Source organism: Lepidochelys olivacea (assembly GCF_965140295.1).
Source record: "Lepidochelys olivacea isolate rLepOli2 genome assembly, chromosome: 13".
Lineage (NCBI taxonomy): Eukaryota > Metazoa > Chordata > Testudines > Cheloniidae > Lepidochelys > Lepidochelys olivacea.
The window spans coordinates 33868128-33929075 of record NC_140423.1 but is presented as its reverse complement, the minus strand read 5'-3'; the positions used below and the strand labels follow the sequence as shown (position 1 = coordinate 33929075).

Here is a 60948-nt window from a genome sequence, read left to right as displayed (position 1 = left end):
AACCCAGAGGCAGATGGCAAGTTGCCAGCAGGGACGGACGGCGGGCGGGCCGTGATGGTTGTAGTAGTTTTGGGGGAGGGGGCACCGATGGATCGGGGGGCAGCTCCGTGCCACACCCCCTGTGCCCCTACGAACACAGTTAAGACACAGTCAAACTCCCCCCACACGAGAGTACAGTTCAAAACTTCTCAGTCTTACGGTCCCCTCCACGATGATTTGTAGCTTCCCTGGGTGGTTTTTTCTGTCGGCTGTCTTCTCTTCCGGGTTTTGTAGCTTTGAACAGTGGGGCTTTCAGCAGGCCCGGAATGTGGCAGAGATAAGAAAATTCTTCATGTGTTGGTTATTTGTCAGTAACTTGACATTCATTGCTTGTTCTAATTTCCCATTGTGTGTCTGTGTGTGTATTTGTTATTTGCCTGGAATAACTCCATTTAAATCAGTAGGGTTCAGTGTTATGGCTAAGAGTTATGGTTAGGGGACATAGGGGGCAAAATCCCACTTTCATTTACACTTGGGTAGACTTGGAGTTGTGACTGCAATGGGGTCAGGGCTGAAGTCTGATTTCCCTTCCCACCCCCCACAGGGTAAAAGTTTCCACTGGGGTGGAGGGTAGAGGTGGAACAGCTGTCTGCTGATTTTGAGTAGCCACAAGCCAGGGCTATAAGAAGAGCTCAGCGGGGAGCTATACAGCTCAGGGAGGCTTTAAAAAACATTTTAATAGTGAGCCACAGTAATGTGTATGTTATACTGTGCTGTGCCTGGCATTGTTTTTATGCACCCTGGTATGCACCTTGTGATAAGAGCTGTGTGTGTAGTAATATAACATTGCAAATACACCTATTACTATGTCAATCCCAGCCAGCATATGTTGTGAATTAACAAAAATGAATTAAGATTCCATAACCAGATTTTTATTCCAAACCCAGGCAAACAGACATATTTATTACTGAATGAAACATTATAAATACAGGGGAAAGTATCTTTGAAGGGGAAAGAACAGTTATTTCCATTTATTTGGTTATAACTAACTTTATCAGAAGATTAGGCTTGGGAACTTGAGCCATCATCACTTTCTTTTGTAGCAGGAGAGAAATGTTACTACTAGGGGGTTGTTTTAAATCTGAACCTGATACAACACCAACCACTTTTGTCTCTTCTTATTTATGTTTGGAAAGTGGAACCTCTAAATTAACCAAGCTCGATGTTAGCTTATTTTCTTTTACATTTCCAGATTGAGATTCAGTAGGATTTGGGCTCCTAACTCCCTTATGCTCCTTTGCAATTGTTCCTTTTCTCTGAAACAGCCATAGAAAGAAGAAAACGGCTGTCAGAGGTTGACTTGGTCCTCCCATCTAGGCACTCCCCAAAGAGTCAATTTGTCACTGAAGGAAGCATTCCACATCACCAAGAGCTCTCCAGGAAAATCTGGAAGAAGCTATGGAGAGGTCTCAGCTGAGAAAGGTAAATTATTTCTGTCATAAATATAAAGGGAAGGGTAAACCCCTTTAAAATCCCTCCTGGCCAGAGGAAAAATCCTCTCACCTGTAAAGGGTTAAGAACCTAAAGGTAACCTCGCTGGCACCTGACCAAAATGACCAATGAGGAAACAAGATACTTTCAAAAGCTGGGAGGAGGGAGAAAAACAAAGGGTCTGTGTCTGTCGGTATACTGCTTTTGCTGGGGATTGAAAAGGAATGGAGTCTTAGAACTTTTAGTAAGTAATCTAGCTAGGTGTGTGTTAGATTATGATTTCTTTAAATGGCTGAGAAAGGAACTGTGCTGAATAGAATGACTATTTCTGTCTGTGTGTCTTTTTTGTAACTTAAGGTTTTGCCTAGAGGGATTCTCTATGTTTTGAATCTAATTACCCTGTAAGGTATCTACCATCCTGATTTTACAGAGGTGATTCCTTTACTTCTATTTACTTCTATTTCTATTAAAAGTCTTCTTGTAAGAAAACTGAATGCTTTTTCATTGTTCTCAGATCCAAGGGTTTGGGTCTGTGGTCACCTATGCAAATTGGTGAGGACTTTTACCAAACCTTTCCCAGGAAGTGGGGTGCAAGGGTTGGGAGGATTTTGGGGGGAAAGACGTGTCCAAACTACGTTTCCTAGTAAACCCAGTTAGAGTTTGGTGGTGGCAGTGGATATTCCAAGGACAAAGGATAAAATTAATTTGAACCTTGGGGAAGTTTTAACCTAAGCTGGTAAAAGTAAGCTTAGGAGGTTTTCATGCAGGTCCCCACATCTGTACCCTAGAGTTCAGAGTGGGGGAGGAACCTTGACAATTTCTCATGCAGAAACTTGTCTTGTTTGACCCAGAGTAGATTTCTTTCAATTTGACAAAGCTTTTTTGCAATTTTTGGATTCAATCCAAACTGATTCTCCCCCCACCCAATTTCTCATAACTTCCAGTGAACTGAAATATCAGTCATTCGCCCAGCTGCCTCCCCAAACTTGGCTGAGGTTTCTAGGTACAGCCATGATACAAATATAAAGAGTGAATCTCTGAGGTACTTGTGGTAGCTGCACCCATACCCCACATCTACTCCCTCACAGCCTTTAAAGAGATGAGATATTTTATTGGCCTTTTATTTTTGGCAGGGTGATGGACAGGAGCTCTCGGATGGTGAGAAAGAAGCTACTAGTAACAGAAAGGCAAAAGTCCTGAAGTGCCTTGAGAGTCTCTGCATTGCCTGTGATGAGGTGTGTGTCTGGGGGTGGCAATCATGCCCCAGAGCGCTAAGGAGAACAATCTAGCATGTTAGCCATGTGGATGGTGACTGAGATGCCTCATACAGTGGGAGGAAATACCTCCAAAATCCAGCTCCATGGAGATGTTCCCCTTGCAACGCAACATTCCCAAAGCACCAGGGGGCAACCCATGGACACAGACATACAGACCTTATGTCCTTTGGCAGGGCTCAAATTTGGGGGCCTTCAATGCTAAAAGCAGAAGCTCCTACCCCTTCAGCGAAAGGAGTAATGCAGTAACGGGCTTAGAATTCAGTAACGGGCTTTCTGGGGCTAACCTCTAGATGGCTCCATGCTCATGTGAATTCAATCAGTGCTTACTAAAGACCCTTTGCAGTGTGTGTGTATACAACACTGTGGTTTTGAAGCCAGACTGAGCCTGAAGCAGAGAACAGATGGGAAGGGGACATTAGAGCTGTCACTGTAGAGCATGGATAGCCTTAGAGGGACAGAGATTTGGGTGAGCTATTGATAACTTGTCTGACTTATTACTAATGGCAATAATGAATAGTGACTATATAACATACTTCTACATGTATCACAGCCCCCTCTGATGATTGAACCACACAGAGGGTAAAAGCCAACCACTGCTTCCCACCCCCTGTGGTTACTCTGTTAAATGCCATGGTGGAGAAACGTGAGGAACATCCCAGGATCGTTACTCATCATTGAAAAGTGATGGTCCTTGGAGGGATTCAAGCTCCTGTGGACCTGACATATTTGAGCACATCTCCCCTCTGAGGGCTTTGCAAATGTCAGCCTAAGAGTCCTCCACTGCTTCCTCCTCACAATATTCTTCCTTCAGCACTAGGGAGAGTGACCTGGGTTTTTTGGTGCTCAAGGTTCAGTCTCCATTGGTGACTCACTTGTCACTAATCTTGTTATTGCATTAGTACTACACTGGGCTGTCTTTTTACATTCAACGCATTTTGAATGAAAAATTGCTATTTTGTGAAAACAGAAATGTCCATTTTTGACAAAAAAAATTCAAATGTTTTTGAAATAAAGAGAACCTAAAAATGTATTGGGGAGGAGACAGGTGATGGGGGGGATCATTTTGCGGGTTTTCATGTTTTGGACAGACTCCACCCCTTAAATTTTTGATGAACAATTTGGTCCCTCAAAAAAAGAAAGCAAATTTGTCTAGGAATAAAAATAATTTCTTAAGCAGCTGTATTTCATACGTTATTTTTTGGACACAAAGACTAGTCCTTCTACATTACACACATTTGTTCAAACAAACTCACTCCCGTGAATCATGAAGAGTAAGGGGCATGAAAATGGAACACAGTAAAGAGCACTAGTAAGTTTGAGCCATATTTCAAGTCCAATGGAAATCAAAGGGAGTTAGGCACCTAAATTGCTTAGGAGCTTTTGGAATGCCCTCTAGGCCCTTAACTGCATCCCTTTGAAAATTCTGGTCCTCGTCTGTATGTTGGTACATAGGATTTTAAGCACAAAGGCCCAGAGGTTCAAAGAGCCCTAAGGGATACTGGACTACCCCTGTGTGATTATGGCTGAAAATGCAGGATAAGATGCATTTGCTCTTGACTCAGGATGGGACACAGGTCATTGGGCACCTGATAAGGAATGCTTCCTAACATCAGGCAAACAAGTCTTGGAACTTGAGGCTTTCTCTGTGAATTTCTTGAATGGACCAGTACCAAGAGCTGCATAGCAGAGACCACTGAGCAGTCCTAGTTCATTTGTCATTCCCTCTCTTCCCTCCTCCAGGATAACATGCCCAATATCGCTGTCCTAGGATCGGGCGGAGGTCTGCGGGCCATGATAGCCCTTGAGGGAACCTTGGTGGAGCTGAAGAAGCAGGGCCTGTTGGATGCTGTCATGTACCTGTGTGGGGTATCGGGTTCCACTTGGTAGGTGCATGTCAGAAGTGAGAATGTACCAGTTTTCCTGCACAAAACTGGTCACTGGGCATTTTTATTATTAATTAGCTCTGTACATTTTCAAGGCATTATGAGTGAGATTTTCAGAAGCACCTAGGCGTATGCCTAAACTGCAATCAGGGGGCATGATGTAACAGGCATAGACATACCTGAGCTAGCTTTAATCTTGCTAGCTTGGGAACCAATAGCCGTGAAGATCTGGTGCTACAACATGGGCTGTACCAGCCTGTTTTCGACCCTGAGTTCATTCTCATGCAGCTCACCCGCAGTTGACATCCATGCTGCTGCATCTTCCCTGCAATTGACACTCGAGCTAGCTTGATCAAAGCTAGCGCAGGTCTGTCTACACATGCTGCTGTCACACCTCTGAGTGCAGTGCAGAGACACCCTAAATGACTCACCCCTTGACTTGCAATGAGATTTGTGCTCCTAAGTCACTTTTGGAAATCCCACCTTTCAGTAGACATGACAGAAAATGGGTGCAAAATGAAACAGAGGTGAAGTGACACATGCAAGGTCACCCAGCAGGTCAGTGGTAGAACTGGGGCTAGAATATAGGTGTCTTGAGCCTTAACCCAGTGCCTGCTCACTGGACATCTGCCTCCTGGCCAGGCATGGAGATCTGATGCTGGGGACCCAAGGTACTGGATGATATGGTTAGAAGGGACATTCTGGGCAGACTCAAGAGCTAGAGAAGTGAGGCTCAGTGGAGACAAGAGAAGTGATGTTTACAGCAACCAAGGTGACAGAGGACAGGCTTCCAGCAGTGGGAACAGTGAGAAAAGGGCAATCTGTGGGGGTTGTTAAGTGTTTGCGGTTCATTGGGGTTTACCAAGAGGTGGTGAATACACAGAGGGAAGAGTCAAACGGGTCTCCAGTATTGGGGCTTGGGAAGAAGGAAGAAGAGTGAAGTTGTCCATGGAGAAAGAGATGGGAAAGGAAAATCTTTGGACGCTTCTAGCTGATCACCCAGGCCCAGAATCAGTCTCTGTGCCTGTGCATAGCACCTCATTCTGAGAGTCACCCCATCGGGGTGAGTGAGGGGGGCAGAAAATGAGATGGGTGAGCGTGGGTGGCCTAGGGAAATTGGCAGTGTATGTGTGTGCTACCATTTCCCTCTACTGGGTGAAATCTTAATTGCTTCTCCCCATGTCATACACCCTGTATTGACAATGTAGTTTCCCCATTGGCTCAAGAAGGGCCCTGGGGGCTGGTCATACTTATAATAGCCGGATTAGTGTGCTCACCACTCCCCTCTGTTGGGAAGAGTCAGAATTGTTAGCATGCATCATAGGTCCTAGAGAAGCAACTAATGGAGTTTCTCCATAGCTCAGAGCAGCAGGGGCCTTGGCTTTTTGCAGGAGATCTTAGTTCTATCCCTGTTATTGCCATAAATTTCCCAGTGGCCATGGTGACAGACAGTCATGGATGAAGTCCTTGTTAAGTCACAGATTTGTTACAATGTCAGGATGATTAGAATCCCCTGCATGAAAAATAAAAGGTATGAAGATTAAAAGGGGGAGGGGGAATTTCCCATCCTATTCCCTCAGTCTCAGCCATATCTTTTCTGGTTCATGAAAAGGTGCATGTCTTTCCTCTACCAAGAGAAGGACTGGACAGAGAAAGTGCAGGACTTGGAAAAATGCCTGTGTGATATACTTTCCAAACCTTCAGTTGGTATTCAAGAGGAGTTTACTATTGCAACACATGCAGCTGAAGATGAACTCTTCTCTCTGACTGATGTCTGGGCCTCTTTCTTTGTCTGTGAAACATTGAAGCAGGTGGGTTGCTGTGTAAATCCAGAGTGGTTCCACTGAAAAATCACTGGATTTACTTAATATATTCCCCTCTCTCTCTCTCTCTCTCTCTCTGTCTCCGCAGTACTTGGGATTCAGGAGCAAAAGAGTGGAAGGATATTGACTCCTGCTAATATTTTAAAGCTATCTAAACCCTTTGGCAACTTTATAAAACTCAGCCTCTTACCATGAGCTCTCAAAGATCACTGTGGTATCTGAACATTTCTAAAGTGAGGCCTTCAAAGCTGTTTAAGGGATTTTGATACCCCTTTTCCATTAAAACTAGTGGGAATGTGGCCTCCAAATCCCTTAGGTTGTTTTGAAAATCTCAACCGAGCATCTGATCCCAAAATTGAAGGCATCAAAGCCTCATCACAGTCTTTAATTTTTAATAATGGGTTCTTCAATCTATTAGAGAAAAGGTCTAACCCGATCCAATGGCTGGAAGTTGAAGTTAGAGACATTCAGACTGGAAAGAAGGTGTACATTTTTGACAGTGAGAGTAATTAACTATTGGAACAACTTACCAAGGGTTGCAGTAGATTCTTCATTGCTGACCATCTTAAAATAATTATTAGATGTTTTTCTAAAAGATTATTCAATCCAAAACTATTTTTGGTAGGTTTCAGGTCATTTTTGAAGTTCTTGGGTTTGCTTTTTAACTTTTTTTTTAATTTAGCTAAATTTTCAGAGGAAATACCATTTCAAAACAAAAAAGTTGAAATGTTTCACTTCAATGTAGCTGAAATAAATAATTTAAACTTTTTCACAATTTATTCTCAGATGAAAGAATTCACTACATTTGACGTGAATTCACAAATAATTTCAATGCTCTGAAAATGAATTTTTTTCATAAATTTTTTTTTGCCAGGCTTTACTCCTCCCTAATTGCTATTCATTTTGATGGATCTCAGGCTCTGTCTCCACTGGAGCTGGAAGTGTAATTCCCAGCTGGAGGAGACACACCCACATAAATTCTGATGGAGACCCTAGGTACGAACCCAGTGGGGTTAGCCCCTCCCTCTGTTTCTGCTGCTGCAGCTACACCGATATTCTTACCGTCTCCTTGAGCTGGTAATCTGACCTTTCTTCTCCAGGATAGCTATATCCTAAGGCTCTTACCTTGCTTAGGTGCTTTTGAAAAGTCCTTTATGTGCCAATCTGCATCTTTAAGTGCCTAAATATTTTTGAAAATCTGGGCCTAATTCCCTTAGTCCCATTTGAAAGTCTCCACCATGGACAGTAAATACTTTGTTTGTCCATACAGTGCACACTAGAATGAGGGAACAATGACAAAGATGATGATAGTCTCAACAAAAAGGGTCTTTGTAATTCCTAGCCTGAACTAATTAGTCAGGGACGAATTGCTGGGAACATGACCAAACTTGTGTCTTTCTGCACTAATCAATTCTTACCTTTCCAGTATGATAAAACCAAGTTATTTGAACATGACGATGCCTCCAGAAATGGGAAAAATCCTTACCCCATCTATGCAGCAATAGAAGCAAACCAATTTCATAAAGCACGTGAAAACAGTCCAGGTAAAAGAAAAAAAATTGTTTTACATAAACCTGTCAAATCTCTCTCTTTCTCTCTCATTTTCAATCAATTTTTTTATCAATGACTTTACCAAAATAGTTATTGATGTTCTTCATTTTTCAAAAAAACCCAGGTTTGTCAATAAATGAAAAAATCCCATAATTGTTTCAGTAGTGACTTTGAAAACGTTTTCAATACAAATGTCTATCATATAAGTTTGTGATAGATTTCTCAATGAATTGTAAAAAGGATCAGTTTTGAAAATGAAAATAACTTGGAAAACGTCAGAAAATGTTGTGAAATGGTTTTCCTTTTTAATTAGCTCTACAGTTAAATGTATCACTTTTAAATTTGACTCATTTTTTCTTTATACCTTTGGGTTTGAGTTAGGGATGCATGGGTGGAGGGTGGGTGGATAGGGGTTGTGATCACCACAAGAGGAATTCTGGGGTATCCAAGGACAGCAGATGCTGGCTTAGGAGGGAAACACCAGATGAAGGAGGTCACCATAGAAAATGGCATGAAAATGACCATGGGGGAAGGAACAGACTGAAAAATTAGGTGGGATTCACTGGTGGAGCAAACAAATTGAGAGGATGGGAACTGAGAAATTATTGCCATCAGCCAAGAAAGGGATAACAAGAAACTATCTATATTTCACAGGGACCTGGTTCGAATTCACCCCCCATGAAGCTGGCTTTCCTGGTCTGGAGGCATTTGTGGACACAAAATACTTGGGAAGCAAATTCGAAGGTGGAAAGCTGACAGAAAAGAGGGAAGAGAAAAATATCTGCTACCTGCAAGGTAAGCATTGAAGCCCCTTATTCTTAGCTGATCAATAGATATGTAACCCTTCTGCCAGGTGGAGTCAGCAGCAGCAAGGGCTGGCTTCAATATCCAGGGGTCCCTCTTAACAATATAACACAGAAACCAGCCCCACCCAGCAATCTGGGCAAATTACACACCACTGCTGGGTGCTTCTAAGAGGCAAAACTTTCCCTCCCGCCGGCACTGAGCCTGTGTCTAGCAGAGAAAACTTTTAGTAAAAGGGGCAAGGAGCCCAGCATTAATTTGGGAAAACACCACCACTGTGATTCGAACACATCCGACCACGAGCAAAACTCCCGCTCCAGAGTATGTTGGGCAGTGTCCTGGGCCTCCGTTTCTCACCTTGCCATGTGAAAGTCCATCAAACAGATGTCCCTTTAACACACCACTGCCCTCTCCTTCCACTGCACGCCACTCACAGCTGCTGTCCTTGGTCAATGGAGACCCAGAGTTCAGAGGTCTGTTCAGGTGAACTCACATCCCAGCCGGGGAGGGTCCGGGGTGGGGAATGTGGAGCAATGACTCACCTGCTGCTATCACTGCAACTGGCTCACAGTTGCTGCGGTTCACTCTGTGTCGCTGCTGTCATTCGTCATGCCACAGTTCATTGCACCGCGCTGTTGTCTGCTCTGTCACCAATGGCCCTGTGTCCTCGCCTCCTGCTGTCCCCTGCCTCCCCACTGTGGCCTCTGCGAGTCAGTCTCTTGGGGTTCCACCCAGCTCTCAGTGACTTCAGCCGCTAGTGGGGGAAGCCCCCTGCTAGTGCAGACTGGGCCATCTCTTCCCCCGAACACTGTCCCGCATCAACTGTAAGGCTGAGCACTTAGGCCTGATTATCCGTGATTTAGCTCTAGTGGTCACTTGCCAAAACAATAAGCTCTCAACTGAGCCTAATTAGTTCTACATTTAAACAGGGGATAGGAGCAGGTCAAATGGTGCTTATGACTCTTAGACAGAGCCCATCCTCTCGGCAGAACCACTTGTTCCCCTCCCCCACTCTCTCCCCACTGGGATCTGGCATCAGAACCCCCTGCTTAGCAAGTACAGTTCAGTTCATTTGGGCTTGACCCCCCACCCCAATAAGGGCAGGGTAAGCACAGTTCTGCTGCCCTTTACTCATATAATAAGGATAACAACATTTCATGATCCCTGCATTCAATACTGAAGTGATTTGTAACCCAATGCCAGACAAAACTGGTCACTTGGGCAGGATGCCTCTGCAGATTAGGTGTGTTCATGCAAATACAGTCTGGTCCTGGAGCCTTTTCCCCCCATCTTATCACTAGCTGCCAGGGGAGAGCCCATTTATTCCTTGCTGATAGATAGATAGAGGGGGTGTATGGAGATAGATAGATAGATAGATAGATAGATATTGCAGGTCCACCATGTTGTTCTAATGCATCATATTATAGACCAGCTTGGAATGTTTCCAGTCACTCAACCCTGTAGGTCTCATCCCAATCTCAGAGCTCTCTTCCCAGCTGCTTGTATCTACCCAGCTTTTCTTCCCTCCCACAACTCAATCTTCCTTCTGTACCCTCACCCCGATTTCCACCTCACTCATGACATTCACTCACATGTAACCCCCTTTGCTCACCCTTAGCCTCCATCTCGTCCTTTCTTCAACCCAATTGCCTCCTCCTGAAACATGGTTAGCTTTTGTATAGATAGCGATCCTATCCACCGATCTAAACACGGTTTTCAAAAGTTTGGTGAGCATCAACATACCCATTTTACAAAGAAGGAGACTGAGTCATTGGAAAATGGCTTCTCTAAGTTCATAAAGGTTGGGAATGGGAGGTAAAGGAACAGAAGTCAGGTTTCCTATGTCTATGCTACTGCTCTGTCACTAGTGCTGTGATTTTCTGAGGCGCCTAGGGAAGTTAGGAAGTCCATTTTTGCATTGAATTCCAGTAGGGTTTGGGCACCTAACTCCTACAGTGTCCTTTGAAAATCCTAGAGAGGAACTTTCACCTTCCTATTAGTTAATATCCGGTATTTGCATGTCTTGGCCTTTTATATTTTATATTTATTTATTTGGATTGGCAATTTCCAAAGGGTCTAAAAGGGTTAGGTAAGCATATGTGTGTGTGTGGCGGGGGGCGGAGGGGGGGAGATATTTACAAAGGGTAATTATGTACCCAATTCCCAGGAGAATTCCATGGGTTTTGGAGCTGTGATTTGCTGAAAGGGTGTAAGTGCTTTAGGATCATAAGGATTATTTGAAGTCAATGGGTGATTTGTGCTCCTAAATCAGTTAGGTACTTTTGAAAATCCCATCCTGGGGGTCTAACTCCCTTATTCCCTTCGAAAATTGCAGCTTCATTAATTAATTAATTCAAATTTGTACTATACCAATCAAACACAGCCCATCCTAGGCTCTGGGTAGCTTTGACATTACTTCAATATGCATCTCCTAATGTAAGACAAATCCAGTGATTAATTATCCTTAGAAAACAAACAAACAAACAAACATTGTAACTCTAAGGGTAGTTAAGCTCTGGAACAGGCTTCCAAGGGAGTTTGTGGAGCCCTCAGCACTGAAGGTTTTAAAGAAGTTGGACAAACATCTGTCAGGGATGGTCTAGCTTTACTTGGTCATGCCTTAGTGAGGGAGGATGGACTAGATGACAGCTCAAGGTTCCTTCCAGCCCTACAGTTCTATGATCCTGGAATAACAGTAAACCCAGCAGGATTGCAAACATAACAAATAAATTTAACACACCCACTGAGAAGACAACCACTGCCTCCTGAGGCTGCCCTGCCCTCACCTAGCTCTCAACTCACTACTGGGCAGGAATGTTCCAAAAGTTATCAAATGCTCTGGGCAGGGACTGTCTTTCTGTCTCGTGTCTGTCCAGCACTTAGCACAATGGGGTCCTTCTTCATGGCTAGGTCACCTAGGCATTATGATATTACAAATACCAATACTCATTATTAGGATTGATTGAAATTTGGTATTGCCATTCCGCAGGAAATTTGGACATTAGTTTGTATCCCAAATCAAAAATAAAACACATAATTTAAACCTTTCCCACAAAATGATTTCCATTTTGATAAAATCGAAATGTTGCCTTCCTATTTCTACTCTTCAAATGTTGTCTGTTATAGTTTCATTTACACTGTATTATACAGTCCAATCAATTTGGAAATGAAAGGTCATTTCAAAATGAAAAATTGAAACGTTCTGCTCCTATAAGGTCAACCTGATTCATTTCACATTTATTTTTAAAATGAAATGTTGTCAAAAATCAACAAATTTCCATGGAAAGTTCAAATTTTGACAAAAGAGGTATATGCTGATGCAAAGAATATTACATTGGAATATTTTTTGACCACCTCTACTTACAATAAACTTTTCAGTTATGAATCAATGTGTGAACCAAGTTGCAAAAGCACATAACCCATGAGAGATTGGCCTGCCAGTGCCCCCTTGACTTTTCTGCTAATGGGGCTCCTGCCCAGGCAACTCCTTACGTCATATTAAAGGGAAAGTCCTTGATGCTGCCTTAGCTCCACTGTGGTAAATAAGGTCTTTTCCTTCTTGTTTTCAGGTTTATGGGGAAGTGCCCTTGGAAGCATGGATGCAAACAAGGAATATTTAATAGGTACTGACATTTCTGTGTGTTGAAGGTAGGGTCGAGTCGTCAGTGGAATCGGAACAGATCCCCAATGGAGGAGTTACGGCACCATTCTGTAGCAATGATTCCAATGCCCTACTGTTTATCACAGTGACACTGTCATGTGTCAAACAGTCACTGTTTTAACAGTATCCTAAAGTAGCCCGAGGGTGTCTGCCATTTGTGGATGGGTTGGATTTTCAAGGATGAGGGAGACCAAGCACCAAACTCTCATTTTGTGCCTTTCATAATCTCCAGCATTCCAGATAATTTCCAGATTATTATATCTAGGGCTGAGATTTTCTTAACTGATGAGGGGATTTGGATGCTAATTTCCATTAATGTTAATAAGAGTTGGGCATAATCTAATCTCATGCTTCAGAGCTTCAGCCAGTCACTGGCAGCAATCAGGAAGGAATTTCTTCCCTGATGTACAATTGTAATCTGTTTTTATTTATTTTATTTTATTTTACTTTATTTTATTTTCCCACCGCTAGAGATGGGATACAGCTGGGGTAGGCCAGTGTTCTGATGTGGTACTGAGAATCCTCTTTCCAGATGACTGGTTGGTGAGTCATGTTCAGGGTTCAACTGATCACCAGATTTGGGGTCAGGAAAGAATTTTCCCCCAGCTTACATTGGCAGGAACCATGGGGTTTTCTTAACATTTCTCAGCAACATGGGGTGCAGGTCTCTTGCTGAGATTATATGGGCATGTCTCACCTAGTCATTCCCTGCCATTGCCAGGACCTCTGCCTCAGGTGCCCTTCAATCTTTCCTGTTCTCTACCTGTGACACACCAACAGTTCAGTCTCCTGAACAGTGCCTTAGTTTAACTGAGGTCACTGGGCTCAGCCAGTGACATCTATGTGAAATTTAGTGGCCTCTTGGTCTCAAACTCTACAAATCCATGAGATTATGAAATTCAACTCCTTTAGGCATTTTTGAAACTCTCAGTTTAGATTAAATCCTGATTTCAAACTTCAATCTCATTTTGCAAAGATTTAGCCTTTGGGGCAAATTCTGGCCTCACTTACACCTGCATAAATCAGGAGCAAATGATTAGTCAGTGGTGGAATTACCTCCACTTCATACCAGTGTAAGTGACATCCGACTCATTGTATGGAGGTGTCGAGGAAATCCAAAACTAGATGATTGGTTACTGATGATTTTAAAGGGAAGCAAACACTCAAAGACTGGCCTCAAGATTTGTGGTGGTGATTTGAAAACAATAGTTATCAGACAATGTCTAGATTATAAAACCTAGATAATGATAAATTCTAAGCCTTGATTGTAGTTTCAGGTTTGTTTTACACTGGTTTAACCCCACAGTGAGAAATTGTCTTCATTTACACTACCATAAATCAGGAATAATGCCAGTGAAGTCAGTGGAGTTACTTCTGAGTAGAGCCACATCAAACATTTTGTCTAAACAGTTTTCCGCCAATCAAAAAAAATGTGGGAATGTGTCAATTCTGATATAATATTTGATGGAAAATTTTCAAAATGCTACAAAAACCAAAATGGAGTATTTTGTTTTGACTTTATCGTTTTATTCAACTTTATCTTTTCATTTGGTTTCAACTTTTATTTATTTTTTAGCTAAGTAGCTAAAAATATCACATATTTTATATTATATATTTATACCATTTTCTTTTCCCATATAATGATTCACTGTTGAAAGAAAACATTTTAGTAAGGTCATTTTGGCAATTCTAAATTGAAATATTTTACAATTTCATTTCTCCAAGATATTTTGATGTTTTGACTTTTTTGAACCAATTTGAGATGAAAACAAATTCCACAGGTTAGAAATTCAGTTTTCTTACCCACTCTCCTTCTGAGTTACACCAGTGCAAATCATATCAAAATCAGGTCCCTGATGCCTAGATCGAAGAGCACCTAAACCTTAAAGAAAACAATGACTAATTTTTAAATTTCGTGACCCAAATGTGATTTCCTAGATTATATGGTTAGTGTCCTTAGCTGTGAGATCTCACTCATAATGCTTGTGTTGTTTTCCATTGCTGAGACTTTCTTAAGGAAATATTCCGAAAACTAAGAGAACATTGCTGTGCAGTAGGTGAAGCAGGTGGGTTATTAAATTCCTTGGAACCATGGGCCGTGTTTTTTTGTTTTTTTTTAAACTCGCCCTGGGTTTATCTTGACATGACTCCATTGACATGAAGAGAGCTATTTCTGATCTGTACCACTGGGAGAGGCTATGACTGCACTGACAGAAGGAGTTTTTCTGGTGGTATATAACCACTAGTTCCCCTAACAACATTAGCTATATTGACAGAAGCACTCTTCCATCTTCATAGCTATACTGAGTTTTTGGGGGGCGGAGTGGAGTTGGCATAGCCACGTGTGTGTGTTTTTTCACTCCCGAGAAGAACACAGGCATGCCCTATAAGCATAGATTGAGCCAGAGGGGAATCAGGCCATTTCCATTAATGACATATGTGATTTTCATGGGTCTCAATGAATGTTAACACTGATAGTCTCTGTTTGACAAACGCTTGCTCAGAACAAAATCACCCTGAAAGCTCATATGTGACCTTCGCTACATGGGGAATTTTACCAGTTATCCAGGTATAGGTATACCAGAATAACCCTCATGTGGACACTCTTGTTCAGGTGTAAGCATGGCTTTCTCACATTAGCTTAAACCACTCACAGTGAGATATATGCTAAACCAAAAAGGGCAGAAATAACTATCCACAAGAGAGTAATAGATTACAAGGCAAGAAAGGGACCATTGAGACCATGTAGTACGACCTCATAGAATATCAGGGTTAGAAGGGACTTCAGGAGGTTATCTAGTCCAACCCTCAAAGCAGGACCAATCCCCAACTAAATCAAACCTCCAGTAAAACAAACACCAAAGACCTTCCCCCAAATAATTACTAGACCCGTTCTTTTTAGAAAAAAAACATCCACTCTTGATTTAAAAATTGCCAGAGATGTAAAATCCACCATGACCCTTTCTAAGTTTTTCCAGTGGTTAATTACTCTCACTGTTAAAAAAAAATGTTTTCCTTATTTCCAATGTGAATTTGTCTAGCTTCTCTGTCCAGCCATTGAATCTTGTCAACTGGGAGCTACATGGGGAGCAAATCCCAGATGTGTCCAGAAGTTCTTTTATGGCCTATGTTATACGGGAGGTCAGAATAGACTATCACAATGACACTTCTGGCCTGAGAAGTTATGAATTGTAATGAAAGAGACCTACTCTCCTTCAGATACTACCTCACCCACCTTGTCTCTCTCATATCCTGGATATAACAATACTGCCAACAAGAATGAATTTTAATGCAAGTTAAAAAACATTTTAAATCACACTAGGCACCTATTTTCAAATTTAGGCAAATCAATACCTTAAAAATCCTGGCCAAGTGTCCAATTCCCATTGGTGCCTTTGAAAGTCTTCATCTTAAGTCATTTGGCTGAGATTTTCAAAGAAGATCAAGAGAGTTAGGTGCCCAAATGCTACTGACTTCTATGGGTACCTAACTCCCTTAGTATTTGTAGTAAATCTCAGCCTAGAGTCCAGTTTTTTAAAGATATTTAGGCACCAAATGAGATTTTCTAAAGCATCTAGGTGATTATCTACCTTTGAAATCAATGATTTTGAGGCAGTTAGGTACTTCTGAAAATATCATTAGGTGCCTAGATACTTCTAAAAATCTGGCCCTAAATGACTACCCCAAGGCCAGACAGGGAATCAGAGGGGAGCCAGGAAAAGAGCCCAAGTGTTTTTCTGATCTCCCCACAGTGGGAAGTTTGCAAGCAGAAAGCATTTAAAAGGTGTCCCTGTGAAGTCCAGCTGGTTGAATCTTCTGCAGAAAGAAAATTCTGACTTTTCAAATTCTAATCAGAATGAAACCAAACAATTTCAAAATGTTTGGAAAAGAATCTTTACAGGTCAATCAAAGCTCTCCCTTTTGATAAAGTGGGTATGGTTTGTTGTGATTTAGACTTTTTAAAAATGTGACTTTATATTTTGTATAAAATAAATATTGGGGGCTAAATCAAAACATTTTGTTTCAATTCTCTTTTCACCAAAAAGAAATGTCATCAAAAGCAATATGTTCCAAAATGGATATGTTCCAGTTTGTGAAAATCAATGTTTCCATGGAAAGTTTAAATTTTGACTATATGGCCATTTCTGATGAATAATGTGCTGTTAGGAAATTTGAAACCAGGTCTACTGTGAAGTCATGACATACAGGTTTCCTTCCCAGCCCTCATAACCAGCCCCCCTAATCCCAAAGTTCAATTTATTAACTTCTACCCTGCAAACCGTTTGCTGTATCCAATGGAAGACATTTCCTTAGATGCACCAAGTGTCCAGAAGAGGTGTCCATTGATCCATAGGGGGCTTTGGGTGTCTCCTTAGCATGCACCAGCCCCAAGCAGCTATACCCTAAAGCAGAGAGCACTGGAACATGAATGGGGAATAACCGTTCACTAGTGAGATCCAGCAACTGCACGATTGGCAGCGTAGTCTGAGTTGTGACTTCTTATGCGCTCCATCCACTATTGCAACCCAACTCCACATGGGGTTTCTGAAACTGGGATCCTGAAACTCTTCTAGGAGTTGGCCAGAGTGGCGTTATGGGCGAGGAAGAGAAATTTAAAGTTAGAATCATAGAATAACAGAGTTGGAAGAGACCTCTGGAGGCCATCTAGTCCAACCCCCTGCCCAGAGCAGGACCAATCCCAACTAAATCATCCCAGCCAAGGCTTTGTCAAGCCTGACCTTAAAACTTGATGCAAGGGAGAGCTAAGAGGAGGGGCCAAACAGGGTGCTTAACTAATCAGGTGGACAGGTGAGGATGCCTGAATTTTTGATGGGCTGGAGGGTGTGTGAGGTGGTAGTCAGGGAGATGGGAATTTCTACAGTACTAATGGGCTGTTTGTTTGCTTCTTATAGGAGGTCTACAAGGACTGCCAGTTTCTATGCCTGTCATTGGTAGGTGGACTTATCCCAGTCGGCACAAATTGCCTCCTCAGAGCTTAGTCAGCATGAAACCCCAAACCAGCTAACACTTGACCATGGGGGGAATTTCCCCCTACACTTCTGTTTGAACCTCTGGAGAGTCCAGTGACTGCAGGTTTGGCAGCGTGGCTGTAGTTACTTCTCCACCTCCACTGCCTGACAGATGGGGGTGAACTTTTCTTTAGAGCTGTAGGTCCAGGACCAGACAGGATGATGCTTGGTAGTGGTGGGTGCATTTGTCCCAGAAGGCCCAAATGACCTCCTCAGACCTTAGTGAGCACTAAGCAGCTCAAACCACAAACCAGTTGCCAATTTGGTTGAACATCCATTTTTCATTAAATAAATAAATAAATAAATAAAATTGTGAGAAACCCTCATCAGCCCCAGGTAGCTCACACCGTAAGCCAGGTGCCACTGGGAGGTAAGTTCTAACCATTGCACTCCTCCTTCTACTGACATGGGGCCTGACATTCTAGGACACCAGGTAGAGACAGATTCAGCAGCCAGGTATCTGACCCTACACTTGCTGTTGCATCCCTGCTCTCAGGAGATTTTGGGCACTGGGAACATGAGTCTTTTGTCTCTTCACCCCCAGGGCCTCACAGGATAGACAGCTGCCTTCTGGGCACATTATGTTCTCTTTCCTCCCCAGGTACTGATTACACTAGTGAACACTGTCAGGGTGTCCCCCTCCTCCTCCAGGAGCTTCATGTTTATGCCTCAGCTGGGGAAGACTGCGAGGGAATCTTCAGGCATCTGAAGGAATTCCTGAAAGGCAAGTGGACCAGCAGGACTAAATTTACTGCCTCTCCCTGTGTCTAATCATTTAGAGTTGGATTTTCAAATGGGGTCCAAAGTCTACGTCCTTTGGTGCCTTCGGTAATGCCAGCTCTCATGAATTGCTGTGAATGAACTGTGGCATGCTCATTTCCATGACAACATCCATGTATTTCCCAATATTTTCACAAATCCCCAGGGCTGTTCCAATACACACAGGCTGAAGTTTTCAAAAGGGCCTGAGGGAATTAGGACCCCAAATACTATTGCTTTTCAATGGACCTGGGCACCAAAACTGCCTTAGCCCCCATTGAACGTCCCTGAAACCCTAAACATATCTAATGAGCCTTCCATTGTTGTCCCAAATCTAACCTCATTTTGTCCATTATTTATGCAGAGGAGAACTGCAACAATTCCTACCTGAAGTGCTGTGAAGTGAGTGAGACCAGGGATTTGAAGAGCTGCGAAGAAAGAATGGTGGTGTTCGCTGAACTCATCTGGATTTTTGAAAAGGAACTTGGAGGCAAATTTTATAGAAACTTTTCTCAGTTAGACAGGATTTTTCAAAGCCATCGCGCCCATTGACTTTCCAAATTATTGCCCCAGATGTGGGAGCAAAGAACCAGATGTGCCCTAAAAGGAAGAAAATTTGTCATTTAACTATTTCCCTCCATAATTCATCATTTCAAGTGTGTCATCTCTTTCTTCTATTTCCCCCCTCACATTAAGAGGGAAAAACAAAAAGTTATGATAACCAGTATCTGGTTAAAGGTTAGGAATCAAAGACTAGGAATAAATGGTCACTTTTCACAATGGAGAGAGGTAAATAGTGCGGTGCCCCAGGGATCTGTGCTGGGACCAGGGCTGTTCAACATATTCATAAAAGATCTGGAGAAAGGAAAACTTGCAGATGATACAAAACTACTCAAGATAGTTAAGTCCAAGTCAGACTGGGAAGAGTTACAAAGGGACCTTATAAAACCGAGTGACAGGGCAAGAAAATTACAGATGAAATTCAATGTTGATAAATGCAAAGTAATGCACATTGGAAAACATTATCCCAACTCTATATGATCTGGTCTAAATTAGCTGTTACCACTCCAGAAACAGATCTTGGAGTCATTATGGATAGTTGACAGAAAACATCCACTCAATGTGCAGCTGCAGTCAAAAAAGCTAACAGAATGTTGGGAATCATTAGGAAAGGGATAGATAATAAGACAGAAAATATCATATTGCCTCTATATAAATCCATGGTACGCCCACATCTTCAATACTGCGTGCAGCTCTGGTTTCCCCATCTCAGAAAAGGTATATTAGAATTGGAAAAGGGTCAGAAAAGGGCAACAGATATAATTAGGGGGATGGAACAGCTTCTGTATGAAGAAAGATTAAAAAGAAAGGGACTGTTTCTCTTGAAAAAGAGACGACTGAGGGGAGATATGACAGAGATTTATTAAAATCATAAATTGTGTGGGAGAATATGAATAAGGAAGTGTTATTTACCATTTCACATAGCACATGAACCAATGAAATTAATTGGCAATAAGTTTAAAACCAACACAAGGAAATATTTCTTCAGACAATGCACAGTCAATCTGTGGAACTCATTGCCAGGGTTGTAAAGGCCAAAAGTGTAATCGGGTTAAAAAAAGAATTAGAACAATTCATGGAGGCTAGGTCCATCAATGGCTATTAGCCAAGATGGTCAGGAATACAGTCCAATGATCTGGGTGTCCCTAAAGCTCTGACTAATAGAAGCTGGGACTGGACGACAGGGGATAGATCAGTCAATAAATTGACCTGTTCTGTTCATTCCCCCTGGCCATTCATATGTTCTTATGTAAGGCCCTAGGGTCCTTTTGCCACCAAAATCCTATTGAAAGTCTATGGGAATGTGTCTCCTAACACTGACATTCAAAAAGTTCAAGCTTTATAACCATTAAAATACAAATTGTCAACATCACATGTCAAAATATATAAAGTAAATATAGTTAAATCAAACTCAGATGAGTTCTCAAGCAGCATTTTTCATGCTTTGCCTCTCGATAAATTTCTGTTATCATAGATCATATAGACGGGAATTATTTTTCCCATGTGAGTGTCCTATGAAATTGACATTTACTGATCAAAATCTAATCCTTCCAAGACTAATAATAGTTAAGAAATAAGGAATCCCACAAAAGATACAGAGATGCTGAATAAGAGTGCTTGTAAGTTTCAGGCCATATGGTTAAAAGATTTAAACCTGGAATGGGATTTTTGAAAGCATCTAGGCACCTAACCTCCACTGATTTCAAAATCCCACTAGGTGCTTAAATATTTTTTTAAATCTGGCCCTGAGGGACTTTGCTGTAATTTAAGAGAACACAAGGCCATTTAGAACTTATCCTGAAGTAATACCATATTGAAGGTGTGTGGCAGTTAAGTATCTAGCAGCCTTAGATGTCGTTGAGTAAACAAAGGCTAAACTTACCTTTGGAGAAAGTAAATTTAGTTACTAATTTTTTATTAACGAGCAACAGGATTGTTGACAGTACAATTTATTTATTTATTTATTTATTTTACAAGCATAGTAAGAAGCACAATGTCTGGTGTTCTAGGTCTGGTAAAACCAAAGTAAAAGTTATTTCTAAAAGAGAATATTTTCCATCAGTTAATCCATTTTGTTCTTGATTTAGAACAAACCCCAACATTTCAAATTTCTCTGTATAAAGACCCTGGAGTTGTGGGTTCCCCCTGATCTCATGCAGTCTTCTGGCCTGCCCTTTCACTCCTGACCCACCACTCTCTCCTCAAACCCCATCCCCATTCCAAGTCCTGTCACACCAAAACTGGTCCTCAGTTATGCCTGTGAAAATGCAAAGAAACATCCATTGTCAGAGGGGGCTGCACAAGTAGGAGTCCCTGCATCCAGCCAGCACAGTGTCTGTCAGTCAGTATGGGAGCTAGACAATCAGACAGGCTGAGTCCAGTAGCCCCGAAGCAGAATAACCTCTGTGTTTATTGCAATTGCTCTGCAAGGGGCACTATGCTACCTGAGTGCCTGTGGATCAACAAATACCTGTCTCTGCCCCTACTCACACCTACTAGCAACCGAGAAGAAAAAAGGAATTCAGTCTATAGACTTCTAGCTATTTCTTTGTACTTATTTTCAGCTTTGATTTTTATTCTGATTTTTTTTTTTTGCCTAATAGGATGTTCATGCCAATTGTTAAGGAAAACCATAACCTGTCTCCTCTACTGGATATGGGGGTGCACCAACAACTTTCTGTACAAAAGTAGTAAGCAAAATCCATTTGAATTGCACTTTCCACTTTTGTTTCTACCTCTGCAGTATGAATTTCCCTGTTTTTCAAGGTTCTGTTTTGACAGAGAATAGCTTAAACAGAAAGCAATGGGAAAAAGGCAGCCAGATTGTATAATGGGCAAAAGAAGGCAGCAGAGGGTGAGAGACAGGAAAAAAGTAGCTATGCTGTGTAATGGGTCGCAGGGGGCAGCAGGGGGTGAGAACATAAGAATGGCCACACTGGGTCAGACAGATCTAGCCCAGTATCTTGTCTTCTGAAAATGGCCAATGCCAGGTGCTTCAGAGGTAATGAGCAGAACAGGTAATCATCAAGTGATCCATCCCCTGTCGCCCATTCCCAGCTTGAAGGGGCGACTATACTGTATAATGGGCACTAGGGACAGCAGAGGGTGGGGGTGGGGAAGGGGCAGCAGTGGGGAAGGGGTTAAAGGATAAAGGAGTTGGAGGCGCAAGTGGTGTTCTCGTCCATCCTCCCCGTGGAAGGAAAAGGCCTAGGTAGGGACCGTCGAATCGTGGAAGTCAATGAATGGCTACGCAGGTGGTGTCGGAGAGAAGGCTTTGGTTTCTTTGACCATGGGATGGTGTTCCATGAAGGAGGAGTGCTGGGCAGAGACGGGCTCCATCTTACGAAGAGAAGGAAGAGCATCTTTGCCAGCAGGCTGGCTAACCTAGTGAGGAGGGCTTTAAACTAGGTTCACCGGGGGAAGGAGACCAAAGCCCTGAGGTAAGTGGGAAAGCGGGATACCGGGAGGAAGCACAGGCAGGAATGTCTGTGAGGGGAGGGCTCCTGCCTCATACTGGGAATGAGGGGCGATCAACAGGTTATCTCAAGTGCTTATATACAAATGCACAAAGCCTTGGAAACAAGCAGGGAGAACTGGAGGTCCTGGTGATGTCAAGGAACTATGACGTGATCGGAATAACAGAGACTTGGTGGGATAACTCACATGACTGGAGTACTGTCATGGATGGTTATAAACTGTTCAGGAAGGACAGGCAGGGCAGAAAAGGTGGGGGAGTAGCACTGTATGTAAGGGAGCAGTATGACTGCTCAGAGCTCCGGTACGAAACTGCAGAAAATCCTGAGTGTCTCTGGATTAAGTTTAGAAGTGTGTGCAACAAGAGTGATGTAGTGGTGGGAGTCTGCTATAGACCACCGGACCAGGGGGATGAGGTAGATGAGGCTTTCTTCCAGCAGCTCACGGAAGCTACTAGATCGCATGCCCTGATTCTCATGGGTGACTTTAATTTTCCTGATATCTGCTGGGAGAGCAAAACAGCGGTACATAGACAATCCAGGAAGTTTTTGGAAAGCGTAGGGGACAATTTCCTGGCGCAAGTGCTAGAGGAGCCAACTAGGGGGGGCGCTTTTCTTGACCTGCTGCTCACAAACCGGGTAGAATGAGTGGGGGAAGCAAAAGTGGATGGGAATCTGGGAGGCAGTGACCATGAGTTGGTTGAGTTCAGGATCCTGACGCAGGGAAGAAAGGTAAGCAGCAGGATACGGACCCTGGACTTCAGGAAAGCAGACTTCGACTCCCTCAGGGAACGGATGGCCAGGATCCCCTGGGGGACTAACTTGAAGGGGAAAGGAGTCCAGGAGAGCTGGCTGTATTTCAAGGAATCCCTGTTGAGGTTACAGGGACAAACCATCCCAATGAGTCGAAAGAATAGTAAATATGGCAGGCGACCAGCTTGGCTTAATGGTGAAATCCTAGCGGATCTTAAACATAAAAAAGAAGCTTACAAGAAGTGGAAGGTTGGACATATGACCAGGGAAGAGTATAAAAATATTGCTCGGGCATGTAGGAATGATATCAGGAGGGCCAAATCGCACCTGGAGCTGCAGCTAGCCAGAGATGTCAAGAGTAACAAGAAGGGTTTCTTCAGGTATGTTGGCAACAAGAAGAAAGCCAAGGAATGTGTGGGCCCCTTACTGAATGAGGGAGGCAACCTAGTGACAGAGGATGTGGAAAAAGCTAATGTACTCAATGCTTTTTTTGCCTCTGTTTTCACTAGCAAGGTCAGCTCCCAGACTGCTGCGCTGGGCATCACAAAATGGGGAAGAGATGGCCAGCCCTCTGTGGAGATAGAGGTGGTTAGGGACTATTTAGAAAAGCTGGACATGCACAAGTCCATAGGGCCGGAAGAGTTGCATCCGAGAGTGCTGAAGGAATTGGTGGCTGTGATTGCAGAGCCATTGGCCATTATCTTTGAAAACTCGTGGCGAACCGGGGAAGTCCCGGATGACTGGAAAAAGGCTAATGTAGTGCCAATCTTTAAAAAAGGGAAGAAGGAGGATCCTGGGAACTACAGGCCAGTCAGCCTCACCTCAGTCCCTGGAAAAATCATGGAGCAGGTCCTCAAAGAATCAATCCTGAAGCACTTGCATGAGAGGAAAGTGATCAGGAACAGCCAGCATGGATTCACCAAGGGAAGGTCATTCCTGACTAATCTAATCGCCTTTTATGATGGGATTACTGGTTCTGTGGATGAAGGGAAAGCAGTGGATGTATTGTTTCTTGACTTTAGCAAAGCTTTTGACACGGTCTCCCACAGTATTCTTGTCAGCAAGTTAAGGAAGTATGGGCTGGATGAATGCACTATAAGGTGGGTAAAAAGCTGGCTAGATTGTCGGGCTCAACAGGTAGTGATCAATGGCTAGTTGGCAGCCGGTATCAAGTGGAGTGCCCCAAGGGTCGGTCCTGGGGCCGGTTTTGTTCAATATCTTCATAAATGATCTGGAGGATGGTGTGGATTGCACTCTCAGCAAATTTGCGGATGATACTAAACTGGGAGGAGTGGTAGATACGCTGGAGGGGAGGGATAGGATACAGAAGGACCTAGACAAATTGGAGGATTGGGCCAAAAGAAATCTGATGAGGTTCAATAAGGATAAGTGCAGGGTCCTGCACTTAGGACGGAAGAACCCAATGCACAGCTACAGACTAGGGACCGAATGGCTAGGCAGCAGTTCTGCAGAAAAGGACCTAGGGGTGACAGTGGACGAGAAGCTGGATATGAGTCAGCAGTGTGCCCTTGTTGCCAAGAAGGCCAATGGCATTTTGGGATGTCTAAGTAGGGGCATAGCGAGCAGATCGAGGGATGTGATCGTTCCCCTCTATTCGACATTGGTGAGGCCTCATCTGGAGTACTGTGTCCAGTTTTGGGCCCCACACTTCAAGAAGGATGTGGATAAATTGGAGAGAGTCCAGCGAAGGGCAACAAAAATGATTAGGGGACTGGAACACATGAGTTATGAGGAGAGGCTGAGGGAGCTGGGATTGTTTAGCCTGCAGAAGAGAAGAATGAGGGGGGATTTGATAGCTGCTTTCAACTACCTGAAAGGGGGTTCCAAAGAGGATGGCTCTAGACTGTTCTCAATGGTAGCAGATGACAGAACGAGGAGTAATGGTCTCAAGTTGCAGTGGGGGAGGTTTAGATTGGATATTAGGAAAAACTTTTTCACTAAGAGGGTGGTGAAACACTGGAATGCGTTACCTAGGGAGGTGGTAGAATCTCCTTCCTTAGAGGTTTTTAAGGTCAGGCTTGACAAAGCCCTGGCTGGGATGATTTAACTGGGAATTGGTCCTGCTTCGAGCAGGGGGTTGGACTAGATGACCTTCTGGGGTCCCTTCCAACCCTGATATTCTATGATTCTATGATTGGGGCGGGGGGGGGGGGGACAGGGGACAGCTGTCTTATAGCCCACAAAGCTTTAAAGACAGTGTCATGAAATTTATCACAAATTCTGTATCTAGTAACCTGTTTATTGGCCTCCACATTGCCATATTACCTGAGTGCCTGGTGACAGCTGAGAATTTTCTGCAAGGCAGAGAACTGTTATTCGCATGTAACTGATGGAGATCTGAGGTGCAAAAATGAGAAATTACTTTCTCAAGGCCCCAGAGGGAGGATGTTGAGGACTATGAGAATTATCACAAACCTATGAAAATTCTTGTGCACAAGAGAGAATAAAAGCAGCAGTAAAAATGGAATTTCTGCTTTTTGTTCCAACAAACTTTTCTGAATATTTGTTTTGGTTTGTTTTGCATTATCCACTCACCACTGTTTGAGAGCTGGTGTGACAATGTATTTTACAAGGTTTTATGAGACTCAGATTGCAAGGCATCCCCAATCATCATTAAGGCAAGAGGTATTCTTTACAGCTGGTCAACATTTATCAAGTGATATTTTCATTCTGAGTGGAAAATGGCCATTTTCTAAAATCAACTTTTTCACAGAAAAAACTCAGTTTTTTCGGGGAAATTATTGGATTAAAATCTCTGTTGTTCATGAAAAACAGAAAATGAGTCAGCTTCCATCCCTGTGGAATGAAACAATTTTGAAATTCCAATGCTTTTTGGGGTGTGAGGGGGGAGAAGCAGATATTCTTCATTTTTTTGACCAGCTCCAATTGCCTTTTTGAGTGTTCATGGAAAGTAAATAAAAGGGAAACCCACATGAAACCCGAAGGCACTGTGGGGCTTTTGTTTGGACAGATGATTGTCAGTGCGTTGTTGCTGTGTTTGCCCCACTCTGGTGTGAGATAGTGTCAAAGCAAACAGTAAATGTTCTCGGTATTAATATGATTCAGAATTTGCCCTGAGTCAGGACTTCTTTATAACGCAGCCGGGATTCTCGTAAAACGGAGACTTACCAAATGCTGCCTCAAATATATGTTTATAGATCATGCCCATGTGTCACTGAGCTGGTTTAGATGCTAATTTCTCAAAATTAGAGCTGAGGTTTTTCAAGGAGGCTCAGGGCAAGGTTTTAGTGTCTAAAGATACCGATAGACATCTGTGGTTAATAGGATTGAGACATCTAGGCCCAGATTGTCAAAGGTATTTATGCGTTGATGTGGTCAGCATTGCAACACCAAACTGATTTAGGACTATGGACTGCCAATGAGATTTTCTCTCCTAAACATTGAGATTGGGCTCCTAAATCTGTTAGGCACTGAGGTCAGAAGTGCCTAAATACCTTTATCAAGCTGGGCCCTGGGCACTTTGAATACCCACTGGGCCTCTCTCTCTATCTTTAGGCACCAACCCACCTTTGCAAGTCTGGCCCCTTGTGGTAACTGCAGAAGCACCCAAGCAGGGCAGGCATCAAACTCCCACTAGTTAGGTGCCTGTCAGTGACCAGAATGGGGGTTGTCATGCCTACTGGTTAGAGCAGGAGTCATGTTGAGTGATGACAGCAGGCATCAGTAGCCAGGAATTGGAGCCGAGGGTAGGTGCCAGAGTCAAAGGCCAGTGGCCGCTGCCGAGGGTCAAAGGCAGAGTCAGAGGCCAGGAATCAGAGACGGTTATTGGCGCAAGACAAGGTGGGTCCAAGGCTGGGCACAGGGCAGGAGCAGGAGCTCTCCCAGCCATGGGTGAATTCTTTGAGCAGCCAGAGCCCTGTCACTGGTCATAAGAGCAAGTTTGCAGCTCCCCACAGCCAGTTGGGTGTTTGGGCTAATCAGGCAGCTCAGCTGGGGCCCGGCTGTGCTCGTTAGACTGTGGGGGGTTAAGCTAGCACATAATTAGGCTAGCTGCATCTCCCTTCTCCTGACAGTGCTTAACTTGCTTTAGGTGCCTTAGGAAATCCCACTAAGAGTTTATCTGCCAGTTGAGGCACCTTTGAAAATGCACATGGAATTCAGGGGGATTTGGGCACCTCACTCATTGTGACCCGCTGGAAAAATCACAGCCTAAAACAATACTTGGGTGCACTTTCGCAGGTCATGATGCCCAATCCACTGGCTTGACAGAAGACAAATTAATCTACTTGATTGATGCCGGCATTGCCATAAATTCTGCCTACCCCCTCGTTCTGCGCCCACAGAGGAAAGTGCAACTGATCCTCTCCTTCGACTTCAGCGCCGGGGATCCTTTCGAGGTAACTTCTGTTATTCATTGTGATATCTCCCAACGCCCCCGTCGGGATCAAGCACTGCAGAAATACCCAGGACTTGGCCCATGACCCAGTGAGGTTACACGGTTGTTAGCAGCAGTAATTTGGATTCCCTGAAGGTGCTGTGGGGATCACAATTTGAGATGTGTGGACGTATAGGATCCACTGGGAATATTTACCTTATTCCCTGCAAGGTCGCTTGGGATTGGGGTGTGGGCACGTGGCCAGTCGTGACCTCTCTTTCCCTGTGGATGTCATGGAAGAAGAGGAAAACTTGAAATTCAGTTTTACTCTGTGTGAAAATGGCAGCTGCTTACTCCACAGATGTGCCCGTGTGTGTATCACAGTCCTATCTGACAGGCTAAATGACAGTCATTAGGTTTGACCACTTTTCATTTCTGTTAGCACGTACAGAGCCAAGAGCGCTCTAGCAGGAGGAGGCGGGGTCAGTAGAAATGTGAACTAAGTTCCAGTAAGTCAGTTAGAACTCTGCAAACTCGCTAACCTCAGCCTCCCATCTCACCAGGGCTCCACAGGTGATATTGTCTCCCTCTAGTGGCCGCAGCTACTGTAACACTTTGCTGCTTTGTTAACATCAAAGACAAGTTTTTCTATAGATGAATTTGTAAAAGACAAAACCAAAATCAAACTTGTGCTTTTGGAGCTGAACGTCTGGGCTTTGATTTCTGTTTATTACGTTGGGCTGAGGTTAAGGGACCTAAGGGATTAATCTTTATGGGAACTGGGCATCCACATCCCTTAGGAGCTTTTGAAAACCTCAGCCACAGTATATGCATTGTTATGCAAAGATTCCTGCTACACAGATAAGGCAACAGGATCATGTCTGGTTTCCAAGGAGGCCCTCGATTAGTCAGTTCTTTAGAGGCTCCTTGGAATGTTTGTATACTGTAGGTGAGGGATATTTTTAACTCTCTAGCCTGGCCATATTAGTGACATCACATTTTATTAATGAGATGGTCATTTTTTATTTATTTCTTTTAAAATTACTTTTCCCTCTTTCCAGACCATCAAGAAAACTGCCATTTATTGTAAGACAAATCACATCCCATTTCCCAAGATAGATCCAGAAGAGATTAAGGACCCAGATCACCCCTCCGATTGCTACATCTTCAGAGGAAAGGATGTTCCCACTGTCATGCACTTCCCACTCTTCAACACCATAAATTGTCCAGGTAACTTAATTGTGCACCACTCTTCTAAAACTCTATGGGCTAGATTCGCAAACAGACTTAGGTGCCTCATTGCCAGTTTAGCCACCTAAATGTTAGAACCAGGCCTCACTGGGAATCACAAAACCCTTGCTCAGCTGCCACCAGACTCTATAGGAATCTACACTTGCTCAGGGCCTATGATTTGCAGAAAAGTTCTCTCGGTGCCTGAGTTTCCGTCTCTGGGCATGTCCACTGCTGCCCCATCCTAGGCTTCCAGATACATGAAGAGAGGTGTTTCTCTGCCTCACTTGGCTGTGGCAGTCATGCTGAGGCATGGCCTGCAGGATCAGGCCCCACACGTGCACTCAGACAAATGCAGGGAGGGAGGCCCTCCCTCATAACTTTTAGCCCAGAGGTTATGGCACTCACCTGGGATGGGGGGGCAGGTCAAGTTCCCCCTCAGCCTGAGGGAGGAGAAGGGATTTGAAGAGGGATGTGCCGTCTCTCAGGCAAAGGCCAAAACCACTGGGCAAGGGGATATGCTGATGTGGGACTCCCTCAGTATCTCCTATTGTATCTGTTCTACTTTGGATAAAGAATTGGAGAGTCAGCGGAACAGGGGGAATGGAGGCCGGGCCCCCCACAGCCCGTGTCAGTGCTGTAACCACCAGGCTATAGAGTGTCTGTTATCACAGATGAGAACCCCAAGCAGAGACAGGCACCTCCCTCTAGCCTGGACTTGGGTGCTGAACTCCCTCAGCGGTTAGCACACATCCCTCTCCTGGGCATCTCCCACGGGCTAGCGTAGGTGGTTCCCAGCCTAGCATACTGGTGTTTGTGGATCACTTTCCCAGGAGCCTGTCTCTCTTCTTTCATTGCACAGGAAGCCTGGGCACCTAACTCAGCCTTTGTGAATCCCAGTGATTTTCCAGGGGTCTAAAATTAGGTGCCATGACTCTCCGTAACCCAGCCCCTGAGTTCCGCTGTTCTCTGGTGGACCGCCTTTTCCCAGGACTCAGCCCTCGGGCCAGGTCACAATGTAAATCCACCCATTCTGGTGTACCAGTTTCCCACAAATAAAAGTCCAGTATCCTTATAGCAGGTCTCTGGCACCAACTCTAGGTCCTAGGGATGTTGTACAACCTTGCCCCATGGCTTCCAGTCATGCTTGTCCCCTTCTTAAGGACTTCATGCCACTTTCTCCTGTAGCTGGTAAGGGAACCCTGGCCCTCGCACTCCACCGGGTTCCAGTCCAGGGGCCCTATAAACAACAGTGAAGGTCCACTCCTTTTACAGGCCTTCTCCCTCCACAACCTCTGTAGGTTCAGCCTTCTTTCAGGGCCAGGGCTCTCCCCTGGAACCCCCTAACACAAATCCCGAGCTAAAAGGATAAACTCAAGCCAATTACTACTCTCCTCAGGCTTGGCCTCTCATCCATCCCTGCTGCTTTGTTCCTCTGCTGAGCAATTCCCAGAGCTCTTTCCCTGGTTCTCCAGTTCCTGCCTTTTTATCAGGGCTTAGTACTGCAGCCTGCTCTGTTCCAATGGATGCTTTCTCTCACTGCTTCTTGCCAGATTTCGATACTCAGGAGACCATCCCCGAAGCCAACTCTCTTCCATGTCTCTCCACTCCCTAACCCAGAGAGAGGTCCTCCTTGCAGCCTCCTCCTTCTCTGAAACTCCTGCCTTCATGGAGCCCACCCAGCTCCCTCCCCAGCTGGGACTCACCTTCAGCTAAGTCTGGTTCTCCCTCCAGGTGTAGCCAGGGAACATAATTGGCCCACATTAACCCTTTCAGAGCCTGTCTGAGCTACACAGTCCATTACATCAGTGTATATAGATAGCTAGATAGGCTATCCCCATATACCCTAGCTATCTAGCTATCTAGCTAGATAAGCTCCCTTAAAAGCATGAGATGGGCTTAAAATCATGACATTGTTAAAACAATAAGCATTTGGTTATTTGTATTTGTTTGCTGGTTTCTAAGCCTTTAAAGTGCATCAGTGTCACATTTGCAGCTTTTACTCTGAAACCTAAGGACTGGAAACTTACTTTTGAAAATATAAATAACAGCTGTGATCCTCACCTAATCCTGGTAACAGTCTTCAATTATAGACTCATAGAATATCAGGATTGGAAGGGACCTCAGGAGGTCATCTAGTCCAACCCCCTGCTCAAAGCAGGACCAATCCTGAATTTTTGCCCCAGATCGCTAAGTGGTCCCCTCAATGATTGAACTCACAACCCTGGGTTTAACAGGCTAATGCTCAAATCACTGAGCTATCCCTCCCTCTTAAGTATGTTAAGGGCTTTATAAAGCGGATGAGATCAATGATTCTCAATGTCCATTGAAAATAGGACAAAAAGTCATAGGCTTAATATGGAGCATGGGAGATTTAGGTTCACTATTAGATTCATAGAACGATAAGGTTAGAAGGGACCGGAAGGGTCATCTAGTCTAACCCTCAGCCAAGATGCAGGATTTGTTCTGTCTAAACCATCCCAGACAGATGGCTACCCAGCCTCCTTTTGAAAACCTCCAGTAAAGGAGATTCCATGACCTCCCTAAGCAGTTTGTTCCATTGTCCTACCATTTTTACAGTTTGGATTTTTTTTCCAGAGATTTAATCTAAATCTGCTCTGCTGTAGTTTGAACCCATTGCCTCTTATCCTGCCCTCTATGGCATGAGAGAAAAACTTTCTCGGTCTTTTTTATGGCAGTCTTTTAAGTATTTGAAGACAGCTATCATGCCCCACTTAATCTTCTCTTTTCCAAACTGAACATACCAAGTTCCTTCAGCCTTTGCTCATAGGGCTAGCATTTCATCCCTTTGAACATCTTTGTCACTCACCTCTGGAGCCTCTCCAGCTTCTGTATATCCTTTCCATACGTTAGTGACCAAAATTAGACACAGTACTCGAGCTCAGGTCTAACCAGCACTGACTACAGTTGCCCTGTATCACCTGTATCACCTCTCGTGACTTCCATACTATGTCTTTGTTAACACAGCCTAAAATTGCATTTGCTTTCTTTGCAACAGCATCGCATTGCTGACTCATATTGAGGTTGTGATCCACCACAACTCTCAGATCCTTCTCAGCAGCGCTGCTGCCAGGCCAGTTACCCCCTATTCTGTATTTGTACATTTGGTTTTTCTTCCCTCAGTGCAGAAATTTACATTTGTCTTTGTTGAATTTCATTTTGTTGTCTATAGCCCAATGCTCCAAGTTATCAAGATCCCTTTGAATTTTAGCTCTATCCTCCAAAGTGTTGGCAACCACTCTAACTTTGTGTCATCTGCAAACTTGATAAGTATATTCTCTATTCCTACATCCAGGTCATTAACAAAGATGTTAAACAAGACTGAACACAGCACAGATCCCTGTGGAACCCCACCTGAGACCTCCTCCAATCTGACATCATTCTATTAATAGTTACTCTTTGTTTGAGGTTGTTTAACCAATTATATATCTGCTTAATGGTAGTTCTACCAAGTCTGCATTTCTCCAGCTTACTTATCAGAATGTCATGTGGGATTGTGTCAAAATCCTTGCTGATGTCCAGCTATATTATGTCCACTTCATTCACCCTATCAACCAAATCAGTTACCCTGTCAAAGAAGGAAATCAAGCTGGTTTAGCATGATTTGTTCTATGCCAATCCACGCAGGCTGCTAATGATCACCTCTTTGTTCTCCAGGTATTTGCAAATTTAATGTTTTAAACATTGTTCTAGTAGGTTCCCAAGTTCCCTGGCTCCCCTTTCCCCCCCTTTTAAAGATGAGCTCTTCTCCAGTCTTCCAGGACCTCTCCTGTCATCCATGAGTTCATAATTATTATTGCCAGTGACTCCAAGATTTCTTCAGCTAATTCCTTCAGTACCGTCGGTAAATAGCATCAGGCCTTGCTGATTTGAATTCATTAAATTGGTCAGAAAATCTGTGAAATGTTCTTTACTTATTCAGATCTTCATCCCCTCCCCTTTATTGTTTATGTTGCTAGTCATCTGGTCACATGTTATTTTTTGTTGGGGGAAAAAAACTAAGAAAAACTTCCTAACTCTCAGGGTAGTTTCACTCTGGAATAGACTTCCATGGGACGTAGTGGAATCCTCATCTGAAGATTTTAGGAACAGCTTGGATAAACATATGTCACGGATGTTCTAGGTTCACTTGGTCCTGCCTCAGCACAGGAAATTGGACTTAGTGATGTTTCAAGGTCCCTTTCAGCCCCACATTTCTGTGATTCTAAGAAAACCTCAGAAGTTGGCCATGGTGTTCCCCTTCCTCTTTAGGTACCTGGATTCTATGCTCCTGGGAGCAGTAAAAGTGTAAAAGCAGTACCACTGTTTCCCTCTATTTGATACTTACCCACCTGTTTTTTTCCTAGGTAAAATAAAGGACTTCAGAGACAAGTTTACCACCTTTACTAGACATTACTCAGAGGATGATGTCAAAGAACTCCTCAAAAGAGCAAAGATGAATGTGTCCAACAACAAGGAGAAGATTTTGAATGAGATCCAGCAGATTGTGTCCTCCTCCACCAAGGAGTTTTAAAACCACATCTCTGTTTGGCTTCTGATAATGAAGGACAGAAAATCTGTGCCTGGCTCTGACTTGCATATTTCCCAAGAGGCTGTTTACTGTGACCACTTAGAACCTAAGTGCAGCAGGGAGGAGTTAGTTTCCCAGTGTTAGATTCACAAAGCGATTTAGGTACCTAACTGCCCCTGTAGGTGCCTGAGTCACAGATTTAGGCACTCCTGGGGTTCACAAAATTCTTGCTCAGCTGCCAGAGAACCCTGTAGTGCCTAAACTCCCTCAGCACCAAAGTTGTTTCAGTGAAATTTCCCTGGGTGTCTATGTTTCTGCCTCAGGGCATGTGCACTGCAGCCGCCATCTCAGTGTCCAGGGCCCTAAGACCCAGAGTGATTCCCTACTCGGGAAAGACAGGCGTTCCTCTTCCTACCTTACCTGTGGAGCCTGAGCCATGGTGCGAGAAGGAGGAAGATGGCTTCCCTCAGAACTGTTAGCCCAGTAGTCAGCGTACTCACTTGGGATGGAGGAGACCTCAGGTCAAGTTCCCTGGCTGCCTCAGGGGGAGAAGGGATTTGAAGAGGCATCTGCTATCTCTGAGGAGAGGGCCCTCGTCACTGGGCAGTGGGAAAGTGTAATTGTTATGGCGGCTTTGAGAGAGAGAGAGAGAGCAAGGGTGAGAAGCCTGATGGCTGCAGCACTCCCCTCTGAGATCACAGACCCGGGATCTAGTCCCCCAGCTCTACAGCCCACAGTGGTAGGCCCCACAGGTGAGCTATGTGGAGGAACACCTGTCTTCCCGCAGTTCGTGCATTGCTGTGGGGCTTAGGCATCTGTATACCTAGAGCAGGGCAGCCGTGTGCATGTCCAGAGGCACCAAGGGAACTCTTACTGCCAAAACATAGGTGTTGACTGAGATAAGGCATCTACAGGATTCAGCGACAGCTGAGTGGGGGTTTGGTGACTCCCAGTGGGGCCTGATGCTGGGCTTCTGGTATGTAATATGGCCACTAGGAGCCAAATCCTTTTGTGAATGTAGCTCTGGCTATGGAATAATGAATTTGGTAAAATGGTCCTAGATGCCTAGATAGATAGTATGTGATGATTATTAGACACATAAGTAGATAGACGGTAGATAATGATGATCGAGCTAGCTAGCTAGATTTATCTACAATACATACAATAGCTTGTGATGAGAGGGTTGACATAACTAGATAGATGAATATACAATAGCTTGTGGTGATGGACAGATTAATACATAATAAGTTAATATAAATAGATGGGGTATATGGGGATAGATAGATAGATAGAATTTATAAGACACATACATACATGTTGGTTTGTCAGTGCTCACATGGCACCACTCTCGGTTGACCAGACATCCCAATATTCTTGGGACCATTCCGATATTAGGGGCTTTGTCTTATATACACAACTATTCCCCCACCCCACCAAAAAACGTGTCCCGATTTTTCACACTTGCTATCTGGTCACCCTACACCACTGTCACACAGAAATTTACATTGTGCAGAATGATAATATTACAGCTGCCTGGCACACAAATGTGTCTGCAAGATTTCTCTGTGGGTTCTCCTAGTTTAGAAAAGGAATGGAAGTAAGAAAGAAATTTTGTGCCAACCTGTGATCCATGATCCATCCACCTAGGGAGGTGGTAGAATCTCCTTCCTTAGAGGTTTTTAAGGTCAGGCTTGATAAAGCCCTGGCTGGGATGATTTAACTGGGAATTGGTCCTGCTTCGAGCAGGGGGTTGGACTAGATGACCTTCAGGGGTCCCTTCCAACCCTGATATTCTATGATTCTATGATTCTATGAAACAGTCTCATTAACACCCCTGGTAAATGTGGAGTAACTTTACTAAAGCTGATGATGTTACTCTCCATTTACATGGAGGCTAGAATCTGGCCTGTTATTTGTAACGGTGCATTTTTTATTGCTTGTTAATTTCCAAATCATTTTTTCTTTTGCTGTGTGTGACAATAACATTTTACAACACTCTTGCCTTCTGTGTGATGAATATTAAATAAATAAACGATAATGTCCCATCATTTTTCACCTTGTCTGCCTCAGTGCTAGAAATAGCCCGGCTTTGTTCCACCACCGACTGATTGTTCCACAGTAAGTGAGTGCGCAAAGGACTAAAGTCACAAAGGGGCGCAGGATGTGTCCGCACTTAAAATGCTACGGCGGCACAGCTGTAATGCTTCAGTGAGGACACGCACTGCAGTGATGGGAGGGGTTCTGTAGGTAATTTATCCCCTCCCCAACTCACACACAGAGGCAGTAGCTAGGTCGCTGGAGGAATGCTTCTGTCGACCTAGTGCTGTCTGCACCAGGGGTTAGCTCGGCCTGGCTGCACCTGAGAGTCGTAGCGCTGCCGATGTCAGTTTTCAGTGTAGCCCACCCCTTAGGCGCTGAGCGTCACCGCTCCTAACTCTTAGGTGCTTAGAAAATCACTGGGATCCACAAAGCCTGAGTGAGGTGCCCAGGTCTCTGTGCAATGACTGAGGAGGGACAGACACCTAAGAATGGGATCCATAAAAGCCAGCCCTTGCCGGGAGGTGACCAAGCTAGCCCACGGGAGATGCCAAGGAGAGGGCTGTGTGCTAAGCCCTGCCCCTCTTGCCTCTTTGTGAGAAAAAAGTTACTTGCCTGAGTAAGGGCTAGATTCAGATTCTCTTGCTCACACTGAGTTGTACTTTACACCGTAAGTCATTCCAATGGCACTATTCGTGGCGCACCGTGCTACTCAATGACAGCAAGGGGATCAGAAGTCTGCTGGAACTGTAACGAAGAAACAAGTATCCAGCGCTCGCGCAGCTGTGGAAAGAGATGGACACGAGAGAAAACAGTGCTCAGCTGTGGTTAATAATTATATCCTAGGTTAGTCACCTGCTACGCAGGGTTTAACCCCACCACAAAGACTATGGTTCTTGTGGGCTGCAGTGATCACCACACAGAGGATTTTGCAAGAATGCAAGAGTAGGCTAGTGCCCAGAATAGAGCCGTGATATTTACACCTGTCTGAGTTAATAGCCACAGAAAGAATAACCTATTGCCATAGAAAGCAATGACATGCATTTGAAGAAATTTGGGCCTCCAGACATATTTAGTTAAAAACATTGAGATGGCTCAAAGAATGCCAGACCTCCCTTCCACCTACCCCCTCCTCTTTTTCCCTTCCCCCGTCCCAGGTCAACTCCTTTCCTCCTTTCTCTATTCATGTGTGTCTTCTCCTCTTTTATTACTGTCCCCCTGCCCTCCAGGTATGCTATGTCTATGTAGCATTGTCTGCCTTTGTATTGTCTCACCTGGCTGCTTTGAAAAGTTGTAAAATTGTGTCATCCCATAGTTCTACTGGAGTAGAGCCCTGTGCCTGACCCAGTCCTAACGGGACGCAACTACAGACACTGGGTTTGGGATGCGGTGGGTACAGGACCCAATGACAAGTGTCAGGTTTGGGTCGGAGATGAACAGTCACACCCATGAGACAGGGCAGCCCAGACCCTGCACCTCCTCCAGTCCTGCTCAATGATGGGGAGAGGAGGTGCCTGGAGGTGGGGTCTGGAGCGGGGTTGGGTGGCGAAAAGGTGGCCGGGCAAAGCCATGTCATTTTGGGCACGGTTAAGAGGGCTGTTTCTCCTCCAGGGAAAGAGGTGTTACTGGTTGTGTAAAAGCAGCTGCAGACCCAGGCGTCAGGGAGCCAGGCAGGCAGCTGTTTTGGGTGAGCAGGGTGGGGGCGCAGCTTCCCTGACCACACTGCTCCTTCAGCCTATCATGTGTCTCTGAGGCTAAGGTGGGGGGTCTTCCCCCTCACCTCCTCCACATCCACTGCCCGAGCCCCTCTGCTCCCTAGACTCCTCGGCGCACACCCACAGCCTCAAACCTCAGTGCGCCATTCAAGGCAACTTGAACCCAGCAGTGTCTGACAACAAATACTGGGCTTGGGTCAGGTCAGGTCTGAAAACAACTTGACACTCATGGACTGAGGTCCGGTTTGGATTGACTGTGCTCTGACCAAGTTCTAGCAGGGCTTTAGAAATAGGTTTGAGCAAGCTTCTGTATTGGAGACCCCATGTAACATGCAGAATTTGGAAATATATACAATTTGTAAATCATATTTACCCTTTTGTATTTTCATTGACTGTTTCTTTATGGAAAGAAAAAAAGAAAGACTGGAATCTCTCTTGAGCCTTTTCATCATTAAAGCTTTACCAGATTAATAACTCGCTTGAGATTCACATGTTAATGTTGCTTACGCAACAGATATTTCAAAATGGTAGCTGAGGGAGTTGTTATGCCCTTTCACTTAGGGAGTCAAAGCAATGCACAAAAGGGTCAGGAAGAAAATAATAGCAATGATGTAATCTTTACTGAATGGGAAAAAGGCATATAATTAGATAGCAACACCAGCTAAAAGGTGTTGTAAGTCAACAGCCAAGTCCCAGCTCCTCAACAGTTGGTTGACTGTGAGGGACATGGGAGAAGCCTGTACTATCTTATGAATACTATATGTTTATTGTGTGGCTTGCTTTAGGGTTGCTAGGAAGTTAATTTCAGCAGGCACACAAAGCAGGTAGGCTGGAAAGCAGACAGCAATATCTGGTACTATAAGGACAGTACTGGTGTCAGTGCCTTTTAAGTTTTACCACCACCAGGCTGACTGCGGATGGGAGGGCCGACAGGTGGGAAACTGAAACAAAGAGCTTTGGGAGTGATTAGAAATCCAAGATGCTGGACTCAAAGGCTGCAGGGATAGAGCCTGTTCCCCCCAAAGCCAGAAGTGGGATCTCCGGATAAGTTAAACCTACCACAACTTCAGGTAAGGCAGCTGAATATTGGCTGTTTATTTTGGGAACAAAACCCTATTGTTGTGTTATGCTTTGATTCCTGCTGTTGAGATTAAATGATACTTGGTTTCAAAAAGGCTGGTTTTGGGACACTATGTTCACCCCGGTCACAGATCCCCATGGGAAATTTTGCAAGAACAGTTGAACCTGCTTGAGCCTGCTGGTAAACAGGGATACAACCTGGGGACTGGTCTAAGGACTGGGAGAAGTTACCTAAATAAAGGGAGTTGCAGTGCCTCCTGGGAGTTGTAGTTTGTGCCAAGTGTCCCCATTCTCATCTACAGGCTGGGCTTCCTCATCCATCCCTCAAAATGCATCATGGTCTCCCATCTTAGTGAGGGGTAGCTGTGCAATATGGAGTCCTTGTTCCTGCTGCGTTATGGAAGATGTAGTCCAGATGGGGGAATCCAAGCTTCTTGGTAATGGAGACACAAGGTGTAAACTACATATCCCAGAAGGCACTGCAAATTCAATTTTTGGCCAAAATCTCTCTTTTCAAGTTTTTTGGCTAAAAACTTAAAAATTTCCATGGAAAAATGTTTTGGACCAGGTCCAATAAGACCTCAGTATGCCAATACAATGGGAGTGGAGTGAGAATATTACCCATATGTGCTATGTATGTTGCTGAAGAAATTATAGATAGTCACTATGGGCTTGGCTGACTCACGCTTCTCTTATTTTATTTTATTTTATTTTATTTTTTACAGAGGTAACAAAAAGTGCCCTTCTGTGAAGTTCTGTGGTCATTTTAGCAGATATATTGTAGTGTTGTAACAACTGTCATATTTCATCAGGTCAGGTGAAAAAGCATTATACACTAAGGGCCAGATTTTCAAAGGTATTTAGGTGCCTAACGATGCAGAGAAGTTCCTAGCTGGATTTACTAATGCTCTTAAACAGGTTATGAGCCAGAAGTTTGAAGGTATTTAGAGCCTAGTGGGACTTTCAAAAGCATCTTGTCACATAATATCTGTTGAAATCAATGAATTTTAGGTACTGAGGTGTTGTAAAATCCCACTAGGTGCCTAACTAAGGCTATGTCTATGCCGCACACCTTACAACGGAACGGTAGTGCAGCGGCAGTCGCACCATTGCAAGGTAAGCAGTGTAGCCGCTCTTTGTTACCGGGAGAGCTCTCTCTTGGTGACAAACTGACCCCCCACCCTCCACGAGGGGCAGTAGCGTCATTGACGAGAGAGTGGCTCCCACTGACAAAGCACTGTCCACACCGGTGCTTTTCATCGTTAAAACTTTTGTCGTTCAGGGGGCTATTTTTTCCACACCCCTGTGCGACGAAAGTTTTAACGACGAAAGTGCAGTGTAGAGAAAGCCTCAACCTTTTGAAAATCTGTTCTTAAATAAATACTGAATAAAGTTAAAAGGGATGGTAGGACATATCTGAAGATCTGGGGAGAGAAGATCTTTCTTTCTTTCTTTCTTTCTTTCTTTCTTTCTTTCTTTCTTTCTTTCTTTCCTTTCCAGAGAACACATGGGACACATGCAATGGAAAAATCAAACATCCATCACCAAGTTCATCCTGCTGGGATTCAGGAACTTGAATGAAGTTCAGATTCTGCTTTTTGTGCTGTTTCTAGTGATCTACATTGTGACCCTGGCTGGGAACCTTCTCATGGTTATGCTAGTTGTGGCTGATCAGCAGCTTCACACCCCCATGTACTTCTTCCTGGGGAACTTGTCTTTCCTGGACACCTGCTACACCTCAGTCATTGCCCCCAGGTTGCTGTCTGGATTCTTGGCAGAGGACAGGACAATGTCCTTCGGGGACTGCATCACACAGTTGTTCTTCTTCAGTGCTTTGGCTTGCATTGAGTGTTTCCTACTTGCAGTCATGGCTTATGACCGTTATCTAGCCGTATGCAACCCACTCAGCTATAATGTTATAATGAACCTCAGGTTCTGCCTTCAGTTGGTATCTGCCTCCTGGATAACTGGTTTCTCAGTCAGTGCATTAGCAGTGGGGATGGTTCCCCAGCTAAGCTTCTGCGGTCCTAATGAAATTAATAATTTCTTCTGTGACATGGAGGAGCTACTCAAATTGTCCTGCAAAAAAAGCCCCTTGGCGGAAATGATCATTCTGGTCTCCTGCTCCCTGGTGTCCCTGGTCCCTTTCCTCTTCATCGTTATGTCTTACATTCTTATCCTCTCGGCCACCCTGCAAATTGCCTCCTCTGCTGGGAGGCAGAAGGCCTTTTCCACCTGTGCCTCTCACCTGCTAGTGGTGAGTCTGTATTATGGGACCATCGTTATCATGTATGTGTCACCATCTGCAGAGAAGTCCCCAGCCTTCCATAAAGCCTTGTCTATCATGTACACAGTCGTCACCCCGATGTTCAACCCCATCATTTACAGTCTGAGGAACAAAGAGGTGAAGGGGGCCTTCAGGAAAGTCATGCTGCAGAACTTAGGTATGATTTAGTCTGTCATTTTCAGAATGGCCTATGGAAGTTTGGCACCCAACTCCCATTGGCAGATTAGTGCTTAATTCCTTTAGGCTACTTTGAATAACCTAGCACAGATCTCAATAGAACTTGGTTATGCAAGTCACTTAGATACTGTGATACAAACCCACACTGTCCAGGAAGAGGATAATGAGCTGCTGTGGGCTCAGTCACCTCTGTCCCGCTCCATTGTGACTATTTAAATCCATGGTATGCCCACACCTTGAATACTGTGTGCGATTCTGTTCAATTCAAAAAAGATATATTAAAATTGGAAAAGGTACAGAGAAGGGCAGCAAAAACAATTAGGGGCCTGGAACAGCTTCCATGTGAGGAGAGATAACAAAGACTGGGTCGTTCATCTTGGAACAGAGGTGATTAAAAGAAGATATGATAGAGGTCTATAAAAGCATGACTGGTGTGGAGAAAGTGAAAAAGGAATTGTTACTTACCCCTTCACATAACACAAGAATTAGGGGTCACATGATGAAATTAATAGGCAGGAGGTTTAAAACAAAGAAACAAAAGCATCTCTTCACACAATACACAGTCTACCTGTGGACCTCATTGCCAGGGATGTTGTGAAGGCCAAAAGTACAACTTGACTAAAAAAAATAGATCAGTTGGGGGATGATAATGGAAAACAAGTGTTACTGCTTTTTGAAACCTTTACCACCATTAACTGTTGTCATTAATATAAAGGGAAGGGTAACCACTTTCTGTATAAAATGCTATAAAATTCCTCCTGGCCAGAGGCAAAACCCTTCCACCTGTAAAGGGTGAAGAAGCTAAGATAACCTCGCTGGCACCTCACCAAAATGACCAATGAGGAGACAAGATACTGTCAAATCTGGAGGGGGGAACAAAGGGTCTGTGTCTGTCTGTGTGATGCTTCTGCCGGGAACAGATCAGGAAAGCAGCTCAGAACTCCTGTAAAAAGTTAGTAAGTAATCTAGCTAGAAATGCGTTAGATTTCCTTTTGTTTAATGACTGGTAAAATAGGCTGTGCTGAATGGAATGTATATTCCTGCTTTTGTGTCTTTTTGTAACTTAAGGTTTTGCCTAGAGGGATTCTCTATGTTTTGAATCTGAGTACCCTGTAAGGTATTTACCATCCTGATTTTACAGAGGTGATTCTTTTACCTTTTCTTTAATTAAAATTCTTCTTTTAAGAACCTGATTGTTTTTTCATTGTTCTTAAGATCCAAGGGTTTGGGTCTGTGTTCACCTGTAAAAATTGGTGAGGATTTTTATCAAGCCTTACCCAGGAAAGGGGGTGTAGGGGTTGGGGGGATATTTTGGGGGAAGACGTCTCCAAGTGGGCTCTTTCCCTGTTCTTTGTTTAACATGCTTGGTGGTGGCAGCATAGGGTTCAAGGACAAGGCAAAGTTTGAACCTTGAGGAAGCTTTTAACCTAAGCTGGTAAGAATAAACTTAGGGGGTCTTTCATGCAGGTCCCCATATCATACCCTAGAGTTCAGGGTGGGGAAGGAACCTTGACAACTGTAAGTGTGCAAGTCACGTAGACAGCCAGTTGGGGCAAAACAATTAACAAATTTGTAGAAAAATAGCAAAAATAAGTAAAGCAGGAGGTCATGACATGGAATTCAGCCACAAGTGGTAACCACAATGTTGGCACATATCCAAAGTCTTAACTATAAAGATAAACAAGAGCCAGGAAAACAAAGCGAGAGAGAGAAGACACTGATTGAAAACTTCTAGCAAGAGCCGGGGTCACAAACCATTCTCCCCTGATGACCTACAGATGACTGGCCATCGGAAGCGGGAAGCTGCCCATTCAGCATCACCTCTGATTGTACGTCACCACGGTTCGAGGTGCTTCTAGCTTACTGCAATAGGGATTTTTGTGTTAATAAAAGGCTTTGTGTGTTTGAACTGCTTGTGTCAGTCACTTATTGGACAAAGGTGTCGTGTCCTCAGAGAATTCCTGAGACCACCCCAGTACAGTGAAACCCTTGGAAGGGTAACAGAGGATGGGGTCCATCAATGGCTATTAGCCAGGATGGTCAGGGAGGCAACCCCAAGCTCCAGGTGTCCCTAGACCTCTGACTGCCAGAAGACTGGATGACAGGGGATGGATCACTCAGTGATTGCCTGTTCTGTTCATTCCCTCTGAAGCACCAGACAATGGACTCTGTTGGAAGACAGGATACTGGGCTAGGTGGACCATCAGTCTGACACAGTATGGTCATTCTTATGCTCCTATGCCCCATTACTGGAGGGAGGGGCTAGCAGGGAAAAGGCCAGCTCATTTGGGGTCTGGTAGGGAGCGGGGACTGATCTCCAGCTCTGACTCTATGAGATAGGACAGGCTGGGAGCAGGAACCGACCAGAGATGGGTGCTGGCCAGTCCCTCCTTGAGGGAAGGTGGATGTGATATGGGACTATTGTTTTAATTTGCTCCTGCAGTAGAAAGAGAAAACCTGAGACATAAGGCCTGGTATAAGGGGCCTGGTATGAGGACTAAGGCCTGAACTAAAGTAATCAGGCCCTGCTGATATAAAGCAAAGTTAGCAAGAGTTAGGCTATAGGCCCTGATACAAAACATGCCTGCTTGCAAGTTCACAGAACTTGGCAAGAACAGGGCTGGTATTGCAAAACCAGACACATTGCTGAGAAGTGCTAGGTACAGGACACGCAGGCAAACACATTCCAGAACACCCCAATACCAAAGATGGTAGGAACACACTCTCCAAAGATAAAAGGGACACATTGACACATAGCCTTAAATGTAAGTGAGGGAATAGTCCCACTCTTGTGGGGAACTTTCCTGACTTCTGCACTATCCCGGTGAAGTGGGCTAGCAAAAGGATCTGAGTCCTCACTCCCACTTCCTTTACCCAGTGGCCTCCCTGCCCTTGAGGACTCCCCTTCCACTCCCCTGTCTGGCAGAGTCCTCATACGCCCAACAAGGCTGGGCCCAGGATTCCCGGGGGGCTTGACCCCCAACCCTGCTGTGATCACCTAGGACAGGGGCTAGGGTGTCCCCGCTCTGGGGTACTCTCTCTGCACTGGGCACTTCTCTGACCTACTGACCATTACATACAGTTTAAAGCAAATGCAAGTTATTTAATCAACAATTAATTTTAAAAAAGAATAAGGGAAAATGGGAAAGGTTAAAGGAAACACATCAGCCCGCTCTGTGGCAGGGAACATCACAAACAGTGTCTCTGGAACGTCAGGGCAGTTCACAGTCTGTTCCTTGTAAGTCCCAGGCCTTCTTCTCAGGCCCTGGTTGTGCTGCAGGGATGCTGTGGGTTGGACACTTGGTCTGGTGGTGGCCACACGCTCTCAGGCTCTAAGTGGCAGGACCCTTCTTCCTAGTGTCGCCCCCGCCCTGTCGGGGTTACGATCCAAGCCTGGCCTGCAGAGCCTCTTGGCTGAGGCGTCTCCCTGTGCTGGCCCCGCTGCCCAGGGTCCCCCTCGCTCTCCCCAGCTGCTCACCGCACCCAGCTCCGGACTGCTCCAGCCCCAGCTGCACCACTCGGTCTCTGCACTGCTGCTGCTGCTCTGCCTCCAGCTCCCTGGGCTGCTTCTCTGGCCCCTCTGGCTCTGGTTGCTGCAGCTCTGCTCCCAGGACAGGTCTGCTCTGCAGGCTGCTTCTGTGACTCTGCTCCCAGCACTGACCTGCTTTGTGGGCTGATTTTCTGGGATCTCTGGCTCTGGTTGCTGAAGCTCTGCTCCCAGGGCAAGTCTGCTCTCTCTGGGCCGTGCCTCTGGCTTTGGGCTGCAGCTCTGCTCCCAGGACAGGGTCTGCTCTCTCTGGATCTGGCCCAGCTCTGCTCCCCAGCTCAGCTTGCACCCCTGCTTTCCTTTAGCTCAGCCCCACTCTGTCTGACCCAGGCAATTCCAGCTCACAGGGAGGACAGGACCTCCCTGGCCTCCTGACTCCCTGATTACCCTGTCCGCCCTGACCTGGAGGCTGACCTGGAGCATTGGCCTCTCCCCATTGTTCCTGGGGACTATCAGTCTCAGGGTCCTGATTTCCCATAGACCCTTCCCCTTTTAGTACTGGGAGCTAGCCAACCAAAACACCCCCACTGAATGTTAGTAAGGGGGCAACCATCCCCTTACATAAAGATATGGTCAGTATGACAGTGTGATGGATAGAGATGTTTTGATGGAACCAATAAGTACAAGGTAAAGGGTGGTAACTCACCACATCAGAGGGGCAATATGTAACTTGTTTGTATGAGTGCATCAAAAGGGGTCGCAGAAGGGTTGTCTTGGTCCAGCCGAGGGGGGGGAGTAGAAAATCACACTTCTCACTGAGCTGAGTCCATTGTAACGAACATACACGTGCTTATGTACCTGTGGCATGTATAGGGTGCTAGGGCCATGCTTCATTGACAATAAACCTGGCTGAGTGCCTTCACCACTGGCTGAGTGTGACATACTACCCTGGGGTGTAACGTGGAACTGGGGTACAGCTGAGCCTTCTGTCTCACCAGCCGGGACTCCCTGACTTACTGTGACAAGTTGCAGACCTCTCCCGGTCCTGCACTCACACAAGCATTTACACAGGCAGGGACATACCCAGCTGCAGCTACATGAATGCAGTTGCCAGTCACTCAACAATAGAGAAGCTTCAGCCCCCTCCCTAGGAACCCTTGTACCGTCTTGCCCTTGTCAAAACCCTGACCAGGGTATGTTTATTATCCAGTCCACCCCTCCCTCAATGTAGAGAGGACAATGCACCAGCCCCTGTTCCTGAGCAGATTTCCCTTTGCACTTCAATCAAGACACTGTTTTAGGTAAAAAATATAAAACAGATTTATTAACTACAGAAAGAGAGATTATAAGTAATAGCATACAGATCAAAGTAGATCACCTAAGAAATAAAACAAAATTGCAATCTAAGTTCTATAAACTAGACAGGATTTGCATTGAGCAGTGTCTCACCCTGATGGTACAAACAGTCCACCAATCTTCCACACACAGGCTAGAAATCCCTTCAGCCTGGCCCACATTCCCAGTTCAGTCTTTTTTTCCCAAGGTGTTTCTGGGTGTTGAGTTGTAGGGGGAGTGAGGCCCAGTGATGATGTCACTTCCCCCTTTTATAGCTTCTGCCATGTGGAGAGAACTTCTTTGTTCCAAGCAAAGTTCCTGGCACAGTTTGTGGAAAAGTACATGCACAAGATGGAGTCCAGAATCACATGATCTAGTCACATGCCCGTGCATGCTTTCATGAGTCATAGCATCCATTACATATATACTGGCTGAAGCATCTGCAGGAAAGCCCTTCAGGTAAGGATAAGCTTATCCCATGACCCATTGTTTTTGCCAATGGGCCATTACCTTGAATAGTCCACTCACAATGTGCTGGCTAGACTGAATGTAAACTAGCTTGTGGGTGTCACCTAGCAGTAAGCACATTTGAAATACAGATGCACAGTCAATATTCATAACTAGATATACAAAAATGATACATGCATACAAATAAGATAATCATATTCAGCAAACCACAACTTCCATTGACACCTCACATGACATATTTTGTACAAGATGCATCATAATAATACCATAATCATATCACTCTGGTGAATATGGGGTACAGCGTGTCATACCGAGTCTGTGGTCTTCTTGAGCAGTTCGACTGAGGTCTGCTGAAATAGTGACCTGTGCAGAGCTGGTACGGCACACAGAGAGAACACACAAACGCAGCCGACAATTGACGACAGCTCCCAGTGTCTTGCCTGTGGCTGCTGAGTGAAATGGCCAAAGGGGGCACCTCAACTGCAGCAGGCAATGCTAAATAAAACCCTTCTGTCGTTTGCACATGATCGAGGACCACTGAAGTAGACAAGCCTTCGTTTATGGAGATTATTTACTGATGTACATTGTCATGGTTTATATTTTAAAAAATGTTATTTACTTAATTTCCATCACTAAATAACTATCGTCTCTGTGATACAACTTACAGAAAGATTTAAGTAATTTTAGTGATTGTTGTTGTTGCCTGAACGCCTTGCAGAGTAAGAAAAAATAGTTTACAGGAATGTGAATTGTGAAGAAATAAGTCCCTGGGGAAAAGCAATGTTTGACAAAACCCTCATGCAAAGCAGAACTTTACAATACTATATCAAAATGTAGAAAGACCGGTTAGAGCTTTCAAACTGATTAAAGGAGTTCTTTAAAAAAATAGTGTTACTTTGTTTTTTTTTAAATTTTGCCTAAACAAATTGCCCAGAATACAAAAAGATAACCCAACAAAACTGCTCTGCCTGAAATTGGTAAGAAAGTTTAAAAAATCCAGGGTACAATTACAAACCCCACAATTGAGGGTTTTTACAATAAAAATGTGTATTTTTTTCAAGAGACAAAAGCAACAGCTCAAGTGACACTCAAGTGACCTCAGACTAACACTGCTGTGAAGGGTATGTCTGCACTGCAATCATGGGGTGTGTCAAGGTTCCTCCCCCACTCTGAACTCTAGGGTACAGATGTGGGGGCCTGCATGAAAAACCTCCTAAGCTTATCTTTACCAGCTTAGGTCAAAACTTCCCCAAGGTACAAAATATTCCACCCGTTGTCCTTGGACTGGCCGCTACCACCACCAAACTAATACTGGTTACTGGGGAAGAGCTGTTTGGATGCGTCCTTCCCCCCAAAATACTTCCCAAAACCTTGCACCCCACTTCCTGGACAAGGTTTGGTAAAAAGCCTCACCAATTTGCCTAGGTGACTACAGACCCAGACCCTCGGATCTTAAGAACAATGAACAATCCTCCCAACACTTGCACCCCCCCTTTCCTGGGAAATGTTGGATAAAAAGCCTCACCAATTTGCATAGGTGACCACAGACCCAAACCCTTGGATCTGAGAACAATGAAAAAGTTTCATTCAGTTTCTTTCAAGAAGACTTTTAATAAAAATAGAAGTAAATAGAAATGAAGAAATCCCCCCTGTAAAATCAGGATGGTAGATATCTTACAGGGTAATTAGATTCAAAAACATAGAGAACCCCTCTAGGCAAAACCTTAAGTTACAAAAAAGATACACAGACAGAAATAGTTATTCTATTCAGCACAGTTCTTTTCTCAGCCATTTAAAGAAATCATAATCTAACACATACCTAGCTAGATTACTGACTAAAAGTTCTAAGACTCCATTCCTGGTCTACCCCCAGCAAAGACAGAATATAGACAGACACACAGACCCTTTGTTTCTCTCCCTCCTCCCAGCTTTTGAAAGTATCTTGTCTCCTCATTGGTCATTTTGGTCAGCTGCCAGCGAGGTTACCTTTAGCTTCTTAACCCTTTACAGGTGAGAGGAGCTTCCCCTGGCCAGGAGGGATTTCAAAGGGGTTTACCCTTTCCTTTATATTTATGACACCCCCCCCAAATCTCAGCTAGGGTGAAACACTGGCTGGGATTTCTTCCTGGAGCTCTAGGAAAAACAGAGTTAATAAGACACATGCATCTCTAAATATACTACCAAGTACATAAAGACTAACAATATTTTCCACATCTCAAGGACGATTTTAACCAGTTGATTCTGGGAAACTTTCACGGGAGAGTGCATCAGCCACTTTGTTAGAAGCTCCTGAGATGTGTTGGATGTCGAAATCAAAATCTTGCAGAGCTAAACTCTACCGAAGAAGTTTTTTGTTAGTTTCCTTGACGGTGTGAAGCCACTTCAGTGCAGCATGGTCGGTTTGCAGGTGGAAACGCCGTCCCCAAACATATGGGCGTAGCTTTTCCAGAGCGTAGACAATGGCATAACATTCTTTTTCAGTGACTGACCAGTTGCTTTCCCTCTCAGACAGTTTTTTGCTGAGAAACACTACAGGGTGGAATTCTTGATCAGGTCCTTTCTGCATTAAAACTGCTCCGACACCATGCTCGGATGCATCTGTGGTTACTAGGAACGGTTTGTCAAAGTCTGGGGCCCTTAGTACAGGGTCAGACATGAGTGTTGCTTTAAGCTTGTTAAAGGCCTTCTGACACTTTCCGGTCCACTGAATAGCATTTGGCTGTTTCTTTTTGGTTAGGTCTGTCAGTGGGGCAGCGATTTGGCTGTAGTGCGGTACAAATCGTCTGTAATAACCGGCCAAGCCTAAGAAGGATTGAACCTGTTTCTTTGACTTTGGGACAGGCCACTTTTGGATAGCATCCACTTTGGCCTGTAGGGGGCTGATAGTTCCTTGACCCACCTGGTGTCCAAGGTAAGTCACTCTGTTTAGGCCTATTTGACACTTCTTAGCCTTAACAGTTAGTCCTGCCTCCCTTATGCGCTCAAAGACTTTTTGTAGATGTTCCAGGTGGTCTGCCCAGGAATCCGAAAATATGGCCACATCATCAAGGTAGGCGACTGCATATTCTCCTAATCCCGCTAGGAGACCATCTACAAGTCTTTGGAAGGTGGCGGGTGCATTTCGCAGCCCGAAAGGGAGGACATTAAATTCATACAGCCCGAGATGTGTGGTGAAGGCTGACCTTTCCTTGGCAGATTCATCTAGCGGTACCTGCCAGTACCCCTTGGTTAAGTCCAAGGTAGAGATGAACTGGGCCCGTCCCAGTTTCTCTAATAGTTCATCTGTGCGTGGCATTGGATAGTTGTCTGGGCGAGTTACAGCATTTAGCTTACGGTAGTCCACGCAAAAACGTATTTCCCCATCTGGTTTGGGAACTAGAACCACTGGAGATGCCCATGCACTTTCAGAGGGGCGGATTACACCCATCTGTAACATATCCTGGATCTCCCGTTCTATAGCAGTTTTAGCTTGAGGAGACACCCGGTAAGGTTGGACTTTAATTGGGCGAGCATTACCTGTGTCAATGGAGTGGTATGCCCGTTCAGTCAGTCCTGGGGTGGCTGAGAACATTGGTGCGTAGCTAGTGCACAGCTCCTGGATCTGCTGTCGCTGCATATGCCCAAGGGTCATGGAGAGGTTCACCTCTTCAACACCACCAGCACTTTTCCCTTCGTAGTAGACACCTTCAGGCCACTCAGCGTCGTCTCCTCCCTGGGCTGTAAACTGACATACCTTTAATTCTCTGGAATAAAAGGGCTTTAGAGAATTAATATGGTACACCTTAGGCTTTCGGTTGGAGATGGGGAATGCTATGAGATAATTAACAGCTCCCAGGCGCTCCTGGACCGTGAATGGCCCTTCCCACGATGCTTCCATTTTATGGGCCTGGAGCGCCTTTAAGACCATGACCTGGTCCCCTACTTTGAAGGAACGCTCTCTGGCATGTTTATCATACCAGGCTTTTTGCTCTTTTTGAGCATCCTGTAAGTTTTCTCTAGCAAGGGCTAAAGAGGTTCGGAGGGTGTTTTGTAGGTTGGTTACAAAGTCCAGAATGTTAGTTCCTGGAGAAGGTGTAAATCCCTCCCATTGCTGCTTCACCAACTGTAATGGCCCCTTAACCTCACGGCCATATACAAGTTCAAATGGGGAAAACCCTAAACTGGGATGTGGTACAGCTCTGTAGGCAAAGAGCAACTGCTGCAACACTAGGTCCCAATCATTGGAGTGCTCATTTACGAATTTACGTATCATGGCCCCCAAAGTTCCATTAAACTTCTCCACCATGCCATTTGTTTGATGATGGTAAGGAGTGGCAACCACGTGATTTACCCCATGAGCTTCCCAAAGGTTTTCCGTAGTTCCTGCCAGAAAATTAGTCCCTGCATCTGTGAGGATGTCGGAGGGCCAACCTACCCTGGCAAAAATGTCTGCTAGTGCCTGGCACACACTTTTAGCCCTGGTGTTGCTTAGAGCTACTGCTTCCGGCCATCGGGTGGCAAAATCCATGAAAGTCAGGATGTACTGCTTTCCTCTGGGTGTCTTTTTCGGAAAAGGACCCAGAATATCCACAGCTACTCGCTGAAATGGAACTTCAATGATGGGGAGTGGCTGGAGAGGGGCTTTGACCTGGTCTTGGGGTTTTCCCACTCTTTGGCACACCTCACAAGACTGGACATAGGTAGAAACATCCTTGCCCATTCCCTCCCAGTGGAATGACCCCCCAAAACGGTCTTTGGTCCTGTTCACCCCAGCATGGCCACTAGGGTGATCGTGGGCTAAGCTCAAGAGCTTGGCCCGGTATTTAGTTGGAACTACCAACTGTCTCTGAGGATGCCAGTCTTCCTGGTGTCCCCCAGAAAGAGTTTCCTTGAATAAAAGTCCTCTTTCTACAACAAACCTGGATCGATTAGAAGAGCTGAGAGGCGGTGGGTTGCTCCGTGCTGCCGTCCAAGCTCTCTGGAGGCTTTCATCTGCTTCCTGTTCGGTCTGGAACTGTTCTGGAGACATCAGTGCTGGAGACATCAGTTCCTCATTGGATTGGGGACCTAGGCTTGGTCCCTCAGAAAGCGATATAGGGGATGGAGCTGTTTCTGTTGACTGTGAACCGCTCTCCGCTGGTGCACTATGTTGGGATTCAGGCTCCGGCTGAGCCTCTTGTGTAGGGTTATCGGCTGCTGCCAGTTCAGGTTCAGTGGGGCCCTCTGGTGTTGAGGTTGCAAGTACTGGATTCAGTGCTGACACGAGGTCTGGTATTGGTTGTTTGGCTGGTTCCGGTTCTGGGACTGGTTCCGTCTGGGTCTCTGGGACTGGATCCACCACTGCTGTTGCAGACATTGGCCTGGGGTCCGGGTCCATCACCTCTGACCGGGTCCTGATAGAAGTTTCCGGAACAGAGCTAGGCCTCACGGCTTGTTTAGCCTGGCTACGGGTGACCGTTCCCATCCTCTTGGCCTGCTTCACATGATTGGCCAAGTCTTCCCCCAACAGCATGGGGATGGGATAATCATCATAGACTGCAAAAGTCCACATTCCTGACCAGCCCTTGTACTGGACAGGCAACTTGGCTGTAGGCAAATTGAAAGAGTTGGACTTGAAGGGTTGAATCGTCACTTGGATCTCTGGGTTGATTAAATTGGGGTCCACTAAGGAAGCATGGATAGCTGACACTTGTGCTCCGGTGTCCCTCCACGCGGTGACCTTCTTCCCGCCCACACTCACAGTTTCCCTCCGCTCCAAGGGTATCTGGGAGGTATCTGGGCCTGTGGACCTCTGGTGTGATTCCGGTGCAATGAACTGTAATCTGTTGGGGTTCTTGGGGCAGTTGGCCTTTACATGCCCCAGCTCATTACATTTAAAACATCGTCCAGCTGACGGGTCACTGGGGCGAGGAGGGTTGCTGGAGAACGGGGTGGCAGGACGATAAGGGGTCTGGAGGGTTCTTTGGGAGGTAGGTGGGGCCTTGGGCGGCCCCTGGTAACAGGGTGTGGTCTGGGGTGGTCCCTTCTGGTCTCCGCTCCAACTGCGACCAGTTTTCTTCTTCTCTGCCACCTCCACCCATCTGGCTCCAATCTCTCCTGCCTCGATTACAGTTTTGGGTTTCCCATTTAGGATGTATCTTTCTATTTCCTCAGGAACACCCTCTAAGAATTGTTCCATTTGCATTAGGAAGGGCAAATTTTCTGGAGATTCAACACTTGCTCCTGATATCCAGGCATCCCAATGTTTCACAATGTGGTAGGCATGTCGGGTAAATGACATGTCTGGTTTCCACCTTAGGGCTCTGAACCTCCGACGAGACTGCTCGGGTGTTATCCCCATTCTGACTCTTGCCTTGGATTTAAACAGTTCATACTTGTTCATGTGTTCTTTAGGCATTTCAGCTGCCACCTCAGCTAAGGGTCCACTGAGCTGCGGCCTCAGCTCTACCATGTATTGGTCAGTAGAGATGTTGTACCCAAGGCAGGCCCTTTCGAAGTTTTCTAAGAAGGCCTCAGTATCATCGCCTGCCTTGTAGGTGGGGAACTTTCTGGGATGGGAAGTGGTAGCTGGAGAAGGATTGCTAGGGTTTGTTGGTATATTCTGCCGGGCCTTTATCCTCTCCACCTCCTTCACATGCTTCCTCTCTTCTTCCTTCTTCAGCCGCATGAGTTCTATCTGTCTTTCACGTTCCCTTTGTCTTTCCTCAGCCTGAAATTTGGCTAATTCCAGCTGTAGTCAAGCTGCAGATTTGGTCATTCTAACCTCTCTGTTTTTAACTAACTTTACACCCGAGGTTTAGAAATAAACAAACAAAACTTGGCTGTAAAATTTTGCTGTGCTGGAATAGAATACCTATTCTCTGATAGTGATTGTCAGCCTACAGAAAAAGACAATTCCCTTGTCTCTGCTCTGGGCCCAAATTAAAGCAAAAAACCTCCAACTACTTGGAAACCTGCTTACCCAGCCCAAAGAAAAAGCAAATGGGTAGAACACACACCCCCTATTTACTTTTAGGAAGAAAAGAAAAAAAAACCTCTGTGTTGGAAGACTGAATTTCCCTGCAGGAGTTAAGTACCCTGCCTCCAGGCAAAGAAAACCTGCAATTCACAAAGATAATCCACTTTTGTCTCTGCTTGGCCACAAAGCAGAGAAAAAACAAGCTGCTTTCAGTTTCAGCTGCTTTCTGGACTTCCTTTCCAAAGGAAAAAAAAATTCCTTTTTAAAATCTGTATTTCTAGTTCAAAAAATCTCAACTGGATCTCAAAATGATTTCACGTTAATCCCACCACTGTGCCACCATGTCAAGGTTCCTCCCCCACTCTGAACTCTAGGGTACAGATGTGGGGACCTGCATGAAAAACCTCCTAAGCTTATCTTTACCAGCTTAGGTCAAAACTTCCCCAAGGTACAAAATATTCCACCCGTTGTCCTTGGACTGGCCGCTACCACCACCAAACTAATACTGGTTACTGGGGAAGAGCTGTTTGGATGCGTCCTTCCCCCCAAAATACTTCCCAAAACCTTGCACCCCACTTCCTGGACAAGGTTTGGTAAAAAGCCTCACCAATTTGCCTAGGTGACTACAGACCCAGACCCTCGGATCTTAAGAACAATGAACAATCCTCCCAACACTTGCACCCCCCCTTTCCTGGGAAATGTTGGATAAAAAGCCTCACCAATTTGCATAGGTGACCACAGACCCAAACCCTTGGATCTGAGAACAATGAAAAAGTTTCATTCAGTTTCTTACAAGAAGACTTTTAATAAAAATAGAAGTAAATAGAAATGAAGAAATCCCCCCTGTAAAATCAGGATGGTAGATATCTTACAGGGTAATTAGATTCAAAAACATAGAGAACCCCTCTAGGCAAAACCTTAAGTTACAAAAAAGATACACAGACAGAAATAGTTATTCTATTCAGCACAGTTCTTTTCTCAGCCATTTAAAGAAATCATAATCTAACACATACCTAGCTAGATTACTGACTAAAAGTTCTAAGACTCCATTCCTGGTCTACCCCCAGCAAAGACAGAATATAGACAGACACACAGACCCTTTGTTTCTCTCCCTCCTCCCAGCTTTTGAAAGTATCTTGTCTCCTCATTGGTCATTTTGGTCAGGTGCCAGCGAGGTTACCTTTAGCTTCTTAACCCTTTACAGGTGAGAGGAGCTTTTCCCTGGCCAGGAGGGATTTCAAGGGGGTTTACCCTTTCCTTTATATTTATGACAGGGTGTGACTGCAGCATGTGTAGACACACCTGAGTCAGCTTTAATCTAGCTCGCTCAGGTACCGGACCAATGGCGCTGCAGCACTGTCTGCTTCAGCCTAGGCTGGAGGAGCCCACCCGGAGCCCTACGACCTTCCTTGCACGGCAAGTCTGTGCTGAAGCGTGCACTACCGTGGCTTTAATGCTCCAGCACTTGGTAGTTAGAGTAAAGTGCGCTAGGGACTGTCTGCACCAGCTGCAATCACACCCCGTGTTCGCAGGGGAAACTGGCCCAAAGGCAAGCCCATAAATTCAACCCCATGTATGGAAACTTAATGAGACAGGTCTGAAAAAAAGGATGAGAATGGCTTAAAAATGATGAGATATAAACAAAACAAAACAAAAGATACACTGTTGGGTGGAGGGTTATTCATCTTCTGGCTCCTGAGCATGCAGGGGTCACCTTTCCAGGTTTCCTCTCCAACCACGAGGGCTAGAATGCTACTTCAGCTCCCCAGCTGGATTAAATCATTGTCTTCTTTGGAGTCAATTGGCCAGATCCCCCATCTGGTGTAAATCAGTCTCACTCCAGTGGAGGCCAATGGATGATCCAATGTGGAGTGTAGACCTGGCCTGAGATGGCACGAGAATGACTATCTCGCCTGGTGGTTAGAGCACTTCGCCAATATCCCGCCCCCCTTGACCTTTTGTTATTCAGCCCCAGTGGAACAGCGTCAGTAGGAGCAACTGAGGATGCTCCATGTCTGAATACGTCACAGCCCAGTGGTTCTGGCAGCCACCTGCGAGATGGCCGATCCCTGCTCAAATACCTTCTGCCTCGCAGGCAGAGGGGAGCTGGTCCTTTGTTTTCTCGCTGAGCCCAGAACCTGGCCTCTTATTTGTGATGGGGTCCTCTTATTTTGCTCGTTAATTTCTGTATCACTAGCCCTGGGAGGTTTGTAATAACACAGCACAACCTTCTTTTGTGCTGCCAACGGAACAGTCAATAGATAAAGCCTACAAGGCACTAGAAATCTCCTCGGTAGGTCTCAGAGTTCACAGTAAATTTGAACAAAACGGGATGGATTTTCAACCCCCCACTCCACTCTCACTGACCACTGTAGACGCCTTATTGCAGTCGACCCCTAAGTTTTGGCAGTAAGAGTTCCCTAGGCGACCGTGGGCATGCGCACGGCTGCCCTGCTATAGGCAAACCGATGTCTAAGCCCCACAGCAATGCACAAACTGGGGGAAGAAAGAGGTTCATCCGCATAGCTCACCTGTGGGGCCCACCACTGCAGGCTGTAAGCCTGGGGACTAGAGCCCGGATCTGTGAACTCAGAGCGGAGTGCTGCAGCCATCAACTTTGCTCTCTCTCTATCTGGCCAAATTTCTCTTTAATCAGCAGTGGAACAGCTTCAACATGGGGATTGAAGCTGCCATCCCCGCCCCCTCGCCCCTGCACCATGACACTATCCCACTGCCCAGTGATGAGGGCCCTCACCTCAGAGGTAGCAGATGTCTCTTCTAATCCCTTCTCCCGCTGAGGCAGTGAGGGGACTTGACCTGGAGTCTCCTCAGGTAAGTACACTGACAACTGGGCTAACAGTTCTGAGGGAAGCCATCTTCCTCCTTCTTGCACCACGGCTCAGGCCCCATAGGTGAGGTAGTCAGAGGAACACCTGTGTTTCCCGAGTCGAGAATCACTCTGGGGCTTAAGCCCCTGGACATCAAGATGGCGACTGCAGTACACATGCCCCGAGTCTGAAACATAGACACCCAGGGAAATGACACTGCAACAACTTAAATGCCAAGGGAGTTTAGGCACTACAGGGTTCTGCCACAGCTGAGCAAGAGTTTAGTGAATTCCAGGGGTGTGTAAATCTGGGACTCAGACACCTACAGGGGCAGATAGGTGCCTAAATCCCTGTGTGAATCTTATCCAGGAAAACTAACTCCTCCCTGCTGTACTTAGGTTCTACATGGTCACAGTGAAAAGCCTTGCTGGAAATGTGCGAGTCAGAGTCAGGCACAGATTTTCCGCCCTTCATGAGCATGAGCCAAACAGAGATGTAGTTTTAAAACTTCTTGGTGGAGGAGGACACAATGTGCTGGATCTCATTCAAAATCTTCTCCTTGTTGTTGGACACATTCATCTTTGCTCTTTTGAGGAGTTCTTTGACATCCTCCTCTGGGTAGGATGACATACAGGTGGTAAACCTGTCTCTGAAGTGCTCTATTTCATCTAGAAAGAAAAAGGGTGGGTAAGTGCCAAATAGAGGGAAACAGTGGTTCTGCTTTCACAGTTTTACTGCTCCCAGAACCATAGTACCTAGAGAGGCAGGGGAACAACATGGACAACTCCTGAGGTTTTCACAGAATCACAGAAATGTCAGGCTGAAAGGGACCTTGAGAGGTCAGCACCTCCAGCTTCCTGTGCTGAGGCAGGACCACGTGAACCTATACCATCCCTGACAGGTGTTTGTCCAAGCTGTTTCTAAAATCTTCAGATGGGGATTCCACTACATCCCTTGGAAGCCTATTCCAGAGTGTAACTACCCTTAGAGTTAGAAAGTTTTTCCTAGTTTTTTTCCCCACACAAAACAACATGTGACTGGACAACTAGTGACATCATCATAGACATTAAAGGGGAAGGAAAGCAGATCTTCATAAGTAAAGAACACATCATGGATTTCCTGACCAATTTGAATGAATTGAAATCAGCAGGGCTGGATGCTATTCCCTGAGGGTACTGAAGGAATTAGCTGAAGAAATCTCAGAACCACTGGCAATTATATTTTCAACTAACGGATGACAAGAGAGGCCCCGGAAGACTGGAGAAGGGCTAACGTAGTGCTCATCTTTAAAAATAGGAAAAATGACAAGCTGGGAAACTATGGACCAATCAGGCTGATTTCAACATCTGGGAAACTACTAAAGCAATGTATAAAAGATTTAATATGCAAATACCTGGAGAAAGAAGGGATAATCACTAGAAGCCAGTCTGGATTTACCTAGAGCAAATCATGCCAAACCAGCTTGATTTCCTTCTTTGACAGGGCAACTGATTTGGTGGATCGGGGGAATTCAGTGGACATAGTATACCTGGACTTCAGCACAGGTTTTGACACTGTCCCATATGACATTCTGATAAGTAAGCTGGAGAAATGCAGGTTCGATAGAACTACCATTAAGTGTATCCATAATTGGTTAAACAACTGCAAAGAAAGAGTAGCTATAAATGGAGTGATGTTGGATTGGAAGGAGGTCTCAGGTGGGGTTCCTCAGGGATCTGTTCTGGGTCTGGTGTTGTTCAACAGCTTTATTAAAGACCTGCATGTATGGATAGAGAGCATCCTGATCAAATCTGAAGATGACACAGAGCTAGAGGACTTTGTAGGAGAGAGGTATGATTCAGAGGGAACTGGGCTATAGAGAACAAAATGAAATTCAACAAAGACAAATGTAAGGTTCTACACTTAGGGAATCAAAACCAAATGCACAAATACAGAATTGGGGAAAACTGGCTTGGCACCTGCACTGCTGAGAAGGACCTGGGCAAAAAAAGCAAATACAATTTTGGGTTGCATAAACAGAGGTATAGCATGCAAGCCAGAGGAGGTGATAGTACCGCTCTACTCAGTGCTGGTTAGGCCTCAGCTGGAGCACTGTGTCCAGGTTTGGTCACTAATGTACAGAAAGGACGGAGAGAAGCTGGAAAGGATCCAGAGGCCAGTGACAAAGATAATCAGAAGGATAAATTGCAGCCATATGAGCAAAGGCTGAAGGAACTGGGTATGTTTAGTTTGGAAAAGCGGAGGTTCAGGGGACACACAACAGCTGTCTTAAAAGGCTGCCATAGAGAAGATGGAGAGAAGTTGTTCTCTCTTGTCACAGAGGGCAGGACAAGTGGCGATGGGTTCAAACTACAGCACAGCAGATTTAGATTAAATCTTAGGGAAAACTCCCTAATTGTAAGAACAGTTGGACAAGGGAACAGACGCCAAGGGAAGTTGTGGAAGCTTCTTCACTGGAGGTTTTCAAAAGGCGACTGGAGCCATCTGTCTGGGATGGTTTAGACACAACAAGTCCTGCATCTTGGCAGGGGGCTAGACTAGATGATCCTTGAGTCCCTTCTAATCCTATGATTTGAATAACTAACCTAAATCTCCCTTGCTGTAGATTAAGCCCTTTATTTCTCCTATCTTCAATGGACACCGAGAACAGTTGATCCTATTCTCTTTATAACAGCCCTTAACATATTTGAAGACTCTTATCAGGTCCCCCTTCAGTTTGTTTGTGAGTCTCACAATATTTCTTTTTCTTTTTCTTGAAGCTCCAGATCCTGCAGACAGAGGATTAGGTGAGGATCGTAGCTGTTATTTATATTTTCAAAAGTAAGTTTCCAGTCCTTAGGTTTCAGAGAATAACCTGAAAATGTGACACTAATGTACTGTAAAGGTGCAGAAACCAGCAAACAAACACAAATTAGAGGCACTTATTGTTTTGTTAACAATGTCATGCTTTTAAGCCCATCTCATGCTTTTAAGGGAGCTTATCTATCTATCTGTCTACTACCTACCTACACTGGTGGTATCTGAGTGCTTGTATCTGAGTGTTTGTTGTGAGGACAGTTTGACCGTGTGCTTGATTGGTTGTTTGAAAAGGGCGGGAACTGGGAGTGCTTTGTTCCAAATGAGCCTTAAGTGGGCCTGACTGTATAAAAAGCCAGTCAGCTGCGAACGAGCTGAGCAGTGAACAGAAGGAGTTTGCCTGGGAGTTCATCTGGGGAGAGCCCACTGAGGCTTACATCTTGCCGGATTCTCTGTGTAATTACTACAACTCCTGAGGAAGCTCGTAGAAGGAAGGTAATATGGATGGGGGGTGTTCAGCTGTTGTGACCTGCACTGGATGTGCCATGTTTGTCTTTCTTCCAGAGGACAGAAGCGACTTTGTGTGTACAAAGTGCAAGCTGGTCTCCATATTGGAAGAGAAGGTTCAAGGTCTGGAGCAACAGGTATCGACCCTGCGTTGCATAAGAGAAACTGAAGATTTCCTGGACTTACGTCAGGATATGCTTCTACAGGCACAAGGTTCTGAAGATTCAGAGCAGGCTGCACATCGGGGACAGGAGGATGGTGAAGAAATTTGGCATCATGTGACCTCCAGAAGAAAAAAGGGGAATGTCCATGTACCAGCAACGCAGATACAGGTAAGTAACCGTTTTCATGTTCTCTCCACAGGTACTAATGCGGAGAGTGGACCAGATGATACGTCTGAGGGAAGGGAGCAGAAGGAGACTCTACCGATTGGAAGGCATGAGATGCACTGTCCTAGGGTTGGGGGTTCCACGATCACCGCTCCCAAGAGAAGGAGGTGGGTGGTGGTGGTCGGGGACTCTCTCCTCAGGGGGGCTGAGTCATCTATCTGCTGCCCCGACCGGGAAAACCAAGAAGTCTGCTGCTTGCCAGGAGCTAAGGTTTGCGATGTGACGGAGAGACTGCCGAGACTCATCAAGCCCTCGGATTGCTACCCCTTCCTGCTTCTCCACGTGGGCACCAATGATACTGCCAAGAATGACCTTGAGCAGATCACTGCGGACTACGTGGCTCTGGGAAGAAGGATAAAGGAGTTTGAGGTGCAAGTGGTGTTCTCGTCTTCTCCCTGTGGAAGGAAAAGGCCTGGGTAGAGACCGTCGAATCATGGTGTGGGACAATTATGTTACCTGGCTGCACGTGGAGGGAGAACCAGACTTCTAAATACATTTCATAATACATAAGATAACTCCAACAATTAATTATACTTAGAAAACAAACAAACAAACATTCTAACTCTCAGGGTAGAGACACTCTGGAACAGGCTTCCAAGGGAGGTTGAGGAATCCCACTCACTGGAGGCTTTTAAGAAGAGCTTGCACATTCATCCATCAGGGATGGTCCAGATTTACTTGGTCCTGCCTCCGCACAGGTAGCTGGACAAGATGACCTCATGAGGTCCCTTCCAGCCCTACATTTCTATGATCCTGTAATAACAGTAAGCCCAGCAGGACTGTAAACATAACAAATAAATTTAACACACCCACTGACAAGACCACCACTGCCTCCTGAGGTTGCCCTGTCTCACCTAGTTCTCAACTCACTACTCGGCAGGAATGTTCCAAAAGTTATCAAACACTCTAGACAGGGACTGTCTTTCTGTCTTGTGTCTGTCCAGCACCTAGCACAATGGGGTCCTGCTTCATGGCTTGGTCATCTAGGCACTGTGATATTGCAAATACCAAAACTCATTATTATTGGTCAGAATTTGGTTTTACCATTCCGCAGGAAATTTGGACTTTAGTTTGTATTCCAAATCAGGATGAAAAGACAAAATTTCAACCTTTCCCACCAAATGATTTCCATTTTGGGTCAATCAAAATGTTCCATTTCTATAAAATCAAAATGTTGCCTTCCTATTTTTACTCTTTAAAGATTGTCTGCTATAGTTTCATTTACACTGTGTTATGGCTGAAACAATTTGAAAAAAATAATACAATTTTCTGCAGACAGTTTTTGCCAAAGAAAAAAAATGTGTTTTGCCAAAACCCAATTTTCCACTGAAAAACAGTTTTGAGGAAAACATTTCAAGCAGCCCTATATACAAGGCAGTTGTGAATCAGGCCTTGAATGTCAGTGGCATAGCTCTGTTTTTAATGTAGTGTCATTTGTGATGGTGTGTGTCTGTCTGTAGATCCTGCCCACAAAGAATTCTTGAGCGTGTGCCTATCAGCACCAATGGTAGGGGAACGGTGAAGCCAAGCTTAGATCTTTAGGAAGAAGGTTTCAGTCCAGATCCTATTTGGTATCCTTCACTGAAATGTGCCTGCTCTATGGTAGGGCACTCTTGGAATGAATAAGGGGAAAGTATGTAGGCAAAAGATGATGGTGATGCAAGCTTTATACTGTGTTTTTGGTTTTTTTCCCTCCATGCGAAGAATTTTGCTATTCCTGTCAAATTTGGCCTATTGTGCAT

The 60948-nt window shown here is 45.0% G+C and overlaps 2 protein-coding genes across 2 annotated transcripts; both read left to right on the top strand.

Moving 5' to 3' along the window:
* Window positions 1-4493: 4493 nt before the first annotated feature.
* On the top strand, window positions 4494-33166 carry LOC311529443 (cytosolic phospholipase A2 gamma-like; the record flags this gene model as incomplete). The annotated part of the gene is made up of 11 exons (XM_084645417.1): window positions 4494-4630; window positions 6243-6441; window positions 7880-7997; window positions 8659-8799; window positions 12378-12431; window positions 18101-18223; window positions 18623-18748; window positions 21423-21509; window positions 27267-27424; window positions 28464-28632; window positions 33000-33166. 11 exons carry the CDS (start codon window positions 4494-4496, stop codon window positions 33164-33166), a joined length of 1479 nt encoding a protein of 492 aa, XP_084501543.1.
* Window positions 33167-39502: 6336 nt separating this feature from the next.
* LOC311529838 (olfactory receptor 5AP2-like) lies at window positions 39503-40450 on the top strand (the record flags this gene model as incomplete). Its single annotated transcript, XM_084646099.1, has 1 exon — window positions 39503-40450. One exon carries the CDS (start codon window positions 39503-39505, stop codon window positions 40448-40450), a length of 948 nt encoding a protein of 315 aa, XP_084502225.1.
* Between the last annotated feature and the right edge of the window lie 20498 nt (window positions 40451-60948).